This window comes from Myotis yumanensis, unplaced genomic scaffold, assembly GCF_028538775.1.
Source record: "Myotis yumanensis isolate MYYU_CA2020_CCGP unplaced genomic scaffold, mMyoYum1.0.hap1 SCAF_15, whole genome shotgun sequence".
Taxonomy (NCBI): Eukaryota; Metazoa; Chordata; class Mammalia; order Chiroptera; family Vespertilionidae; genus Myotis; species Myotis yumanensis.
This window is the reverse complement of record NW_027223766.1, coordinates 40,513,206-40,585,294: the sequence shown is the minus strand read 5'-3', so window position 1 is coordinate 40,585,294 and position 72,089 is coordinate 40,513,206. Positions and strand designations below refer to the sequence as shown.

The window sequence follows — 72,089 nt, the reverse complement described above, 5'->3', positions numbered from 1 at the left end:
GCTGGGTTCAAATCCCGGCTCTCCCACCTACTGAGTTAAGTTACTTAACGGCCCTGTGCCTCAGTCTTCTCATCTGTGAAACGGGCTCATGGTCATCCCTATTTCATAAAGCTGTTGTGAGGATTCAACGAGGCACCGCATGTAACGAGTTTAGAAAAATGCCTGGCACATCCCGAATGCTTGCCAAATGCTACTTCTTGGCTATTCTCTAGATTTGACATTTGGTCCCTACGGTGGGCAGCACACAGCACCAGGCACTAAAGGGGAGACCTGAGAAATGGAAGCTGTGGTCCTCATTCCCTGGCTGGTCCCCTGGAGACAACTTGGAAGCACCGGCTAGTCCATCCCTGTTGTGCTTTGTGGCCACCTTTGCGGGAATCCTTTCCATGTGTCCTTCCCGTGTTTGGAGAAAATTCCAAATTAGAGGTCCGGGCCTCCCCAAGGTCCAATTCAGAAATTTGATTTCCCCGTCTCCTCTGCAGTGGGGAATAGGCACGTGACCCAGGCTCCACCAATCAGATGTGCTCACGTGAGAACTTCGGCAGGAGACTGCAGGCACCTCTCCTGCCTTCTTTCCTACACTTTTCTATAAAGGGCGTTAGAAACTGCATTGTTCTACTCCCCCACCCCCACCCCCAAAAAAGATAGGGTGTAACCCTAACCCCAGTATCTCAGAATGTGGCTCTTTTGGGAAGTAGGGTCTTTTCAGAAATCTAGTTAATGAGGGCATTGGGATGGGCTGATAAATGGGGGAAATATGGAACCAGTCACACACAGGGAGCACACCCCTTAAAGATGAAAGCAGAGACTGGGGTCCTGCTTCTACAAGGCAAGGAAGGCCGGATGGCCAGCAAATCACTGAGGCCAGTGAGCAGATCCACCCCCCACCCCTCACCCCCACCCCCGCCACAGCCTTCCCAGAAGGCACCACCCTGCCAACGCTTTGATCTCTGACTCCCAGCTTCCAGGACTGGGAGAAAATACATTTCTGTTATCTCAGCCACCCAGTTAGTGGTACTTGGTTACAGCAGCCCTTGGAAATGAATACAGAGGGGAAGCTGCTATGCTTCTGTACCAAATGTACGCTGCTGAACAGGGCATTCTGTCTGTTTTCTTTATTGGCACAGAGACGATGTCCAAGAATAAATGTTCGATAAAAGAGCGTCTTCACTTCTTCATAGTTCACAGCACGGGGCACACCGGACGGTACTTTGCATCCATCACCTCGACCTCAGCTGTGGTCGGGCAGGCGGGCCCGCCACTCCCGCTGCAGACATCTGCAGAGCCCACCCGATGCACGGTCTCGGGAGCCGTGTGGGCAGCAGGCTCTGGCACACGGCCACGGGCCTGGTGGCCTGAACCCATTGCTGTAGCTGAAGACACCGTGGAAAAGCTTTCCTTCTACAGCGCAAAGCCCACGGGCCCACTGAGGGGTTAAGTAACTCCCTGACGGGTCCCTTTCCATGCGCAGGCCCCGGATGAACCCAGCTTGGCTGAAAGACACAACCACGCGGACCCTTCCAATGTGTCTTCCGTGTTATTTTGCCCACCTTCCTTCCTTTTTTTTTTCATGCATAACAGGGTTATACTAAGGAGGCACTTAGTGGCAGGGGGAGACTGAGTTCTAAAGAAAATGATAATTTGCCTGTGGTCAGTGTGGTGGCTCTTGTTACATGCTTCCTCGCCTGATTTCTTTGGGGCCTCGTCTAATTTCTCTGTGGTGAGGGCTTGGGGGTGGGAGGAGGGTCGGTACAGCACAGCTGACTAATCTAAGTATGGTTAGGTCGGGGATCTTGTCTCATTTAGACTCCATGAGTGTGTATGAGAGAGATATAAAGAGATAGATGATAGATAGATAGATAGATAGATAGATAGATAGATAGATGAAATATAGATGATAGATAAATGATAGTTAGGTAGATAGATAGATGATAGATAGATAGATAGATAGATAGATAGATAGATAGATGATAGATAGATAGATGATAGATAGATAGATAGATAGATAGATGATAAATAGGTAGGTAGGTAGGTAGATAGATAGATAGATGATAGATAATAGAGTGTGTGGGGTGGACCTAGGAAGGCTTTTTCCCGTAGGAAGAAGGGGCAACTGCTTGTGAAGCTAAGCTGCCTGTCCAGGCCTCTCTCCATCTTCATGCCCAGACCAGCTCATAATGAGGACTGAAGTCACCCAGATGGGTCACCAGGAGTCCACAGGGCCTGCCCAGCAGGGTTCGCCTACAGGCCACGCCTAGGCTGGTCTGAGAATGGGCCTCCTTTGTGTTAAGAAACTGGAGCCTCCCAGATTGCACACGGCTGGGCGTGTCCCGCACAGAGAGCCCTTTGTGCCTGGGAGAGGGCTGGCCCGTTTGTCCTGGCCGGCGTCCAGACACTGCCCACGTGCAGCCACGCTGCCGGGCTCCCACCTTTCCTCTGCAGCTGTGCTTCCCTTCCTGTAGAGGGGATGGCGGGGAGGGGGGGGGGGGGGGCACGGCGGAGCAGCCGCTGAGGGCAGGGCACTTGGGAGGAGGCCCGGGATTTTGCTGACCCTGGGAGCCTCTGGCTGGAGGTGGAGGTGGCTCCAGGGACTCCTGGGGCCCTGGGGCTGGCTGTCACCCTGGGGCAGGCTGGCAGAGCAGGGGCTGCTGACAGGCCCACCCTGGGTCACCAGGGACAAGCCCTCGGGGCCAAGATAAAGCTCTGAGGCCGAAAAGCCCTTCTGGGTCACCCTTCCTGGGTGGGGGTGGGACACAGCATGATCAGACCTGTTGCTGGGGATACCCCTTCAGTGAAGGGCCACGATTAGAATTGCAACTGTTCGTGTTCCTTTAAAAAATTAAATGTAAAAACCCACGAGAAATCTCATGCTTGTCAGAGCCTTCCTCCCCCGCTGCCGGCTCCCATTATGACTCCGTGGCATCTTCTGGGAGCTAATTACATGTGTGGAAGACACCGGCTCCTTTCACGTTTTTCTCCTTGATGGGTCCTAACCCTTTCGGCCGGCTTCCCCGACTCCTCCCTGTGCTGCAGGAGAGGGCATCTGGGAGGGGCAGCGGGCCTGACCGTGGGCCTGTGCTCCCCAGGGCTGGGCCTCAGCCCCCGGCTGCTCAGGACCACCCGCCCGGAGCTGCTGAGTGGGAGGCAGCCCTGCCCAGCAGCCCTCCTCTCTCACCGCGGGAGATCGGCCCCCGCCAGCCTGCGAGCTGGGGATGATGACAAAGCACCAACGGAAGGTGTGATTTAGGTGCCCGGCTCTTCGCCCCTCCGGAGCCTACCTCCTTTGCCCTCCTCCCCCTGAGACGGGCTCAGGCGAGGGCATCCTGAGGCCACCTGTGCGAAGGCGCAGAAAGGGAACATGACCGCGTCCAGGAGGTGAGACGCACAGTTTCACAGTTGCTGTTCTTCTGGTTCTTTCTTCTGAGTGCTCCCACGTGTAGACACGTATTTCACTCTCAGGATGGCTCACCTACGCGCCTATGACCAACTCCGGAAGCAACGTGTATGGACTAATACCTTGGACTGTTGCCTCTCCGTGGGGTTGAATTTCACCCGCTGATGAGTTGTCTAATTGCACAGCTGTTGGGCCCCCTCTGAGCACGCCAGGCCTGCCTGGGTCTCGACAAGTCCCAGCACTGCAGGGCTCGACGGGCCTTCACACCAACCCTGCCCTGAACCAGGACACGCCTTCAAGAGGACAACGTTCCACCGGCCTCTGTCCTCTGATATTGCTCCCCGGCCCGGCCATAAAGGAAACCTCAAGGTTGTAAGTTACAAGAAATCACGTCTATAATTACGGTTCTCAACTGCCTGCACATGAAACACCCCCTGGTTAATGGGCAAACCTTTCACTGTGGGCTGATGTCTTCCTGCAACTTTCTGAACCCCACACTAGGGCCGAGTCTGGGAATGTTAAATTCCTTTTAATTATTAAATGGAGAAACGCAAGCTGCTGCTACCGAGTTCCAAAATAAACACAATGATGAATTTCCTATTCGTTTTAATATTGTGTTCTGCAGCTTCCCTTCTTAGGTGAGACAACCAAAAACAGACTTTATTAAGAGAATAACTTCTCTATTTTATTTTATTCTTCAAAGCACGGTGTGGGCTGAGAGGGCATCGATGACCGGTGTGACAAACCACACTGGATTACTGATGAGTGGGTGGGGGAATTCAGTCTCAAATGCACAGAGCCTGTGAGAATGCAAATTCCTGGGCCCTGCACCCGGAGACCCTGATTGAGGCGGTCTGGGGTGGGACCTAGAATCCTGCATTTTCAAATAACCATCATGGGCAGTTATTTTTTAAAATATATTTTTACTGATTCCAGAGAGGAAGGGAGAGGGAGATAGAAACATCAATGATGAGAGAGAATCATTAATCGGCTGCTCCCTGCACCTCCCCTACTGGAGATCGATCTTACAACCCGGGCGTGTGCCCTGACTGGGAATCAAACCGTGACCTCCTGGTTCATAGGAGCCATACCAGCCGGGTGCATCCTGGGTAATTCTGATGCAAGTAGCCACCCATCTACATGCTGAAAAGCCCCCGGGGGATGATGGTGTGGCCTGTAAGCACGGAAATCAGCCGGACACCCACAGCTGCTGCTCTCCTCCAGCCAGAACTCTCCTGGAATGTATACTCCAGGAAACTATTCATATATCTATTTTTAAAAGATCATTCGTTCTCTCCCCGCCCCCCCCCCCCCCCCGGCTATAAAGCTAATGAAGAGAGTTTATATAATGTCATAATTTTTTAAAATAACAAAATCACTCATAATTCCTCCATAAAGGGGGGGAGCATTAACATTATGCTGATTTTTTCCTTCCTTATATATTTTTATAAAGCTGACAACATACTAAAACATATCATTTCGTTTTTCCTGTTATTTTTCTTTTCTGGAAACATCCTTTCTAAAGGCTACATAATGCCCCCTCATGTGGATACGCCTTATTTTACTCACCATCCCTACCTGTGGGACACTGAAGTTGTTCCCAGTAATTAATTATTACAAACAGCATTGAGAGACATACCTCTGTGCAGGTTTTACCAACATGTTTAATGACTTCCTAGAAACGGATCACTGGATTCAAGGACATGGATGTGTCTGAGGTTCCGGAGAGATGGACCTGCTGCCTCAAGGTGCCCCCTCGCCGGCATATATGTAATGTCCCTGTGTTGACTACCCCCTCAGCTTGTGCTACAGCCCGTGTATCAGACGTAGCCCCGTTACCATATTTTATGGGTTGTTTTCCCTAAAAGAGGTATCGTGAAGTCCTAAGCCCTAGTCCCTGTGAATATGACCTTATTAGGAAACAGGTTCTTTGCAGATGTAATCAAGTGAAGAAGAGGTACTTCGGGTGGGCCCTTATCCACTATGACCAGTGTCCTTATAAAGAGGAGAAAGCCCCCAGAAGACAGAGAGACAGGGAGAACGCCACGTGCCAACGGAGGCAGAGATTGGAGGGATGTAGCTATAAACCAGGGGTGAGGCACCTTTTCCCTGCCAAGAGCCATTTGGATATTTATAACATCATTTGCTCAATATCATTCACTTAATATACATTTATGTTGCTATGAACAAAGCTCCTAGATTTGTTGAATTTCGAGTCCTGCCTGCGGTTGCCTTGGCAAGGCCAGGCCAAATGATTTCGAGGGCTTTCTACGGCCCTTGGGCCGGACATTCCCCACCCCTGCTGAACCAAGGGACGCAAGGATTGTCAGCTTCCTACGGCTGGGAAGCTAGGAAAAGACAAGGAAGGATTGAACCCAATCTCTGAGGGGGCATGGCCCTGCTGACACCTTGATTTCAGACCTCTCGCCTCCAGAACTCTGAGCAAATAAATTTCTGTTGCTTTAAGATACCCAGTTTGTGGTGCGTGGTTATGCAGTCCTAGGAAATCAATATACCATGTCTCCCCTGAATTGGGGTCAGCTGGGCCAGAAAGAGCTGAGGTGCAAAGGACAGCCCTTGCTCCCTCTCAGCAGGGCGGCCGGTGCAGGCGGTTAATGTGTGCTTCCTGCTCCCGTCCACCGGGGCAGGAGTCCAGGGCCCAGCATGAGGCTCCTCAAACTCTTGGATTTGACTGGATGGAATAAGTATTTATTATGCTCTTTCAACACCTCCTAGATTAAAGCCACATTTGGGGCCCAGTGTCTGGGCAAAGGCCATCTTTGTCACTGATTAGGCCTCTGGCTGATTCCTTATCAGGTTTCTCTCAGGCCCTATCGGTTGGTAGATTTGCTGCTGTTAAATTCCTGCCTTCTAGAAATCTGGGTCTTTACTCCGGTGGCTCCTGAAAGAACGAATTGCTCTCTCAGGTTGACCTTCTTCGCCCTGGACAGAACCTGGATCTAAAGAACCCCACACATATGTAATACCTTAATCAATAAAAATAATAAAAATAAAAAAATAAAGAATCCCAGATGGGAAAAGATTATATAAGTGTAGGAAGTTGTTACCCCCATAGTTAGAAAATCTCAGTGAACTAACCGGTGTGGCTCAGTGGATAGAGCGTCGGCCTGTGGATTGAAGGGTCTCAAGTTTGATTCCTGTCAAGGGCATGTACCTCGGTTGCGGGCACATCCCCAGTAGGGGGTGTGCAGGAGGCAGCTGATCGATGTTTCTTTCTCATCGATGTTTCTAATTCTCTATTTCTCTCCCTTCCTCTCTCTGTAAAAAATCAATAAAATATATTTTAAAAAATAAAAAATAAAATCTTAGTGGAGAGAGCGTCAGCCCTGGGACTGGAGGGTCTCAGGTTCAATTCCCGTCAAGGGCATGTACCTCCATTGCAGGCTGGATTCCCTGGCCCCAGGTCGGGGTGCCTGCAGGAGGCAACCAATTGATGTTTGCCTCTCACATCAAAGTCTCTCTGTCTCTTCCCCTCTCTTCCACTGTCTTTAAAAATCAATGAAAAATCCTTGGGTGAGGATTAACCGCCCACCCACCCAAAAAATCCAAAATATGTTAAGCTACTCTTTACCATGTGCCCAGTGGGAGTCACTTCCTCTGGTCCTAAAAGAGCTCAAAGAGGTAGGTGTAACGATCTCTATTTTACAGATACAGAAACCAAGGCCCAGACAGGGAAGCAGGTGGCCCCAGAGAGCAGAACTCAGACCTGGCAGAGCCAGGGCTGGACCCAAGGGTTCCTAACACAGTGTCCCCCAGGATGTGGCTCAAGGGTGGCTCGAGAAGGTTAGCTGCTCAGTGAAGTGATAAACGCTACCAAGGGACGCAGATGTTATGCCAAACCACTTGTGGCAGATGTTCCCAGTCCAGCGCACTTTCATCTCCAACGTTTTTGGCGTCTGCAATAATACAGAATTTTATTACACGACCCCTGCACATCGCCTGATCCCTGCTAACTCATCTCCTAATCTTATCCCTCATTTTCAATGCAACTGCTCCCAAAAAGTTGCAAGGAAAGCGAGCCCTCTGAATGCATACGAGGAATCTTGTATTCATTGGTTTGCTTTGAAAAAAGTTCCGTGAAGCCCATTTACTTTCTGTATGCATGGACATTTACACCTGACATGTTATGTTAGCACCTGTGTCCTGAGCGGGGAAGTACACACAAGACCACAGTTTCGGTGCCGTACACTGAACCCTCTGCCCCCGTTCCAATCGCTAAGGGAGGGAGCGAAGCCTCTTCCTGCTGAAGGGCTGCCAGGAGTCGATCTGGACGACGAGCCAGGGTCCCAGAGGCTGGGGTGAGCTGTCAGGCCAAGGGCAGGCTGGGTCAACACCCAAGATGAGACTCCCGTGGAAGCAGACACAGCAAACAGGAAGTCCCAGCGGACACTAAGAAGGCTCATCGGGGCACAAGGGCAGAAGAGGGCAGGCTGACAGCTAATGAATGCACTTCCCCAGGACTTCCACCGAGAGGGAGCTGCGAGGGGCTGGGGGGTGGAGGGGGGTTCTGGGTGGAACGGGAAGTTGAATACAGCCAAACCTCTCAGGCCAGGCAGGCAAAGCACGGTAAGGGTTCTGTGGAGGTGCCCAGGGCTGAGAGCACTCAGGGGGATGGGAGAAAGCAGCTTCCCAGACAAGGTGGCGAGGGACCTGGCCCAAGCCTGAACCATGAGAGATCAGGATTTGAAACAGAGGAGGAGGCCACCCCCACCAGGGGAGTTCTCAGCCTGAAGAACAAATGTGGAAGTTGGGGGTTGTGGTGTTTGTGGTTTGAGTATCTGGCCACCGCCTCCTCCTGCACCTGGCCTGCGCTCCCAGGATCATCCCCACTGGCCCAGCCCACCAACTTCCCAGAAGGGCAGCCACACAGGGCGGGGGACCTGCCACCCTAACACGCTCTGTACCCCTCCCTGGCCACTATTCTTGCCCTCTGAGGTCACAGGGCTCTGCATCGTGTCCCGTCTCAGCAAATCAGCCCCCTTGGTTTCCCAAGAGCTGTCATTTCTCACTCTTTTTACAGAGGCCGGGAGCACAGGGCTTCCCAGAAGTCTGGTTCAATGCTATTTTGGGCTGGAGTCGCTTGGCAGAAATGAGCCGCCCACCCGCACCCGTGGGAAAAGGCTGCCCAAGGAGACAGGCCGAGAGCTCTTGCTCTGCAGGAGTTTGAAGGAGGGTCCTATGGGGCAAGAAGCAGCTCACGTGGTCGCTGGAGGCTGTGGGGACGAGCAGCTCTGGACAGACCCGATGGGCTCTGTTCACCCGGCTGGTGCGCTACCTCTGCCCGCAAGAGGAGATTCAGGCGCCCCCTCCCTGGGCTGGCATCACTTGGTGAGCCGGGGCTTTGGAAAGAACAGCAAGTCAAATCCCGGAAAGAGGCTGAGACTGAAAATGGGTTCCAGCTGGAAGCCCACCAATGACAGTGGTGCCTGGCTCTCCCTGGGGGTCACGGGATGGGTGAGGTGGGAGGGAGCGGGAGGGGAGGAAACCCAAGCGCCCGCCCTTCTGGCTCTTCGGTCCTCCTGGCTCCTCTCTCCCTCCCTTCCTGCCTGACAAGGTCAGGGAAACCTGTCAGGGCTACAGAAGCTTCCGGGCAGGCACCCCTTAGGCCAGGTGAGGTGGGTGCTGCTTTTTTTCTTTTGAGTGATTTCAGCGAGGAAGGGAGAGGGAGAGAGAGGTAGAAACACCAATGATGAGAGAGAATCACTGATCGGCTGCCTCCTGCACGCCCCACACTGGGGATGGAGCCCACAACCCGGGCATGTGCCCTTGACTGGAATCGAACCGTGACCCCCTGGTTCATAGGTCGATGCTCAACCACTGAGCCACGCCCGCTGGGCCAGGTGGGTGCCTCTTCTTTTTTAAAAAAATCTTTATTGTTGAAAGTATTACATATGTCCCCCTTTTCCCCCATCAACCCTCCCCAGGCCCCCCTCCCCTCCCCAGGCCCTCATCACCCCACTGTCTTCGGCCACCGGTTACCATATCTGCATACAAGGTCTTTGGTTGATTACCCCCCACCCGCCTTCGGGTGGGTACTTCTTAAAGGACCCTTCGCCCTCCTCCAGAGCCCCAGAACCTCAGGCTGCCGCCTCTCCGAATGGCTGCGAGCGCTGACTCAGGGGCAGCCCTTAGCACCCAGACTTCAGCCTTGTGCCCAGGCAGGAGCCCAGCTCCCTTCCCCACACCTGTCATCCCTTCCTACAGCCCATCCCCGCTCCGGGGCTTTGGCCTAAATCCTCAGGCAGCGGGCAACTCGTTATGTCCCCCACCAGTGCCTGCAGTTCTTCCTGCCTCTTGTGCTTCGTTCCTTCCTCCTACCCCGCCCCCCCCCCGCCCCCTTCACCCGGCCGCCCCTGCCCCTGGTTACTGGGCTCCCTTCACCCTCGGACACACATGTGAGGCGGGCAGGCCGGGGTGGGTGGCTGGGTGGGTGGGGAGCCTGCGGAGCGGGGGCAGCCGGTGCATTGCTGCAGGCAGGGCCAGCCCCCGGGCCAGGGCCCCCGGGAACTGGGCACAATGCTCGCGGGCGCCTGGGAAGCCAGGGCGTCCACCAGCCGCTCTCTTCCTCCCGCAGACACTCCGGCCCGGGCCTTTCCCAGCAAGGACCCCCTCCCCCCGCCTCCGGGTCCCTGGGGGCGGCCCCGCCACCCACCCCTGCCGGCTCCGGCTCCGGCTCCAGCACGTGGCTCCGCGGCCGCAGGCTTCCTCGGCGCCCGGCTTCCGCGGCGCCCGGCACCGACGCAGGGTGGTGTCCCCTTTCCCCGCCTACACCCCGCCCCCCGCCGTGACTTCTCGTAAAAGCGGCCCCGTCCCCACCCACCCCCGCCCTCCCTCCCGCCCTCCCGCGGCTGCCAGGCCGCGCCCCCCCGCGCCTCCCCCGCCCCTGGCAGCCGGCTCTGCTGCGGAAACTGTTGACTCAGAGGGTGGCCGGGCGGCCAGCGTCTGATGTCAGCCTGGAGCCGGCCCGGGTGCAGGGGCAGGGGCGGGGGGAGGGGGCACCGGGGGCGCAGGGCGGGCGGGAGGCCCGGAGCGGGGTGCGGGGCACCAGCAGGGCCGGGGGGCGCCGCGCTGCGGCTGCCGGGGCGCCCGTGAGTCACGCTGCGTCACCGGAGCAGATGCCCGGGGCGAGGGGGGCTCCCTGCCCCCGCTGACTCATCAGAGAGCCCTGCTGCGCGGCCCGGGGTTGGGGGGCGGGGGTGGGGGATGGGGTGAGGCCGGGCTGGCGGCGGCCCAGGTCGCTGGAGGCGCGCGGGGCCGGGAAACCCCAGAAGGCGGCTGCGGGGACCGCTGGCAGCTGCCGGGGTCGCCAGCAGCGCGGGCGGCAGAAGGAGGCGACGCGTCCCGCACCCCCAGCCACCTGCGAGCGGCGTCTGGGCCCTGACGCAATTGCCGGGGGAAATGGGGGGTGCGGGAGGCTTCCTCTCCGGTGTGGCGCACACCCGCTCTCGGAGAAGGCGGTCCCGAGGCACCAGCACTGGCCTGGATGGCGCCCGAGCCCCCCTCCCCCCTCCCCGCTCCCTAAGGCTCTTGGTCTGTCTGGGAAGAGGCTGCACCAGCGTCCAGGGCTGGGCGCTTTCATTCCCGACCCCACTCCCCCCCCCCCCCCCCCCCCCCCCGCAGGGGAAGAGGCCCCGATGCTGTAGACAACCACGTGCTGGGTCAAGGCCAGGTCCCAGCTCTTGCCGTCACTGCAGCTGACCACAAGGTCCCCTGGCGCGCAGGAAATGGACCGGAGAGCCAGGCGAGGCGGGGCGCAGCGGAGGGGGTTTCTCCGTGGCCGCCCACCCTGTCCTGGAACCGGGGCAGATGCCAGGGCATTCAGGAAGCGTGTGCGGCTCCTCTGCAAGGTGCCCCTCCCCGTGCCAGGTGGGGGAGGAAGAGCAGCAGAGGGGCCTCGCCCTTCCTGCCTCTACACCCCGGCCAGGGACACCACCCCGGGCACACCCTGAGCGGTGACAAAATGGGGACGGGGAGGGGGTGCCGGCAGTGGAGCTGGCATATGCGGGCAGGGACCTGGAAGAATGATGTGGACAGATGGGGCAAGGACAGACATCCGGAGCCAAAACAAATGCCTGGAACCAAGTCCCAGGGGCTGGAAAGAGCAGGGTGGGTTCTGGGAATGGCAAGCAAGCCAGTGGGACCGGGAGAACCAAAGCTCACAGGAGCTGAAGCGCACATGTGGCTCTCAGATGCAGGCCCAGCGGCCCGGAGGGACCTGGGGCCCTGGGTTCCACCCTGTGCCCCGGGGGCACTGAGTCATGCCAGTTCCCAGACAGATGCAGTCCTTCCAAGAATTCCACAGTCCTGCTCAGTCACAGCTGCGGGAGCCTCGCCGCCTCGGGGTGGCTGTGGGTTGGTTCGGTCATCAGCATTCTTTCCATGGGCACAGGGATGGGCACCCCCGATGCCAGTGGCCACCATCGAGAGGGCCCGGGCAGGCCCACTCTCAGAGCAGGGCCCCCCAGCCTTCAGACGGCCCCGAGAGTGGCCCTGGCAGGTCTCCAGCAGCAGTTGGACTCCCTGAGCCTGGACTTGAAATGTGTTTCCCAGGCACCCGTTCCCCGCAGCTGAGACCAAAGTTTCCAACAGGAAGGGAGGGGAAGACTTCGGTTTGTTTCTCAAGAGCCAACTGGCCTTTCAAGCCAGTGTGACCACGTGCACCTCACTGCAGGGGAACCAGGCGGCAGCGGGAGCTGCAGCCATTTCCCGCCGACTCCGCATACATGGAGGCCGGCCTGGGTGGCACCGGCTCCTGCAACGCTGGCCCTCAGAAAGGGAAGATAGATGATCCGGCTAAGGACAGATTGGGGCTCTGAGCACCGGGTCATCTGCTTTCTTCCTGGCAAAATGGAGGCGATGATTCCTGCTCCAAACCTTCTTGTGTCTTGGAGTGAAAAGTCACTCCAGCCTGGAGATCGTTTTCAGTGAGCATTCTGTTCCTCCTAGTTTGCAAGTAACTCCTTTCACAAATTGAGGGGAAATCGCCGAGTCCGGCCCTCACAACTCTCTCAGCACTTGCCCGCCCCCGCCCACAATCTACGGGCTTCGGGGAGGACCCTGAACCCACAGAAGAGGCCCCGTGTGAAGGTCAGGCTGAGGAACTTGGCAGTGGCTTCCCTGCTGCAAGGGCACTGCCACTGATGGACAAGGGGGTGACCCGCTGTCTGTATTCTTCCTGGGCAGAACAGAAATATGGCCTTCAGCCTGGAGGGGGAGGGTGTCTAAAATCATAAGGATTTCCTGACAGATGACAAGGTGGCCTTCGAACCGTGGAAGTTGGAGATTCATCCTGAGCACCTGACCCTCTCATCGCCCGTGTTGCTCCTATTTGACAGCTGAGAAGACTGAGGCTGAAAGACATTCAGTAACCTGGAGAAGCAGCCACAGTGGCAGAGCTGGAAGTGGAATCTGGAAGAGTGGCAGTTAAAAGCCGCGGGGTCGCCCTGACCAGTTTGGCTCAGTGGATAGAGCGTCAGCCTGTGGACTCAAGGGTCCCAGGTTCGATTCTGGTCAAGGGCATGTACCTGGGTTGCAGGCACATCCCCAGTGGGGAGTGTGCAGGAGGCAGCTGATCGATGTTTCTCTCTCATCGATGTTTCAGACTCTCTATCCCTCTCCCTTCCTCTCTGTAAAAAATCAATAAAATATATTTTTTTAAAAATCAATAAAATGTATTTTTTTTTTTTAAAAAAGCAGTGGGGTCTTTTGACCCCGACATCCTGGGATTGAGTTTCTCTTCTCAAACAGAACCCCAGAAAAGCCACACTTAGTCCTGGTGTCGGGGCATTAAACCCAAAGGGAAAACGTGTCGCTGAAATGTTTGTGCCCTTTCTCCCGTTGAGTCCCCGTCACAGAAGAGGCAGCTCTTTATGTAGCCAGTGTTCCTTGGAAGGTCTTTCCCGGCGAGCAAGAGGTTGTGGGGGGGCTTGGGAAATGCAGAAGAGGCGCCCCCAGAAGGCCCTGCACGGAAGGTCAGTCTTGCTCTCCCTTGAACTTCCCGGTGGGAAAGCCTGCGGGTCTGCTGGGAAGCGGGCATGCGTCTTCCCATTCTGCAGATTGGGAAACTGAGGCCGGGATCCCATCGTGGCTGGATGGGGCCCCACGAATTCCTTCCCGGGCCCAGCGGGAGGCCGGGCCGCCTGCCGTGGACAGGCCTGGAGACCCGGCCTCCCTCCCTCCCTCCCTCCGGGGCCCGGCCCCGCTGCAGGGGTGGCCGGCCGGGCGCGGCGGTGCCGAGGAGCCGGGGAACCGCATCGGCATCGCCGCCCGCGCACTCGCCGAGGCCGCGGGTCAGCGCCGCGAGCGCCGGGAGGAGCCCGCTTCCCGCCCCGGCGCCGGGGGAGGAGGCGGCCGCTGCGCCCCTCCCGCCCCGCCCGCCCCATCGCGGCGGCCGCCAGGTGCCCAGAAACGTGGCCTCCCCCGCCCGCGCCTGTTCCCTGCGCAGCCCGCGTCTCGGCTGTCACGTCTCCCCATCCGGCTCCAAAGTACGAGTCCGCCGCAGCCCGGCAGCCCCGCGGGGAGGCGGGAGGCGGCGCCGGGGCGAGAGGGCGGCGGAGGGGGGCGGCCCCTCCTCCCTCCCGCGTGGCGCGGGCGGGTCTGCGCGGGGCCGGAGAGGCCGTAGCGTCACGGGGGCCGCCCCTGCCGGGCCGTCCGCGGGCGGGGGCGGGGCGAGGGGAGGCCCCGCGGGGAGAGCCGCGAGGCCGCGCCTCCCTGGCGGCGCGCGGGCCGGTGTTGCTGGGGAGAAAAGCGCAGCTGGGCCGCGGCCCCGCCCCAGCCCCGCGGGCACAGCGCCCTCTGCTGGTGCCGCCGCCGCGCTGCACAGAGACGCCACCGCACCTACAGCCACGACCCACTCAACTGCGGAGGCCCAGGGCAGCTCAGGTCTCAGAAATTCCTAAAGATCATCGTTCTCTCTCTCTCTCTCTCTCCCTCCCTCCCCTCTCTCTTTCATAAACGAATTCATAAATGAGCCCTGAGCGTTGCAGAAAACGTGGAGGAGAAGAAAAAGTCGCTCAAATAATGCCTGTGTCTATAAAGAAACACTCTTAGAATTTGTGTCTGCCCTTTCAGCGCTTCATAGCTGCATGCCTGTGTGTGTGTGTACATTCTTTATAGAATAAAAAATACAATATTGTCAGTTCTTGCCCTACCCTCAGGGTCTACAACACCGCCTGGCAGTGCTCCAGGTGCTCGAAACCACGTGTCCCCCCTCCCCACAGGGGATCCCCTCACAGGACATCTTTTTTAGCAGGCTTAAATTTTCTTTCACAATCCCCTGACCCCACATGTAAGAGGCTGATGGACCACTACCCCCCTTAGCTAGAATCTGAAGGCAAGATGCGTTTGGAATTCAGAATTATTCAGCGCACACATATAAGGGAACCCCCCATTGGGGTCCGGACAACACCCTGTAACCAAACACACCACATTCCTGCGGCGAAATGCATGACTAGCCACATTAAGTAGGATAAATAAACGCTATAAGCAGCTTCAGGTCAGTTAGGTCAGGTTTTGAGGCCAAATGAGTTTCTTCCACTCTAAACAAAAAGCTTTGGGCCTCCAGAGCATTTTGACTTTCGAATTCAGAGAGACTGGACCAGTACTAACCCCTGGGGCCCCCAAGGGCCTGGTGACGTGAGTGAGTCTCAGCTATGAACCGTGCTTTCCCATTCCTCAGTCTCTTACACACTTGGGGTGCAGGGAAACTCAGGGAACTGAGTTGCTGACTGATTTGATGTAAATGAATGTGGGGCAAGGGGTGTGAAGGCATAGGGTTTGGTTGGGTTAGACTTTCAGATGTAATCCCACTGCCTTCCCTACTCCCAGCTGCAAACAGATAAAAGTCAGCAGTTTTGTGGTGACACCTTCCTCTTCCTGGATTCACTGGGGATTTTGAAATACATTGGCCGAACTCCCCACAAAGGCCTCCACCCACCCAGAGCACTACTGTGACCCAAAGCGTGCCATGTCACTTCTCCAGAAGGGCCTGGGAGCCAAGACATTTGTTCCACCAGCAGCTGTGCTGTTTCCATATGCACAGAGCCATGCGCAGCTTCTCCTGCTGTGGACCAACATTCACGAGAATAAGACCACCGACTCCAATTAGGTCTTAAACAGAAAGTGAGGATTTATTGAGCTGGCCAGCGACTTCAGTTACAGCACCCTGCCGAAGCAGAGGCTGAACTGCAGCACAGATTACAGGAGTCACATTTTATTATTAAATTCTGTGGAGGCCCAGAGAAAAATGTGTCTTTCAAATTCTGGGGCCCCCATATGGAGGAAACTCTCTTTATTTATACTTTTTCCAGTCCTTTGTCTCCCAAATTTGGAATGAGACTTCCGGGCCTTGGGAGAAAGAAGGCCTGCGTGCTGGGAAGGGGCCATGAGACCATATCTCAAGGCCTGGCCTGATGTCAGTACCTTCCTATCTATGTGTTTTAGGAACAGACAGCACAGCATGACCCGTCTGGCCAAAGCGCCAGGTATGCAGCCCAGCACACTCCAAGCTCGGACTGAATGTCCAGCCTTCTGCTGACGTCCCCACTGGATTCCCCTCCCAGAGTCACCTCCAGGGCAACATGTCCAAGACCACACTCACAACCCTTTCCTCAAACCTGGTCCTCTTCTGTGTGACCCATGTGATTGAGCCCATCATCCACCCATTACCTGAGCTAGAAACTCAGAGGCACCTGCCGCCTCCTTCTCCACCTCATGTCAAGTTTGTCCATTTCCCTCTGAAACAGCCCTCCAACCCGTCCTGCTCTCCACCTCTACCACCCGATCCAATCCCAGTGCAGAGCCCAGCCAGCTTCCACTTCTAATTCTCACTCTACTCGGGGCCTTTCTCCACAATGAAGCCCAAGGCATCCCTTTGAAACACCGTCAATTATGTCATACCGACCCCGGGGGCCACCAGGGGGACGCTACCCAGGTTAAAACCTCACCTAGGAGCCTGCAGCACGGGACCTGCAAAACTTTGACGGCTGTGAAACACACCCTCCTAACTATAAAAACAGCAATGCCTCCCTCACCTCTCTTAGGATAGAAACAGAAATCCATAGAAAAGGCCTACAGTGCTGCCTGGAGTGGCCCAGCCCTGCCCAATGCTTGTGGTACGAGTCTCTGACCGCCAGGGGTACTGGCTTTCTTTCTCAGGCCCTTGAATTTCCATCCCACAGCTTTTGCCCATGCTGTTCCCCTGGCGTAGAACATTCTCCCTCCATCTCTTCCTCTGGCGATTCCTGCTCTTCATTCACACGTCAGTGCAACTATCATTTGACCAGGAAATCTTCCCGATCAAGCGAAATACCCGTCCTGCGCTCTTCAGCGGCTCGTAGTCTTACATGCATTTGTGGGTGTGATCCAGGCCTGTCTCCCTCAGGATACTGTTGAGTCTAGTTTGCCCGTCGTGTTGTGCCCAGCACCTGGCCCAGTCCCTGGCATGACGTAGGTGCTTCATAAACACTTGTTTGATGTATGTGCGAACGAGCACTCGGCCCTGTTTGCTTGACCCCGGGGTCATGTGTGTTCTGCTCACCCCTGTCAGGACAGGCCCAGGAGGAGAACCAGAAGCGAGTTCATTCATCCATCCAACAAAGAGCATCTGTTAAGTGCCAGGCTCTGGAAACAGGAAGAAGATGCAGCTGGTGTCCTCAGGAGCTCCTGGAAGACAGCAGACTGAGAAACCTGTTGACTGACTGCCTTCAAGATCTTAACGTTTAGCCCAACCAGCGTGGCTCAGTGGTGGAGCGTTGACCTATGAACCAGGAGGTCGCGGTTCAATTCCCAGTCACAGGCACATGCCCGGGTTGCAGGCTCGATCCCCAGTGTGGGGATGTGCAGGAGGCAGCCTATGGATGATTCTCTCTCATCATTGATGTTTCGCTCTCTCTCCCTCTCCTTTCCTCTCTGAAATCAATAAAAAATATATATATATTAAATAAATAAATAAAAGCAAGAGGGCAAAGGAAATTTGCAGAGTAATAAAAACAATAATAACTTTCGTTATTATTAACTTTTAAATCACACAAATAAAACAGACCCATTGACCTAGCAAAGCAACAGCCACACAGGAAACTTTCCCCACTGGTGCAATGTCCAGATCCAATCAGCAGAAGTCCCTTTCTCCCAACCAACCAATCCTAATTCTTCCCCGCTCTGCAAGCTGCCTCCACCACCTGACCCTTCAAAAAGCCCACCCTGACCCCCTCAGATTGAGAGGCTGCGAAGGCTTGCCTGGTGGGTGGGTTCCGTGGATGCATCAAGCTAACCACACTTGGCTTGGTGTGGCCGTAGATAGGCATGTCTTTGGTGGGCCTGGCATTCCAACTTGGAGTTTCAAACCCACCTGGAAAGAGCCACATCCCTTGAGCACCTCGGTCTTCTGGCTTTTCTCACACCCAGGAATGCCGGTTCACAATGGGCTCCGAGCTCCAGAAGTTGTCATGGAAACTGGGAACCTGTACTTTGGGATTTGCAGTGGCAAAAGGCTCTTGCTGCTAGAGGTGGGCGGATAGGAGTAGGTGGAGGGGAGGGAGGCAGGGGTCCCCTCTTCCTCTTGGCTCCACCTCACTCCAAAACCCACTGCAGCAACGCAAAGGACAGCGATGCACGGGCACTTGTGACCTTCAGAAACACGATAGAATATACGAATTCAATACTCCATGAGATCAGCTAAGTACACTGAGAAAAAGTTGTTTGCTGCAACTTCCGGGGCACTATGAGCAAAGGCAATCCACAAGCTCCATCTAGTGGGAAAATATGCTACTGCCGCCCAATCCCTGAGCTCTCCGAGCTGCATCCCAGAAGCCTGGCAGGTCTCTCTTCCCATGGACCGGAGGCCAGCAACTGCATGGGCCCTTGTCAGAGAAAGCATTTTGAGCTTAATAGCCTCTGGCATTGTGCTCTGCACAGAGAAAGAAAACCTCACTCATATTATCTGAGTGCTTTGAATTTTTTAAAGATTTTTTAAAAGTTTGTATTAAATGTATTTCCCTTTAACCCTGGCTGCTTCAGAGTCAAAATGGGGTCAGCCTTTAGTAGGACCTTATGATCACTTTTGTACTAACTTCACCTCTGTTTCATCTAATTTTTTAATAATAAAGTATTTTTAATTAATTATTTTTAATCCTCACTCAACGATATGCTTATGGCTTTAGAGCAGTGGTTCTCAACCTTTTGGCCCTTTAAATACAGTTCCTCATGTTGTGACCCAACCATAAAATTATTTTCGTTGCTACTTCATAACTGCAATGTTGCTACTGTTATGAATCGTAATGTAAATATCTGATATGCAGGATGGTCTTAGGCGACCCCTGTGAAAGGGTGGTTTGACCGCCAAAGGGGTTGCGACCCACAGGTTGAGAACCTCTGAGAGAGAGAGACAGAAACATCGATCAATTGCTTCCCGCACACTCCAACCAGGGACATCAAACCCGCAATCTAGGTTATGTGCCCTAACTGGGAATCGAACCCACAACCTTTTGCTGTGTGGGACGACACTCCCAACCTTGTTCATCACTGAGAATTGCCCTCTGCTACAGGGAACTGCTTGTCCCAGGTCGAGCCTCCTTACAAGGTGCAGCCTGTGGCCAAAGACGGGCTGATACTGGAATCCAAAGTCCCAGCCCCCATGTCTCAATTTGGTTCAACTCTGAAGGGCCAGCCCAGCTCCAGGACTCCCCAAAGGATCAGCTAAGGCCTCCATGGGAACCACACTGTGGATGAGCTTCTCTCTGCCCTCTACTGCCTCCCATCTCCCAAGAGCACTTGCAACCGACCTGCGTGTTTGTCCCAATCTGTGTCCAGGACACCCAGTCAGACAGTGACCGGGATTTATCAAGTCTTAGGTTCAAATCCTGGCTCTAACAACCTGGCTGTAAAATGTGGGGCCCATTCCTGAACATATCTGGGTCTCCCTGTCCTCACATGTAAAACAAGGAAATTAGATGAGAAAATCTCTAGGGAACTTATAGCTCATTTCTGACTATGTGTCATAGGCTCATGAGGCTCTTGAGATGTTGGTCCCTGATTAAATAGCTTTTCTTCCCTCTATTGCCATCAAATTGCTGTCATTCAACAGTGGGATTGCTGATAGTGAAGGCTGGAGTATAATTTTTCAACTCTACTCTCAACAGGGTGAAAATAAATCAGTTCTATTACGTTTTAAACCACTTTGTTTCAGGGTGACTGGTTTATTAGGGATCAATGTTAAGATAACAAACTCCATGACTCCTAATATAATTTGTCTTATAGAAACACCAGGGAAAGCAGAAAGCTGCACCCAGCTGAACCAAACTGCGTAGGAACGTACAAAATGCTCATTCCCCAATTATCTACCAGCTACTTTAGTTCACCAAGTGCGTATGAGCCACACCCAATCCACAACCGATGTGTTACAGCCTCCCATCCAGTTTCGATGTGAGTTCACAGGAACTCAAAAGCCGTGGCCCTGCTGCAAACTGTGAGTCTTTTAAGTGACTGTATATTTATGCGTTTAACGTAAAGACTGCAGCTTGGTTCTATCTATATTGCAATGCTGCACGGACAACGTTGGACTCTTTGCTCTGAACCCCATGTTTCCCATCAGCCCACTGTGCAGTCACAGGGTAACGAGTTTTAGGAAAGCAGATCTCAAGTTACAGTGAAACTCACTGGACTTCCAAGGCAGGGGCAGTAGCATCTTGGGAAGTAAAACTCTTTTTGAATGTGAACTTCTCGTATGTTCGGCTCTACACTTTTCTGTGTTTCCTAACCTTTCCTAAACCCAGTTCTTAGGAGGGCAACATGAAGGCGTATTAGCGAGACCCGTTCTTAGCATTTTTAAATGCCCTGCTTTTGGGAACCACTGAAGTTCTTTCCTCTCCCAGCAAGCTCTGTGTTGTTTCCATTCTTGTAGAGTTAGAAAAGGAAACCTAACTTTGAAAATGCTCTGGCTTCCTTATTTCTGCTGAGCACTGAACAGGAAGGGAGCATATCTTCAGAGGCGGGTTTAAGTCACTGACTGACAATTGATGCTGAGGGACATTGCTGAGCACTGAAACATACAAAGCGCCTTCAGTGTATTAAAACTGTAGCAACCAAAGCTCAGGCTATATGTGACTGTTGCATAAGTTACAATTTATAAGCATATCACTCATTAAGCTTAAAAACAATTTTAGATAAATGCAGAAATTAAACTCTATTACCATAGGATGTCACTATGGTAAAGGATTGTTGGAATAAGTGTACCAACAAGCCACAGGGATGCAAGTCAACTGTTAAAATGCTGTCATATACCATTACTGTAACCTTGTGCAAAAACTTCAGCCTTTTATGTTTGGACTAGAGGCCTGGTGCCGAAATTTTTGTCCCTCAGCCCGGCCTGCACCCTTTCCAATCTGGGACCTCTCGGGGGGCATCCCTCTCACAATCCGGGACCGCTGGCCCCTAACCGCCTCTGCCAGCCTGATCGCCACCTAACTGCTCCCCTGCCGGCCTTGATGGACCCCAACTGCCCTCCCCTGCCAGCCTGATGGCCCCCAACAGCCCTCCCCTGCTGGCATGATCGCCCCTAACTGCCTCTGCCTCGGCCCCCACCACCGTGGCTTCGTCCGGAAGGAAGTCGGACGTCTGGAAGATGGCCGGTCACCCGGTCTAATTAGCATGTTACCCTTTTATTAGTATAGATACCAGAATACCTTTAAAACCCCCCACCCCCAAATTAGGTTCCCTGAGGCAGGTGGAGATAGCTTGGTCTCCCCAAATCTAAAAGGCCTCTTGACAAGGTTTATCCATGTGGTTATATATGGAGGGGCACAATAACAGTGGTGAACGCGTTGCCTTTTTTTTCTTCCTCAACTAAAAGGGAATTTATAAGGGCAAAAACACAATGAGAGAAGAGATGAAAAACGGAAGCTGGAAAGTGGACAGATTAGTAAATTACTTAGCCGCTGTAGGAAACAAGAGTCCCAAGCAGGCAATAGGGAAACAGAAAGCTAATTCTAAAAGGTACAGCAATTGGCCAGTCCCGACCTCTGGCAAAGACATTACTTAAAAGTCTAAGCATTCAAATCCCAGACCCTTATTCCTATGCTGCAGTTGAGCAGGAGCCCTCTTAGACATTCGTCTAGACAGGTTATGAATGGGCCTCTGGAATGGGCCTCAAGGTGGAACTGGGCACCACTGGGGGCAGGACTGTCTTACTGTCCAGAAGCCCAACCCTCTGACCTCACTTGGCTTCTGGACACTGCAGATGGCCCATCACCTTCAGGCAGGACATAGGGCAGTGGTCAGCAAACTCATTAGTCAACAGAACCAAATATCAACAGTACGATTGAAATTTCTTTTGAGAGCCAAATTTTTTAAACTTAAACTAGGTACATTGTTATTAACTTAATTAGGGTACTCCTAAGGCTTAGGAAGAGCCACACTCAAGGGGCCAAAGAGCCGTGTGTGGCTTGCGAGCCGCAGTTTGCCGACCACCGACATAGGGAATTCATTGACACAGGGTTGTTACCAGGCACCTAAGGAATACCTCTAATCATGAAAGACACAGAACTCAAAAACAGGAAACAACAATTTGGAGAAAACACTATCTAGAACTTGGGGGGAGTGGTATGTCCAAAATTGCACCCTTAGCTTGGAAACTAAGTTGCAGAAATGAAAAACAGACTTGGAATATGGAGCTGAAAAAGTATAACGATTTCAGGAACAGAAAACAGATGGGAGGAAATAAATGAAATACAGAGAATTGAAATTTCTAAACTTTAGCCAAGTGTCCCCTCTTCTGCATACTGCTAAAAAAGCTAGAAACTGGTGACAAGATTGCAGGCATGGGCACGCCCTGGGTGAAGTCTGGCACCATTATTTACGAAAAGCTTTAACTAGCATCTGGGACTATATTCAAGCAGATCCCACTAGTTCACTGCAAGGTCATCGTTTGCACTCTAACGTAACCCTTTTTCTACTGCCAACGCACCATCACTTCATCTGTCAGTTGCAGATTCTTAATTCACCAACTTCCCATAATTGATTCACTGCTAATTTTCTCACTAAGCCATCAACTGCAAAGGCTGTTGACAGACATAAGCGATATTATGGTTGAGTTAGAATTTGAAAAGACCATTAACAATGGAATTGCTTCTGAAGCCAAAGTCCACGACAACACACAAAGTGAGCATGTTGGGCAGAGAAAACCTTCTATTCACTGCCAATAAAAATGTTTGCCCAGCCCATTTTCAATAAATAAAATCCAAATCCTACAACTGTGTAACACTGAGTCTGAGTACCTTCAGCTGGAGTGGCTTCATGTTTCCCTACCTATACTCCTTTATGGGTGAAAATATGTACTATGATTAAAACACATGTTAACATCCACAAAATTCCTCCATACATTTAAGAGTAGGAACTGCTACTTTTCAGGTTAGGTTTAACTTGCCCAAATAATCATACATGACCAGAATTTCTTCAAACTCAGAGCCCTTTCCTATTTCTGTTCTTTCCCTGCCCCTAATTAGCAAAGCTGGGAAAATGTTCAGCCCAAATGATCCATGACCCAATCTGATTTGCCGCAGCAGAGAAAAAACTCCAGAAATTGTAGGTGTAACGTATTTTTGTTAGAAAATAATACAGCCACCTTACAGCTGGTAGCTTATTGCTTTAAAAATAGGTAGAGACTAGCCCCCAGCAAATGGCCAGTAAAGACCAGAACTGGTTTTCCTCTTACTCCTCGGCCATGACGAAGGTCTGCGCCTGCAAATACCTAAACCAGTGATGGCGAACCTTTTGAGCTCAGCGTGTCAGCATTTTGAAAAACCCTAACTTAACTCTGGTGCCGTGTCACATATAGAAATTTTTTGATATTTGCAACCATAGTAAAACAAAGACTTACATTTTTGATATTTTATATATTTAAATGCCATTTAACAAAGAAAAATCAACCAAAAAAATGAGTGTCATAGGTTCGCCATGACTGACCTAAACCATACTTCTACTTTGCCTTCAGGTCAGACAAGAATTACCGTAACTTGAATATGGACTTATTTTCTGATTTCATACTTTGAAGCCACTTTGTTGGTCAAGTTGCTAACTAGAGTGAGGAAATTTTAACTCCCCTATTCAAGGGCCAAAAGACTGCACAGTGTGACTTTTTCAACCCAATATTTGCACTGAATGGTATATCATCTGTGCTCGTGTTTACTTGGAATAAGTAGATCAATTTATAAATTATTTCACCTTGTCTAAGTTTAAAATTGTTAGGAGGCTGGTCAATTAATGTGCCTAGAAAATGTGGCTGTAAGTGTATGTGTGTATGTGTGTGTGTGTGTGTATATATATATATATATATATATATATATATATATGTGATTTTATCAAAATCTTCATTGTTCCTTCTGTAATGCCCAGCATCATTTTACCAAATTCAGTTTGTTGCTCTATAATAAAATAAGATTCTGAAATAATGCTCAGCAAGCTAATATCCAAAGCTGATAAGGAATTTTAACTTTCTTTCACAATAGAAGCCATCAAAATAAAACGTAAGGAGGAATAAAAAACATTTTATCTGTGTATTCAGAATCACACACAAGTTACCTTTACAGTTCAATTTACTATATAGAAATCATTTGGGTTTTATAGTCAGTTAAATTCTGAACCGAGATTACAATATTGTAAATTAAAAAAAAGGTTGTTACATTAATTTAGTACTTTTTTAGCATACAAATTGAAATACATAAGTTCAAACTTCAGATTTATGGCAAACAGTCTTCAAATACAATACAGACATTTCTTAAAGTTACCGTATCATTCACATGTGATTTTGCAACTCTGAGCTGTTATACATAGAACAGCTCAATTGACACGCCATGAAGCTCAAGGTTGTATAGTCAAGCCAAAGACTCAAAATTGTAACATCTTTTAAAAGATCTGGCATTTCTGGACCAAAGCACAATATGCAAAAAAAGGTTGGGAACAATTCTTCCTCCTTATTTAGGTTAAAAAAAGTTGCATGGTAGCTTGGAATTTTGCATAAAACCCCGTATTATACCTTGGTAAAGTCCAAGGTATAAGATGACAATGGATTGGGGTCCTAAATTTTTTCATTAGTAGAACCCATAAAATTCAAATGGGCATTAATCAAATCAAAAAATATTAAGCACCTACTGGTTTAAGTGAAATTTATTGAGATTCATGATCAATTTCTTTCCACCTTGAAATCAAGGTGTAAAAACCAGCTATTAAGTGCATTCCAAACTTCTCCTATGTAACACAGGTAGAATTTTCTGTCTGTTGGCACCAAAGTGAAGTCACATTTCCTCTTGGGAGACAGAAATTCTACATCTGAACATAGAGTAAGTTAGGAAAATATGACCCCTGTTGTTTATTTTATTACAATTATGATTCTGAGATCTAGGATTACTAATATACTAGCAGTGAACAATGCAAATTCCTGGCAACAACTGTCAGATAAGTGACCCTAACTCCATTCCCCCCAATCACCATAAAATTTTAGTATGAAAAGAATTAAAAGCAATAACTAAGCTGAACAAATGGGGAAATAAGAAACTAATCGATTGGCTAAATAAAACAAACCCCTAAAGTTTGAAATCACTGCAAACTGAGAAATTGGAAATAGGTGTGATTCCCCCTCAGCCCCTCACAACTCTGAAATTAAATAATATTCCATGCAAGAGTATCAGGTTTCTGGATATAGATGTAGCCCTTCTTCAAGTTTTAGTGTGCTGCAGAGTTTTCTGCAATTTTAATTTTCCTCCCCCCAGGTTATTCAGAGTATTTAATAGAATTGTCCATCTCAGCCAAAAGATTTGTGATTCAAAGATTTACTAAGTTACTCTATGCATTCTATCTATACAGAAACACCTATTATTACAATTGGTTTATGCAGGATTAACATTTTTGGTGTTAAAATTGTTAAACATCATGCTTACTGCACATTAACTCTCCATGATGCATCTGAACTTCACAATGAAACATTTTATTTAAATTACTAGTTAAATAACTGAAATGTACTGAATCAAACTAAATTTAAGTGGGCTATAAAAGAAAATAACCTTCAAAACAGTCCATATACACATCTATTTCAAAACTACCTTTGCTAGCTAGCCCCTTTCCCAAAGTTTTAGCCTGAAAAAACAGTAAAATCTACACAAAATTTTATTGCAATCATACAAGGGTTACATTAGGTCAAATACAACAAATACTATGATGCAATTTTACATTTATTAAACTACAGTTCAAAGCACAAATTTACACTTTCTAAATACACTAAACATATCTAATGAAGTCACACTGGTCTTCCACTGACATCTGATATATCTGGGTGAAAGACATTAACTTTACAAGACTTTAAACACGAATCCTTAGTATAAAAACTGTGTACTTGTATGTAAACGATTTAATGGGGAACCCAATTAATGGGCTTCCATCTCCACTAAGTCATCCATTTTGTTGCATATTTTATTTTAAACGCTTAAGGGGCAGAACAAACTGGTAAGTTTAAATCTGGATACATCATCTAAATTTCCCAATTAACCCCCAATGAATTATAGATGAAAGCTGTTTTTGTCTGGTCCCAAATAGTTATTACTAGTAGTTTGTTTCCAAGAGAATTAACAGAATAAGATTGATTGAATTTTTCCCACACTGGAATGTAGACCAGACAAGCTTAACCTGCAACTTCAGATCTAAAGAAGCGTTCGTTAATGCCTGTTTAAGCTGCAGTGGAAAAACTGTCTTCTTGGCTCAGCTGGATGCAAGAAGGCACAAAGAAGAAGTTCTTCATCGTGTCTGAAGTAATTCCAGCATCTTGCATCTCATACCTACATAAAAGATAATTCAGAATTTATGCAAAGATCACCGAACTACTTAACAGACAATAAAATATCTTTCAATAACCCTTAAAAGATTAATGTTTTGCTATTACTTATAAGTTATGCACTCATCACAAAATTAAAATTAGTGCCCAGCCGGTGTGGCTCAGTGGTTGAGCGTGGACCTCTGAACCAGGAGGTCATGGTTCGATTCCCGGTCAGGGCATATGCCCGGGTTGTGGGCTTGATCCCCAGTGTGGCACGTGCAGGAGGCAGCTGATCAATGACTCTCATCATTGATGTTCCTATCTTTCTCTCCCTCTCAATAAAAATATGTATTTTTTTTTAAAATTAGCAAACATTCTGTCACCTCAAATATCAAATCTGCTTTAAAATAAAAACACCTTACCAATCACTGAATGACATCATGTAATAAATAGCTGGCCTCTGACGATCATTAAAAGCAGATGGTTCATGCAAAGAATCTGCTCCCATGTTATCAAAGATAAGCCAATCTCCCACATTCAGCTCAGGAAGAAGACACTTTTCCACAATGTGATCAAGCTCATCACAGGATGGACCCCAAAGGCTGCTTGTAAACAGAGGCTCATCGTCCTTGTATTTCTGTAGGAAAGAAAAAGTATTTAAAGTGTAAGTTTTCTCTCACGCAGGTTACTGAATCTGGGGGTAGATAAGAGCATTTTTTACTATCTCAGATCCAATGTGCCATGAAAGGCAGGTCTAGAGCCAGGGTCAGTGGTAGTCCTTCATAACTCCATCTAAAGCAGTGGTTCTCAACCTTCCTAATGCCACGACCCTTTAATACAGTTCCTCATGTTGTGGTGACCCCCCAACCATAAAATTATTTTCTTTGCTACTTCGTAAATGTAATTTTGCTAGTTATGAATCGTAATGTAAAATATCTGATATGCAGGATGTATTTTCATTGTTACAAATTGAACATAATTAAAGCATAGTGATGAATCACAAAAACAACAAGTAATTATACATGTGTTTTCCGATGGTCTTAGGCGACCCCTGTGAAAGGGTCGTTTGACCCCCAAAGGGGTCGCGGCCCACAGGTTGAGAACCACTGATCTAAAGCAACAGACTAAAGAAGAATGCAGATCCTCAAAAAAGGGCACTAGTACCTAACCTAAAGTATTTCTTCAAAAACTAGGATACAGCTTTAAAATATCAGCTCAATTTACAAACTGCCAAGTGAGCAGATTTAACATTATTTGTAATAGAACTTGCCTTGTGAACCTCTGGAATGGTATTCAAGTCCTCAGACAGTTTACTTGCAAAAGAACCATAAACACCATCATTCATATAATACACAAAGGCTGGTTCATCACTTCCGGTTTTTTCTACTGAAATAAAGAGGAAAAAATGAAGGTGAATTTACAGTAAAAAGCCTAATAGTTATCATGAAATGCATATCAAATACATTAAAAATTTATAGAACTGACTCCTAGTTTTCACATTAAAAATTTATAGAACGGACTCCTAGTTTTCACATCCTCCCATATAATAAAAGGCTAATATGTAAATTGACCAAACGGCAGAACAACCGGTCCTATGACGTGCACTAACCACCAAGGGACAGATCCTCAACACAGGAGCTACCTCCTGGTGGTCAGTATGCTCCCACAGCGGGAGTGCCACTCAGCCAGAAGCCGGGCTCACAGCTGGCGAGCACAGCAGTGGTGGTGGGAGCGGGCCTAAGCCAAGGGGTCAGGGACTGCAGGAGAGCGCAGGTCAGGCTGAGGAACTCCCCCTCTCCCCTGCACAAATGTCGTGCACCAGGCCTCAAAATATTTAACTTAAAACACCCCTACAGCCTAGCCGGTGTGGCTCAGTGGTTGGGCATAAACCTGGAGGTCCCGGTTGGATTACAGGTCAGAGCACATGCCAGGGTTGTAGGCTAGAACCCCAACAGGGGGCGTGCAGGAGGCAGCCAATCAATGATGTTTCTCTCTCATCAATATTTCTGTCTATCCCTCTTCCTTTCCTCTCTCTCTAAAAGTCAATGTTAAAAAAATAAAAACAACCCACAGATATGTACTGACATAACCTTAAACAAAACTGTTAGCCTAAAAAAAAAAAAAGCATTACACTAAGGAAAATAACCAATGAACATATGAAAAAGTGCTCTACATCATTCATTACCAGGTAAATACAAATTAAAGCTACAATGAGCTATCACCACCACACACTTAATGAATGGATACGATAGGCAATGCAATGCAATGCAATGCAATGCAATAAAAAAAAAATTGCCCTAGCCCAGCCGTGGGCAAACTACGGCCCGCTTGAAAGGAATAAAACTAAAAAAAAAAAAAAAAAGACCGTACCCTTTTATGTAATGATGTTTACTTTGAATTTATATTAGTTCACACAAATACTCCATCCATGCTTTTGTTCCGGCCCTCTGGTCTAGTTTAAGAACCCATTGTGGCCCTCGAGTCAAAGTTTGCCCACCCCTGCCAGTTTGGCTCAGTGAATAGAGCATCGGCCTGGGGACTGTGCCCATGCCCGGTTGCGGGCTCCATTCCTGGTGGGGGGCGTGATTCTCTCTCATCACTGATGTTTCTATCTCTCTCCCTCTCCCTTCCTCTCTGAAATCAATAAAAATATATATTTTAAAAAATCAATAAAAGTGGGGAAACAAGCAGAACCTGCATATAATTTACACTGCCTGAAGGAGGGTAAAATAAGTACCACCACATTGATATTTTTGAAAACATCTATTCTATGACCGAACAACTCTATTCTTAATCATTTACCCAAGTATTAAGATTTGTACAAGAATGTTGTTTTATTCATAATAGCCCAAAACTGAAACTAAATATTCATTAGCAAGAGAATGTATAAACTGTATTCACAGAATATTAGCAATAAACATGAAACAAAATGGTTCAATCAGATATATTATACTGAGCTTTCTTAAACAAAAGAATATATTCTATTATCAGTGGTTGCCAACCAGTAGTCTGCGGACCACTGGTGGTCTGTGTGGTCCAAAAGGTTGGCGACCACTGTGCTATATGATTCCATTTATATGAAGTAAAGGCAGTTCGAATTAATCTATGGCAGCAAAATAATCAGAATAGTGTTTGTCTGGCGAGGGAACATAACTGAGAAAAAGTAATTCTAAGATATGAAAATTATATTTTGAAAGGGATATCACTATATGTCTTCATTAACTCATCAAATAACATACTTAAGATTGTGCTCACTGTATGTAAAAAAAAAAACACCCCAAACCTAAACAGATACTGAGTCTAGTTCAATTTGTCAAACTCGCGGCCCTCAACGAGTATTTTTGCGGCTCAGCCAATATAACGGTAAGAAACGTTTTAATAAAAATTTCATAACCTAATTTTTACAATATCCTATTATGCATAATTATTAATAAAGAACTACATTCGCTAATGACTGATTACTATAATCGTGTTGCATTCATTTCCCTTATGTGCCTTACGCACAGGCACACCATTTCTCTCCACTAATACTAGCAGCTAATATTTTAGCAGCTGATTGCCACATCGTCATTAGTCTTGTACTGACTTCTTTGCTGTGTGCAACAGAAAATATTTCGCTTTTGGAGAACAAGAAAAATAGGTTTACTTGCGTTATGCCTATGAATTTGTGCAGTTATTCAGTGTCTGGTAAGTTAATGTTCAAGAAAAAATATTCATTCTTATTAAAATGTTCTATTATTTTATGTTAACAATGACATTGATTTCAGCCCTTTGTATTCAGCATGTCTCAATTGAAATAAACCTACATTTCTATGAAAATGGAAGCCTTTTTTTTTTTTTGCGGCCCACATAAACTTAAACCTTGTTGATTTGGCTCGTACTAGCCTTTGAGTTTGACACGCTTGGTCTAGTTAATGGCTTGCTGTTGTGCAGTGGTATGGATCGGCTATTCTGGAAACTCCTTCTGTGTGTTCTAGGCTTAAGCAAGTGAGAGAGAGGAATAACGGGAGCGGGTTTCTCGTTGGGAAGGGAGTTACAACAGGGAGAGGTAGAAACCAAATGTGCCCTGTGGTGTATCACACAGCTCTTGATATACAAATATGTTTATTAAGAACTCAAAGGTAAAAAAAAAAAAAGACTACCTCACTCTTGCTTATTTACAGGAAAAAAACTACGGGAAGAAATAAGTCTCCTTAATGTAGAACAGTACCTTCCTACCCATTTTTTAAAAAGTGATACTTTTAGCCCTAGCCAGTTTGGCTCAGTGGATAGGGTGTCAGCCTGTGGACTGAAGGGTCCCAGGTTCGATTCTGGTCGAGGGCACATGCCTGGGGTTGCAGGCTTGATCCCCAGTGGGGGGCATGAAGGAGGCATCCGATCAATGCTTCTCTCTCATCATTGATGTTTCTCTTTCCCTCTCCCTTCCTCTCTGAAATCAATAAAAGTATTTTTTTTTAAATAGTGAATTTTGAAAATAAATAAATGATACTTTTAGACTGTCTAGATTAAAAGGACTCTGTTGGCCTTTGCTATGTAAGCAAGTACGAGGCAGATTCTCCCTGTGACTCATGTGACTAAAAAAAAAAACCCCATAATAAAACACTGCTTCTTAACAAGGGATGAGAATCACCTGGGAGAAGTGTATCTAAAACATGCCTAGCTCAACATCAGCACATGAGAATTGTATTCAGGACGTCTGATGGACATTTTGAAAAGTTCCCTAACTGCCTATAGCTGGCTGAAGACCACCCACCTATATAATCCATAAAATGTCATACAATATAATTACACTATAGTATCTGATAAATTCATGTTCAAAATAACTGGAATTATCTACTAACAGAAGAAAACTATAAACTTTGTAACTTACCTCCAGAGGAAAATTTATCACTTTCAACAACTTTCTTTGCAATGATATTAACTGCAAGTGTAAATGCAGAAGACACGTAATAGCTTCCAGGTTCTGAAATGATCTTAATGCCAGATCCTTCAGGAAAGTAGACATCCAACAAAGGGCTGATAACATGATTCACCTATGGATTTTAAATCCCACATTATGGTTTCAATATTGGATTAGACAATTCAAATTAAGCCACGTTCCTGTCTAGCAAAAAGGGAGCAAAATTTCAAATCGATTTTTAGGTATTATAGAACGTGGAGGAGGACAGAGCAGGAAATTAAGGAGTGACGCACACATGGATAAAATAGCTTAAGTTATCCACGTTGTGAATTTGTACCATCAAGTAGTCTGTAAGAGCACAAAAGAATAGAAATTTTTCTGTGATAAAGTTATTATGACACAGAGGTAAAAAAAGTTTATTTTATTAAACTTATCAAAGTTAGCTAGGTCTTCTCATTGCCTGCTCATTTTCTTAGAATCAAATTTTAAACAGATATTACAGGCTTGCCGTAACCGGTTTGGCTCAGTGGATAGAGCGTCAGCCTGCGGACTGAGGGATCCCGGGTTCAATTCCGGTCAAGGGTATGTGCCTTGGTTGAGGGCACATCCCGAGTGGGGGGTGTGTAGGAGGCGGCTGATCTATGTTTCTCTCTCTCATCGATGTTTCTAACTCTCTATCCCTCTCCCTTCCTCTCTGTGGAAAATCAGTAAAATATATATATATTTTTAAAAAGATATTACAGGCTTTTAGTTCCTGCCACTGTAAAAACCCTAGGCTACTTACTCATCTACCACCTAAGTAGCAAAGAATGAGAGATTATTCCAGTATGTCCACCCACTGAGTTTACCTCTTCCAATTGAAATTCAGTTCCTGTGAAGCCTCCTCCAATGTCTAATATGTTCATTGTGAAGCCAAATTCTCCCTAGAGATGAAAAATAGGGACATTTTGAAAACCCCCTCCCAGGTTGATAAATATCTGTTCTGACATTTAATACAGCAAGTTTTTTGGTTCCTAACAGAAGCAAATTAAATGTTATATATGTTAGCTTCCTGATGTTGTCTGTGCTGTCTTGCAGACAAGTAAATCACTAATTCTTTCACACACTTTAAAAATGAACTGTATGGAACTCTGCTTATAATGTAAAAAAATAAGTACGGTGTGTGTCATAAGTATAACGAGAGTACTTCAGAGATAAAAGTGTCTTTCTAACAACCTGATAAAAATATCAAAATTTAAGGAAAAAACTTACAGCCATGTCAAACACACATCGAGCATCAGATAGAGCATGTACGTATACTTGAGATTCTTTGCAAGCACTTGAAACATGAAATCTGAAAGAAATAAAGTAATAAATTTAAAGCAGTAGCAAATTTTAGAGGTCCTTCCTGTAATTCCTTTCAATTCTCATTCACCATATTGACACAATTAAGTATTTACCTTAACTTTACCAAATAGTTAAAGTATTAAAAGCCCTAACCTCTAATTATCAAGTTACAATACTTAACAATGAGTTATCAGTCATGATTCATGGCTATCAGATTGGGGAAGGGAAGATTTATGCAGATATGGTAGAGTAACAAGTTCCACCAATAAAACTGGGCCACAAAAACCATTAATATGAATGTGTAATTTTATCTGACAAAATATAAAAACATGTCTATTGTGAAATACAAATGAACGTTAACTCAGCTGAATATTACTGACATCTGAACTTGTCAATATTACGTAAGTGACAGATTTAGAAGAGAATACCTAAATGTAATTGAAGTATAATTTTGTACTCTGATTGTGGCAGTGATTACATAAATCTGTTAAAATTCATAGTTTACCCTCAAAAAGTTATTTCCCCTCTATGTTAACTTAAAAAATAAAATTGAGTTGAAATGTGAAAACTCTCAAATATGTCAACATTGTCACCCAAAGTAGCGATTAACACCAATGATTCTTTATTCATCTTTATGAACAATTTTTTAAACTCAGAAAATTGGATGGGAGATAGAAGCACAAAATAATATAAAGAACAAAGCATATTTAGTTTTTTCCTACACTAAGAGGTAAAAAAAGTTATATATATATATATATATAAAATATACAAAACTGGAAGTTGAATCTATGAATTCATACAAATGAAGTCTTAAAGCAATAATCTTAAGACAAAGATTATCACCATAAAATGATTTTAAAACAAATACTCACTTAACCCCAATAATTTGGACATCAAGTTCCTTAGCACATTCCAAGATATGCCTACAGTTCTTCAGGGTAGCGCCAAACTTCATGTTACCCTCTTCATCTCCAGTATTATCTTCTGTTGCAATATGTAGTAAGACCCTAAGAGAAGGGGAAGATGATTGGGGCAGAGTTGGTTTACATCATCATCAGCACATGTGAAGCCTGAAGATTGTAGAAATTTTCATTATGTTGCCAGTGTTCCCAAATCCAGCGACGGATGAATCAAGTGAACCTAGTGAAAAACAATCCTGTATAGAGAAAAAACTAGCAATTAGGGCCTAAAGCATGAAGCTTAAAAGGATGGAATTTGGAAATAGGAAGTTAAGATTCTGTTGTAGCAGCAAGGATAGGTAAGGCTCTGTAATGAAAGACATTACTTTCAAATGAAGTCCATCAGTCCATAAATCCACCTGGAAAGACTAAATTGAATAGCAATGCCATCATTTTTTTCAGTAAAAATGTTAGGGCTTCAAATGTTTCAAATTTCTAAATTATTCTAGCCACTAACTTTCCACCCACTTATTCTGAACATTCCTCCTATTTTTTTTTTTTTTTTTTTTTATTGATTTTTTACAGAGAGGAAGGGAGAGAGATAGAGAGTTAGAAACATCGATGAGAGAGAAACATCGATCAGCTGCCTCCTGCACATCTCCTACTGGGGATGTGCCCGCAACCAAGGTACATGCCCTAGACCGGAATCGAACCCGGGACCCTTCAGTCCACAGGCCGACGCTCTATCCAATGAGCCAAACCAGCTTCGGCATGAACATTCCTCCTATTAACCTCTTATATCTAACAAAAAATTTGGGAAGCTTTCAGTTATTTTATTTGTATAAAAGCTTTTTAAACTACTGACTTAAATTTACTTGGTATTTCCTTTCAAACCATGACAATCTAGATAAAATGATGAGATCTTCAAATGATTACAAAACCACTAAAAACTGCAAATACACAAATACTGTTTTTCCAAGGAAGTTTTGGTGAATGACTGATGAGTGGGCAAGTCTGATAAAAACTAAATTATTCTATGGGTAGAATAAATTCTAGCAAAAATGTACCATTCAGTTTACAATTTAACACAGTAAACATTCCATCCAAATTAGGGCTTATCTTTAGAAGATCATGGAACAGAAACTTTTAGAGACAGTTCTCTAGAAAATTTCCTTTAAAAGCCCAAAGGTTTTTAGGGTAATCAATCCTATCAGGATACCTTTTTCTCAGGATAACATTAACATCACTTAAGAAAATTATAAATATACAAAAAAAATATGGATGATACATTTCCAGGAACATATAACTCATTCAAAGTAAGCAAACATGCCCAGCTCACATGGCTCTAGTTGAGCACTGACCTCTGAACCAGGAGACCATGGTTCGATTTATGGTCAGGGCACATGCCTGGGTTGTGCGGCGTGCAGAAGGCAGCCGACAAGATATTCTCTCATATCATTGATATTTCTACCTCTCTCTCTCCCTATCCCTTCCTCTCTGAAAGCAAAGCAAGCAAGTAATTTTGTGCTAGTACAATATACTTTTAGTATATATTGAATCCCTCTTGAGATTATTTTTGCCTTAAAACTTTTTGCTTTTTAAAAAAATATATATTTCTTTATTGATTTCAGAGAGGAATGGAGAGGGAGGGAGAGAGAAAAACATCAATGATGAGAATCATTGATTGGCTGCCTCCTGCAAGCCCCCCACTGGGGATCGAGCCTGCAACCACGGCATGTGCCCTTGGCCGGAATCGAACCTAGGATCCTTCAGTCCACAGGCTGACGCTCTATCCACTGAGCCAAACCAGCTAGGGCAAAACGTTTTGCTTTTAAAAAGTAAATTTTTTAATTTAAAAGAGTCTTGGAATGCAAAGTAAAAAAAATATTTTATATATATATATATATATATCACACTTCCTGTTCAAATAGAAGTGTCGACTTTAAAGAAATCCCTCAAATCACTAAGGACAACCATTCAAGACCTAAAGCCAAGAGCAGAATATATCCTTAGCTAAATGGAAAAAAGCTGACCAAAATGCATCTTGTTCCTAATATGACATATGTTAGGGTTAATATGGTTATAAAAATATAGCTGTGGCCCTAATTTTTATCCCACCAACCACATCTTCCTTAAGTTAAAGATTATAAATTCATGCCCTAAACTGTCCTTATCTTATCCTAACTCCACTTGAAGGGTCAGAAATAGCCAATAAAACACTAGCATTTTCTATATAGAAATTTTAAATAAGTAATTACAATACACCCCACTGCTCTACATAACTGCCTACTTTTCCCAGGATAAGACAAACCCAAACCCTAAGCAATGAAGATAATCTACCCAGGTACTAAGTTTTACACTTACTTGGCATTTGGATGATTACGTGCAATTTTCTTCAATTCGACTTCACTGTCACATGTCATGATGTTCACTCCAACTTTTGCTGCATACTTTATTTGAGACACTTGCTTGCAAGGACTTATGTAAATGATGTTTTCTGGAGACACACCCAATTCTTGCACTAAAGCCATTTCAGTCTGTAAAAATACATGTTAAATAGTGTCATCTAAAAGGCAAATTTCCCATTCCTTTTCACTCAATTACTACCTTAATATTTTTATTTAGTTTTTGTTAAATTCAAGTTACATGAGGTTAAATTAGTATTACATAATGCCATAGTATATATTCTGGTAATGCTTACTATACTACCCTGTGTTAAAACCTTTTAAAAGGTATAATTACCACCAGAGAAATTTAATTTAGAATATTACTTGTCATCAGAAGTTACTTGGTCTAGCTAGGTCTAGCCTAAGAATGAGGAATAGCCCTAGCTGGTTTGGCTCAGTGGATACAGAGCGTAGGCCTGTGGACTAAAGGAACCTGGGTTCAATTCCAGTCAAGGGCATATGCCCGAGTTGCGGGCTAGATCCCAGTAGGGGATGTGCAGGAGGCAGCCAATCAATGATTATCTCTCATCAGTGACGTTTCTATCTCTCTCTACCTCTCTGAAATCAATAAAAATATATATATGGGGTGGGGGGGAGAGAATATGAACGAGGGAGGAAAAGTGTCAAACATAAAGAAAACTTTTAAAAGTCTCATCTCATTGGAACTTTCCTTTCATTGATAGCACACTTAAAAAGTTGATCAATTCCACTATTAGGCTTCAAATTTAAGTAAGAGTTTTTAAAAAACCTATCCAGAAGTCAAATTTCCTTGAAGTTTTTCTCCAACTGTTGTGGGTAACCAAAAGTCAGAAAATTAATTTTTAAGTGTTGTAGTTTAATGGCAAAATAATGAAAAAAATACTTACTTTACTGGAACAAGCAAATCCAGTTCCAAGAGCCGCCAAAATCTCAAGTACAGCTGGAGTAGAGTTGCACTTTACTGTGTAGAATGGCTTGATCTGAGCCACTACGTTCTGCCACTGACTGTGTTTCTTCACAATCTTCCCAAGATCTCCCACAAAAAATGCATTCTTCCCTGTCTATTATGTTCATGAAAAAAAGAGAAACAGTCACAACTACTGAAAATAGAGTACCACTGAGTAGGAAAGAACTCCCTTTTTCCTCCACAAATGAGCCAAAACATGTATTATTTATACACTACATTTAAGGCTTGTGAAGAATTAAGCTAGACTGAACAAAGGAGAATCTAAACATTCTTTTTTTTTAATCTGACTTTTTGCTTTGCTATATTGTGGCATATAAAATATTCTGTACTTTGATTTAAAAATGTTATAATGACTTTCTATTTCAGAATTGCCTCAATTTTACTTTTTAGGAATAGAGGGGATGGAGATTACCTATTTCCATCCATACTACTGTTTAAAAAGCAAAATTAAATTTAAAATTCCAGAAGTATACTAAATATCAGATAAACCAGAGTAAAAATATCCTTCCTTCAAAAGAAAAGTGCTTTTATTAGGGATTCGGGGAAGATCTGTAATGATTTTAAAGCTGTGCCTACTCCTGGAGTAGAGAGATGATTGTACATGTCAGCCAGAAAATGTTGGTTGGCAGATAAAATAATCTTATTTAGAATATACAACATCCAAATATTGTTTTTGAAAGCCATGAAACCATTACTACTGCTTTCTATTTTTTAAACATAGTTTTGAAAAATATATATACTACTGAAACATGCCAGGAAATAGACATGATGGAAATTATGGGCTATGAGTGGCAGATATGGGACAGTTGTACTGAAATTATCCCATCCTTACAAGACATGCCATTTCTAATGTTCTAAAGCAGATATTTTATTTTTACTTTAACATGGGAAAAAAAGCAATTTTAAGTACCAGCAAGAGAAACAAGATATTCAGTTGTAAACCAACCTTCAGCCATACAATTAAATAAAATCATTAAGAGAGCACAGCTATTTACTAAATGTGGGATATTTGAGACTGTAAACAAGAATGGATGAAAAGAGAATGTCAAAGATCATGAGAGATTAACTGAAGAGTGACTTCGCTATAGAATAGATTGAATAGTATGACAAAGTGTGGCTCCCCCCCAACCCCCCACGAATTTTGATGGCAGGATAAGCCAGAAATAAAGGAACTTTGCTGGGGTGTAGGAAGGTGAGTACATCTATAAAAGTTAAGAGGAGATTAGTTTTTTGGTTTTATTTTTCTCTATTTACCTACCCCTAGAAGAACAAGTTTTTTTCATCCTATTACTAAACACTAGTAACATGAAAACAATTCAACAAATTTGGGGAATATGGGAAATTAGCTCCAATAAAAAAGCAAATTCTATCAGTAAGGTGATAAACAAAAATAATTCTACCAATAAGTACAAAATAAAAATAAATGATCTTAAGTAGTCATGAATATGATTTTGTAGAAGCTGACACTAGGGGCAGTAGAGTGTAAGCATTCAATGTAAATTATCAATTCTCAGTCCACATACACAAGATTATCTGAAATATAAATGAAGACCTAGTCCTGGTCAGTGCGGTTCAGTGGTTATAGCTTGGGCCCTCAGCACCGCAGGATGGAGGATTCAATTCTCAGTCAAGGGCACAGCAGGGAAAGGGCTATCAGGGAGCATGTTTTTTAAAAAATGTGGGCTGGAAAGAAAACCTCATCCCTACTCAAGGGGAACGGGGAGTGTTAAGGCAACCTAGAAAAAAGACAACCTGGAAAAGTTAACATCGGAACAGGTACTTTATTAGGTTAACATCTTGGAAATAAAGCATTGGTATTTTAGAATTCAGAAATTTGAGAAATGTAAGACAGCACACTTACCAGGGTATGTTCATTAACATAGTTATCAATAACATCTCCAAGGTTTGTTCCTTCATCCAACAGGCTAACGAAGTAGTTTGCATCGTCAATAAATCCTTTCATCTCAGCCGTATTCCACAAAGCCGAAAGTCATAAACCAGGAAAAACAAGAGACGGGCCACCAATCCTTATGTCTGGGTCCTTAGAATATGCAACAAACTGTCAAAACATAAGTTATTTAAAAATTTGTATTATTTCAGTAGTTACCTTTGTGTATGAGTTGTCAACGAAAGTGTGCTAAATGCCTAATTTAATGAGGACTCTGTATGATCACTCAACATTTTCAGAAACATCTGAGTGCCAATTTAAAGTGCGTATTTTATATATTTTTATAAAAAGCTCAATATGATGTGAATTTAGAGAAGATAATCCACACATATGCACAATTTATTACAAATCAATATGGTCACCTTATTTACATAAAGTTGCAGACACAATCTGTATTAATCATCATCTTGTTTTGTAGTTCTTCCATAACACAATTTACTAATTTTAAGTAAAAAAAGCTTGTGAATTAGTGAATTAAGTATCTACAGCCAAGAGATTAAAATACTGAGTTTCAATATATTGCCAGCCAGATAATAGAGCATGCTACCAGGTAACTCAAATAAATGTTTTCTAAATAAAATGTTAAGAGCAGATGAAAGTTAAGTAATATGTCAGTGGAAGTGGAGGGTGACGTAAGAGGAAATTTGTTACAGACTGTATAGGTCAGGTTAGCAATATATGTCTCTTATGAGGTGAGCTGATTAACTAGAAGTCTGAAGACCTGGTCCTGACCCTGTCATTTAATAGCTTTGCAATTCTAGGTCATTTTCTCTAAATTTTAGTTAATGATCTTTAACTACTTCCTCAAAAGGTTGTAGTTAGAGCTAAAATTAAGTTGCCAATTGCCAGAAACACAAAAATGCTATCGTAATTCAAAACCAGGTATAAGCTAAGTTCACTGTATGTCCTAAACCATTTACTGGTAACTGATTTTTATTTTATTTATTTATTTAAAAAATATATATTTTATTGATTCCTTACAGAGAGGAAGGGAGAGAGACAGAGAGCTAGAAACATTGATGAGAGAGAAACATCAATCAGCTGCCTCCCGCACACCTCCCACTGGGGATGAGCCTGCAACCCAGGTACATGCCCCTGACCGGAATCGAACCTGGGACCTTTCAGTCCGCAGGCCGACGCTCTATCCACTGAGCCAAACCGGTTTCAGCTGGTAACTGATTTTTAAAAAGGCATCGGAGCCCTGGCTGGGTGGCTCAGCTGTTTGGAGCATTGTCCTGTATACCAAAAGTATACAAAATTTCTAACAATGAGTACAAAATAAAATAAACCATCTTAAGTAGTGGTGAATATGATTCTATAGAAGCTGACACTAGGGGCAGTAGAGTGTAAGCATTCAATATAAATTGATTTCTGGTCAGGGCACATACCTAGATTGCAGGTTGGATCCCAGTCAGGGCACACATGGAAGGGTTCTCTCTCACATCAATGTTTCTGCCCTCATCCCCACTTTTTAAAATCATTAAGATATCCTCAGCTGAAGATTTAAAATATATTTATCGCCCAGCTGGTGTGGCTCAATAGTTGAGCATCAACCCATTTATGAACCAGGTCATGGTTGATTCCCAGTCAGCGCACATGCATGGGTTGTGGGCTCGATCCCCAATGTGGGGGCATGTGGGAGGCAGCCGATGAATGATTCTCTGCCATCATTGATGTTTCTATCTCTTTCCCCCTCTGTCTTCCTCTCTGAAATCAATAAAAATATATACCTTAAAAAAAAAAGGCATCAGACTAAATCCCATCCCTCTCCAAAGAGCTCTTTCCACTACCCCAGACCTCCATTCTCCTTGGGGCAGCATATACTGACATAAACATTTATCTTTTAAGCTGAATTCACTAGTCCTTAGGTTACTTTAGGCAAGGATTTGTGGTTTTTGTTGTTTTTTTTTTTAAATAAATCTTTATTGTTCAGATTATTACAGTTGTTCCCCCTTTTCCCCCCCATAGCTCCTTTCCACCCAGTTCCCACCCCACCCTCTGCCCTTACCCCCCCACTGTCCTCATCCATAGGTGTACGCTTTTTGTCACTGGGTCAAAGGTCATACACATGGAAAATGTAGCTATTTCCATCCTCAACGTGTCCCTGTGCTCGGGAAAGGTCTCTCACGACTTGTTCGTGCTCTACTCAGAAAGGGTGCAGAGCCACATAACGGCTTTTTAAAATAATGTATCCTCTTATGTTTAAAATGAGGATTTCGCTACCAAAACCGAGGAGAAAGCAACACTACAGCTGCTCTCACCCCTCGGGTGATAGTTGTGTGTGGGGCTGCGAGCTGGTTCGAAGGCTGTCGACGAAGCCATCTGGGGGCTCACGCGGTTCCGCTGGCTTCCCAGGGGCCGTCGCAGCCTCGCAGGGGCCATTGCAGCCTCACAAGGGTCGTCGTAGCCTCGCAGGGGGCGTCACAGCCTCGCAGGTGGTTCCTTTTGTGCCACTGGCACAGCTTGGGTGGGGGTGTAAATTGAGAAGGGCAGGGTCTCAGAGAATCACCAGGGCGGAGCAAACAGCAATGGTTGTCATCAGCATTTCCGAGATTCCTTGCCTCTCCATGACTGCGACTCCCAGTGCCGCGCCCCCACAGCAACAATGATCCCTGCGAGCAGCTCCACGAGAAAGCCACCCTCACTCTCCGACCTCCTGCAAGTCAGTCCAGCCTCTCCCCATAGGGGTCTGGGACCTCAGAATCCCGCCCCAAACAAGCTCAGTGGATTTGAGAGCTGGTATCCCCTCCCAATTGAAAAAAAAAACGCGCATCCAGTTGCAGCCCGCCTGGCACGTGCCTCTGTACCTCTGTTCTTGGCGCCTCTGCACCTCCTACTCAGTCTCAATGTGTTTTCTTTCCTTCCAGTTGTAGAACTTCCACTGGGCCAGCTTTCCCATGGTTCTGGATGATGGCTGTTTTGTCTTATAGTTGGTAGTTTCAAATGTTGTTGTGGGAGGCAGCACGCACAGGTCTATACCTTATGCTGCCATCTTGGTTCTCCTCAGATTTGTGTTTTTTTAAACATGAAGTCCACAAATGAAGTTCTTCAGGCAGGATACTACTCATTGTCCTGTACAGATTTCTGGTTGTTCCATTAACAATGGGCATAGACCAGCTCTTGGCAACCTACTTTAAAATTTGCACAGCCTTTCTTGAGTCTTTAACCCATTTTCCTCCCGCCAACCCTGTTCTATCCTAGGTCTTCACCATGGTGATGGCCCTCATCATAGAAGCATACTCCAATGGTTCCCAAAGTGTCAGCTTTCTGGTCGCAATCAAAACAAACTCACCAATAAGCCATAATACCTGTCAAATTTCATGAAATACAAACAATGCTTTGTTTTAAAATTTAAAGCACAAACCACCAAGAAGTCAATTACATTCAGTTTAGGTTATCAGTCGCCAACTGGTGGTCCATGAGGTCCGGAAGGTTGGCGACTGCTGGTTTAGGGCATCAAATCTTTCTGAAATAGTAGAAACTGTAAAGGTGAGAATATTTTTTTTATTTTACCAAGGGAGTTAATAGGGCATATTCACATGAGACCTCATACTTATGCAGTAAAGTCAAATGGTGGCCTGAACATTCTCTAAAATTTGTTATACGAGGACTGGTATAAATCTGTGCCCAGAAAGTAAGACATTGTAGGATTGAGGATACATATTTATTTTCAGCAATGTAACTCTAGCTAGAACATCATTTTAGGGAGATAGTCAACTATGCAGTAAGAGAAACAGAAAATATAAAGGCTACTCATTCAAAAAGTTCAATGGGAAGAAAGGTTTAAGTGTAAGAAGAGTACGGTAGAAACTTCTTGTTAAATTATACCACAAATCTTTCTGGCAAAAAGGCTTTTATTTATTCTAGTAACAACGAAAAATAATTTAACCAAGGTCTTTAGCCTAATGTTTCTGCTCATAAGACTCCTCAGTATATTCTACTATTTTTATTTATTTTTGTTAATCCTCACTCGAGGATATTTTTCCATTGATTTTCACAGAGAGTAGAAGGGAAGGGGAAAGACACAGAGAGAAATATCAGTGTGAGAGACACATGGAATGGTTGCCTCCAGCATGATCCACGACCAGGTACATGCCCTTGACCAGAATCAAACAAGTGATCCTTCAATTCATAGGCAGATACTCTATCCACTGAGCCAAACTGACTTAGGGCTATTCTACTATTTATATGTAATATTTACTTGGGAATCTTGGGTTATCAATTATAGACCACCACAGGCTTTTTAATTTTTTTAAAGAAGTCTAGCTTTTAGAGTCAGGACAAGATGAATCTTAGTTTCTTGTAGGAATAGTGCTTAGGGAAAAGGTAATTTTCCTCTAATGTCAGGATCCTCAGTACTTAGAAAAGATCAGGCCCATTCCATGCAGTCTTTTCTGCTGAATGCCCATATTCTTCAGGGCTTTTCCTAGAGTAGTGTGGTCATAGAGATAATGATGTCCCCCCCCACCCCCAAACTATTTTTGATCTACATAACCTATACATCCAACTCTCACTGCCTGCTAAACTAGCTTAAATGTAACAGCAAACATTTTTACGGCAGTATGCCAGGCGCTGTTCTAAGTATATCATCTATCTAGTATCAATTTTCTTAACCCTTAAAGCCATGATGTTATTAACCTCATTTTACCTTTGAAGACACTGGGGCACAGAATAACTAATTAGGCTAACTCTAGAGATGCTGATCAAGTCATGTTTAAAGTATGTCTCTTCAGCACACAGGATTCCTTTTCCTGGAAAACCAACACAACAGTTTCTTTTCTTTTCCCCTCCCTCCCTCCCTTCCTTTCTTAATATTTCTTTATTGATTTCCGAGAGGAAGGAAGAGGTAGAGAGAGATAGAAACATCAATGATGAGAGAGAATCATTGATTGGCTGCCTCCTGCACAACCCCCACTGGGTATTGAGCCCGCAACCCAGGCATGTGCCCTTGGCCAGAATTGAACCTGGGACCCTTCAGTCCACAGGCCGACACTCTACCTACTGAGCCAAACTGGCTAGGGCAACAATTTCTTTATTAGAGCTTTAGCATATTCCCATAATAAATTAACCATTTCTCAGATTAAATTCTCACAGTTGTTAATCAATAAATTTATTCAAATATGGTATAAAAACATCTTATCCTGCCTACTCATTCCTAGCCTTTTAACCTTTCTTCATATAAATGTTTTCTACATTTTAACCTTGGGGCTGTTCCTTCTTTTTTGTCTAATTCTCTCAAGTAAAACCCAAAATTATTTTTTCCTTTTTCATCCACCTTATCAACAGTTTGCAAGCAATGTGTACCCAATTTTGACAAATGTGTACACCCCAGTAATCACCACTACTATAAAGATAAGTTCCCTCATGTCCCTTTTGCAATCATTCCCCAATTCCACCTCAAAACAGATCTGCTTTCTGTCTAATCTCATTTTTGTAGAAGTGAAATAATTTTAAACATCAACTGAGGGCACCAAACTGAAACAGTTGGCAAATAATGGTACTACCAACATGAACAAAAATATTAGAAAATATTCACTGCTCTAAAGTAAAGATACAATGCTTATAGAGTGACTAATACCATCATTGAAATGGAACTCTCAATTCAGAAGTAACCATAGAAGTAGCTTACCAACCTCTAGTTGACTCACAAAAGGACATTGATAGGAAAATAAAACTCATTTATTATATTGGCAATACTTGACAAAAGGACCAACGGACTAAACACTTAAAACACTAAAAGAAATATAGGACATTAATTTACTTAGTTATACCAAGCATTGCAATAAAATTGTTTATTAAAACCAATACTAATAAAGCCTATACATAACAGATGGTAAATGTGGCTAAGTGAGTTCTGTCTCCACCATCTTCTTAAATGCTCTCTGAAGGTTTTGATATTCTCCTAATTCCTAACCCAGAGTAGGTGCTCAGAAACAGATGGAACAAAGGATTTACAACTCTTAAACTTAGCAATGGTGGTGACAGCAATACACTCCCTTGAAGTGTGTTGGAAAACATGATTCATCTTTCACATTCTTAAAAGGAGCCCAAAACCTTGATTCACAAGCGACTCACATGTAAATGTAAACCTCAGCTGTCAGTTACTGTTAAAGACCAGTTACTGTTAAGCACTAAAAGCTTTGCCCAGGGAAAACTAATTCCTCAAAAGAATCTGCAAAACACAAAAACCTTCAGGAGGGAAGTTTGCAATACATTTTGAGCCACCAATGCGTTTTGTTCAAAGTGTCCCTTTGGAAGCCACCTATTTCCACAACGGAAGAGGCTTAAGTAGAGTTGGATAAAGGCGGGCTGATCTTGAGTCTTTCCTACCCCCAACCTCACTGAAGGATTCCTAAAAAGTAGTTCTTAACCATACCTCTACTGTCTCAGAAAAGAACATCTCCACCTTAATTCAAGCACTAAAGAAAGAAAATATTTTGCTAAAATGTTTTCAAGTGACATGTAAAGTTACTTGGTGATGACACATTAACCCAGAATCTGAGACACGAGCGTGTTCTAGGCGGCCAAAATGAAAATAAGTGTGCGTGTCTTGGGGGGTAAGCAGAGGTTATGCTGTATGCCAGATCTGCCAAGTTAATCCACCTCAATTTTAAACACCATAGGGAATTTCTGCCAAACTTCCCAGTGCTCTAATCCTGAGTAAAATTCCTAACAGACACTGTACCACTTTTTATGGCTTGTAAGTCAGAAACAGGACTGGTTTACTGGCTCCAATACAATATAGACCATTACATACTATAGTCTGGTGCTGCTGGATACTGAATTATTGACATTAAATCTGAGAAAATCTACCCCATGTAAATCTTACATTCTCTCCAAAATGCTTTATAACTTAAGAGCAAATTTACTTTTATCAATAGATACTAGGAAGTGTTTTCTTCTCACAAGAGTCTTTAAGCTATTTTCACAACTAAAACCCTTATTTATACAATATATGGTGAAAGAAAGCTCATCTTATTTTACACTAATACAAGTGGTGTAATCACAATACTACTTTTATAATAAGTAATTTCCTCTTGGATAGCTGGGAAGAAAGAACTGTTTAACATTCCTATACACCTTCACATTGGTGTTTTTGATAATACATTTTTTATGAAGAGCTGCCAAAGAAAAATCTCCAAAGAACTGCACACTGCTCTCCCTGGAGCCTTTCATGAGGCAGTTGAGTCCTCATGTTCGTCAAAAAGGTAGCTCCAAGAGTAATGGCTGCAGCACTGGGCACTTGCCTTGTTACACACCTGCTACAAAGGCTTCTACAGTTGATTGTACTTCAGAAGAAACTGATACATCTCTCAAATAATCACAAGATAATTCTGGCAGCAACAGCCCACTTGACACCAGGCTGGATGAATATGAGTCTTGGATTTCTGAAGTGAAGACCTCCCTGGAAGTAGAACAGGGAGAGCTGAACGGTTGAAGAGTACTGTTTCAGAGACATCTACTCAGGAAATCCAACCTTAATACATCAACCACTTTTCTAAAAGGACTCTTACTCATTACAAATGAGAACCTGACCTATTTGGAAATTTATACTACTACTATTACTCTGAAGAAGCCTGAGGACACTTCTAACTGTATTTTTTTTTTTTTATTACATTGGCATTTGATAACTTAGCACTCAGCTCACAGCTTTAAAAATAGACACAATGCTGTCAGTCACCTCTGCATTCTACCTCCAAAAGAAAAGTTACTTACCCTACAGAATACCTTTAGAAGTAACTGGGCAAAAGAGTATTAGAAGAGACTTCTAAAAAATGGGTTGGGCACTACAGATGTGAAGCCTGGAGCAGGTAAACCTGCTAAAAAAAAGTAGTTCCAGGAAGCTACACTCTGGAACTGGTAGTCTTAGAGGTAATAACAATAGCCTACATTGAGTACTCAGAAGAATCAGGACAGGGTTTGCTTCAACTGACGTAAGAGGAAAGCCAGAAATGGCAATAAGCATCCTTAAAGTTATTTTTCAGGTGATGAGGTTGGAAAACAACTGAGAAATCCTAGAGGAAGAATATAAAGCTGACTGCTTGAATTTTAAGACAGAAAAGAACAAGAATGCATAGAACATATTTAAGGGGGAGGGGGGTGAGGGAACCCCTAAAAGAATGAACACAACAGGCTATATATGATGAAGTACCTGTGCAAAGCTGTCCAATGAAATGCCTCACAATAAATTCTAAAAAATATCTTTAATGAGAAGATGAAACATGGGATTTTCATAGCAATATGCTTCTGCATATACAACTGACAAGATTAGGCTCCTCTTTTTTAAAAAAGTGTTTGACATGAAAGCTAAATCTGTTTCTGGAGGGAATATCAGTTTTGATAATTAAGAGGTGGTAACATTAAAGATAACTACTATAACATAACACGAACAGGAAATACATAACCATATTAACTTCAAGCTCTCCTGGTGCAGCGTAGGAAATAACCCTATAAACAGATGTACTTTCAATTACTACTTTGAATACCTTATAGCAGCAGATCTGTCACCTCTCCAAGAGGAAAACTTAAGAATATGCATGTCAGACTTTTCTTTTGTTAATCCTCACTCGAGGATATCTCTCCATTGATTTTTTTAGAGTGGAAGGGAGAGGGAGAGACAGAGAGAAACATCAATGTGAGAGACACATTGATTGGTTGCCTCCTGCATGCGCCTAACCAGAGCCCGGAACTGAGGTACATGCCTTTGACTGGAATTAAACCAGGGACCCCCTGGTCCGCAGTCTGACGCTCTATCCACTGAGCCAAACTGGCTAGGGCATGTCAGACTTTTCTAATCATCATTCTCTTGTTATTTAATAGTTTTATTCTTCTATATGCCCATAAAACAGTAGCTTTACTGTTTTAAACTATAAATGGAATCACTACTGTTTATTATGACTGACCTCTTCTGCTCTACTTTATCATTTTAGTTCATCCATGCGGACTGATGTGACTGGAGTCCATTAATTTTCACTGTTGTGTAGTATCCTACTGTGTAGATATACCATGTTTATTTATCTGAACTGACCTATAGATTACTTCCCATTTTTTGCTACATTTATAAATGTCCATTATTTATAATATAACTTCTTGCTATTATTTATGTAACTCTCAAGAGTAATTACATAAAAACTGGTGTACACTGCTTTCCAATCTTTATGGTCTTCCCAAAAAGTGCTAGTCAAACTGTGGTCTGCAAACTAGCTAACCAACAAGTTAAGAACCAAGCACTGTGCTCTTTTACATGCTGGTGCCAGAGTCTATTTTGCTGATTGGCAGTTTAAGTAGTATTGGTTTAGGCACCAGAGTCTAAAGCCACACACATGAGAGCAGAATTGTTAAGTTGTTAGTGAAAGATAGTTTTCAAGTTTTTTGCTTATTTTACAATTTTTTTTCTTCTTTTTCCTATTTACCTGTAAGAGCTCTTCATGAATTTCAGGATAGCAAATATCTCCTATGTTAAGGATTGCTTAATTATTTGGGGAGTTTTGTTATAGTGTCCATGTTGAACATACTAGGACATCCCATTCTACTTTCCATCATGCCAAACATGATGAGCTAAGAAGACACCATATTTATTTAGGAGCTCTTTATAAACTGGACATCAGAGGACCCTTGCAGTAAAAAGAAATAGGTAATCGAAAGTCATACAGTTAACATAAACCTAATATTAATTTCAGTCTGCATTAGCACATAAAGCCGTAGTAGAAAATTGTGTCTTAAGAACATGTAGACAACTAAACAATTCAACTAGAATATAAAACTGAAAAGTCCTGGTGAAGGCCTGGGGCGGGGAGCAGGGGTGGGCTAGAAGAGGTCAATGGGGGGAAAACGATACGTAATACTTTTAACAACAAAGATTTTTTTAAAAGGAAAAGGAAAAAAAACACCTGAAAAGTCCTTATAATATTATTTTAAAGAAACAGTTGTTTTATTACACAAATCTAAGGAGAAAAAAACCAAAGAGAATACATAATTCTTATGATTATTAATAGATGTTTTACGATTATCATGGCTAATACTACTCACAATAACAATTATCCTAGAGCAGCGGTTCTCAACCTGTGGGTCGCAAACAATGAAAATACATCCTGCATATCAGATATTTACATTACGATTCATAACAGTAGCAACATTACAGTTGTGAAGTAGCAACGAAAATAATTTTATGGTTGGGGGTCACCACAACATGAGGAACTGTATTAACCCTTTGAGTGCCAACCAATATCCTAGGAACTATGCTAAAATTGCCAAGGCATTTTGAGTTAAGGTTTTTATATTTTTTTCCCCACATAAAGAGTGAACTACTAGCATCTAATAGTGACACTGCAGGAGGAGCGTGATAGTGCTGCCTGGCACTCTAGGGGTTAAAGGGTCGCGAAAGTTGAGAACCACTGTCCTAGAGTGATGCTGTCCAATATAACTTTCTGCGATTGAAATTTTCTTTATCCCTATTCAAAATAATAGCCATTAGCCACATATAGCTCCCAAACACTCAAAATGTGACTCATGCAACTGAGGAACTGAATTTCAAGTTTTATTTAAAGTTTATTTTAAATTTAAATAGTCACCTGCCTACTTGCTACTGTGCTAAACAGAGCAGTCCTAGAAGATTCTGTTTTCATAAGAAAATTTTAAACTAAGGACCAAGTCCACACACATTACAGATTACCCACCCCCAATAACTTTGCTCAAGGTAGCAAAGACCAACTCATAAGTTTACAAAAGGCCAGATTGTAAGAGAAAAAAAGGGAACAAAACTCCATAGCAAGTTAAATCCTAAAGAGAGATTGAAATGTGTGCATACATAAAATAAAAAGGCAAAAAGTTTAGAGCAGAATATTCCAAAAGCGTTTATCTTGGCTCCTACTGTTAGTTACAGACCTCCTGAAGGCTAGGTATGGTCTGGGCAGGCTGAACATCAACCTAATCCTTGCAACTGTATGCTGTACAAATATTCAAATATTTTCTATTTATGCCATAATGTTCTTCACAATATTCACTGGATTAAAGAAAAGAATGGCTAACACTGGACTAAAGGGAGGGGGAGGGGGGGGAGAGGAATGGCCAAATCTTTGCTACAGTTAGCTTGTGACAAATTGCTTAAGTGTGCATGATGACCCTGAAATGGCAGTGAAGAACAAAAATATGTTTCCTACGCCTTTCCAGTATTGAGAGCACTTCATGTATAACAGCCGCCTTAGACTTATTTTAACCATGGCCAACCCTGAATGGCAGCCGACCCTTACCTAAATTTTATAGTTTACCCAATACCACCTTTACTCCTAATTGGAATTAAGTGTTTTTAAAAAAAATTTTTTTTGGAAGAGGGGAGGAAACTTCAAACTCAAAAATTGAAATAAGACCAGGCATAGAGAGTGTAATGAACACACATATTGATAGTCATTGTTAAGTCTCTAGGCTCAACTGACTCTTGTTAACATGCTATTATTCACACTGTGCTTGTATAGAATATATTTCCGCTACTTTTACACATGCAAGGAAGCACCATCAAATACTACTTACTTTATGCATGCCAAGAGGATACACTTAACGTTAGAAAAACTGGTCCCTAATTTCAATGATGAGTTTTGTTCAGCTTTATGGTCAAAGAGCACCAACAACCATTAATGAATGTACTGTTGAATTTGCTTGCATCACAGAATCTTTAAATTACCAAAACTAAAATTTATTATCTCCATAATGAGTAAATATTTTGCCTTTTCTACTGACAATTAACAGTGAAACATGAGGAAAAAAAGAGAAAATTTATATATATACATATAGCTAATATGCAAAGTGTCCCCTTGGGAATTCGACCAGGAAAATGGGAGTTTAATCGCTCGCTATGACGGAGTGGCAGGGAACATGGCTGGTGATCAGCAGCAGAGGCAGGGCAGGGCCCTGAGGGAGCTAGGGAAGGGGGAGGCGGGGAATCTGATGGGAATTTTGTTCACCAGGCCTCTAATAGTACTAGTAAACTCGTAAAGAACATTTTATTCCCCTAGTTAAAATAATATCAATTTAGGTTGGGCAGGTCCTATTAAGGCACATGTAAATGAGACAGAGTATGGATATTTAAAACCCTGATGTTCGTATGAAATTTCTACATGAACAAACACATAACAAAGTTAACTGATGATAATCAGGTAAAGAAAACTTTAAGCAAATTTTAAGAGTCCATTTGAACAAATCAATTAATTGCATCCTTTTTCCATACTTAGACACAACACATAAGGTATATGCTAATGATTAATTCAATCTGATTTCATCATCAATAGAAACAGTTGGTTAGAAGAAAATTTAGTTTTCTGGAATGCAATCTTCAAAATTTTTTCCACTGGGCTAATTTATTAATTATAATCAGAGCTATAAAACTTGAAAATCTAGCCCACGGGAAAAAACTGCATCATAAACCCCTAAAGAATTTTCTTTTAAAGACATGAAAAAACTTTTGTACAATTAGCACCCCTTCATTCATCTGAGATATTATTGGCATTAAAATACTTGTCAATCGGGGGGAAGGAGACATATGTAAAGCTTTAAACAATTAAAAAAAATACTTGTCAAGATATTTTATAGTGGTCATATTTTTTTTCTTTTTATTTATTTATTTCAGAGTTGAAGGGAAAGAGAAAGAGAATCATTGATTTGCTGCCTCCTGCACGTCCCACACTGGGTATCAAGCCTGCAACCCAGGCACGTACCCTGACCAGTAATCAAACCATGACCCCCTGGTTCATAGGTCAACGCTCAACTGGGCTCGTGGTCACATGTTATAATATACACTTACTCTAAAGAAAAGTCTTGAAAGAAAAAAACTTCATTATGTAAGCAACTTCCAAAATTTCCAGATATTTACCTCAAAATTCAGATGGTTATCTGATTTAAAAACCTAACTCTGAAGCCAACTCCTAGATCTTAGACCACCTGCATAGAAATCCTATTGGGAGTTATTGGAGTATTACACGGTTCAAATAGAGTTAGTTTATAGTTTAGTTACACAGTCTGCAATGTTACATGCCAAGTATTTTCCATAAAGGCCAGTGTGTTAAGTGCCTTTAATGACTTGCAGTTTTCCAAACAGTATTGTTGCTCCACAAAAAATTAACTTCAGAATTTCATATGTCAACTGCTATAAGTTATCTGAGGATATCTTTGGAACATAAAATTTTCTCTTGCCATTTTTATTAATTTTAGCCAAGAAACCTTTGGAGCCTAGCCAGCATGGCTCAATGGTTGAGCTTCAACCTATGAACTAGGAGGTCACGGTTCAACTCCTGGTCAGGGCACATGCCTGGATTGTAGGCTCTATCCCCAATGTGGGGTGTGTAGGAGGCAGCCGATCAATGATTCTCTCCCATCATTGATGTTTCTCTCTCTCTCCCCCTCTCACTTCCTCTCAGGAATCAATAAAAAAAAAAAAATCTATAATCTAATTAGACCAGATGTCCTTCCTGACGAAGCTGGGACTGCGAGGGCCTCTAGTACATATATATGAGAGACCTTTGCAGCCAGGTATCTTTCTGAATTTAAAATTTTTAAGATTTTAGAATGGTAGTATACTACATATACTTCATATATCATGTAATACTCTACAGGCTATTTAGTCAACACCCTATAATCATTTCTGCAGCAAAACTTAGGAATATTAGCATTGTGTGGTAATAAGATAAAAATGGCCTCAAATCAGCTCAGATTCAGGTCAAGTTTTTGTTCCCAAATCAGTTTAGGTCCGTAGTTGGCAAACGGCGGCTCTCCAGCCACATGCGGCTCTTTGGCCCCTTGAGTGTGGCTCTTCCTAAGCCTTAGGAATACCCTAATTAAGTTAATAACAATGTACCTACCTATATAGTTTAAGTTTAAAAAATTTGGCTCTCAAAAGAAATTTCAATCGTTGTACTGTTGATATTTGGCTCTGTTGACTAATCAGTTTGCCGACCACTGGCTTAGGTTATATCAAGGAAGCTGTAAAATATTTTTTTCCTCAACTTTTGGATTTCAAAATTATATGAATAAGGTATTGTGGACCATCACTTTACAGCACAGCATCAAGTACTGACGTTTCATTTAACATAACATACATTGTACACCTGGGCATAATAAATAAGAGACACTGCAGATTAATATCTTTATTCTATCTGTGCCCATCCATCTATACACCCCTTAGAAGAGGGGGAAACTATGGACTTTCCAAGTTCTACAAGTTATTAATTTTTCTAAATAGAGAGTACTTTTCTCTGATTTGGTAGTGATCTTATCAGCTCATTGATATCAGCTTCTCAAGGTGGAGAAACATCACTAGAAATATTAAATATAATCACTGTTAAGTTTCCATTATAGCAAGAGACTTGAACCTAAAAGAAATCTAACTTTAATAGGATCTTTCTTAAAACATGGCATTTGTTCTTAAATTTCCACCTTAGAATCTATTTATGACTATGATGTCAACTAATGCCACCTCAGGAAAGTTTTAAACATCCAAGCCAACTTGGGGAAAAACATCAGATATGTTGGAAATAGAACAGATGGTTAACAAAAATTAAGAGATAACTGACTTGGTAACTGAGATGGTGGCAACAATGCTTCTCTTTAATATGCATACATACCATTTGGTTAAAATGCAGATTCTAATGAAGGTTTGGGTGGGGCCAAAATTCCAAATTTCTGTTATAAGTGATGCTAATAGATGCTATTCCAAAGACCACACACTCAAAGAGAAATCATTTTATCATTTCAGGACTAAAGAAACTTTATATAAAATAAAGGAAATATTATATAAAAATCACAGCTGTAAAGTAAGCACTTTGCTCAAATTCACAAAGCTATGAGAAACCCTCCAGTCAGGGTTCTAAGTCATTAAATTGTGTTCCCCCCCTCTCTTTAATCTTTAAAAAACCCGCCTTAAGTTGTAATTTGAGGTTAATATCACGTGATGAAAAGGTTTGCTTTAAGATACTCTCCCTAATTTGATAGAGCAAATACTTTTGATATAATCTGTTTAACAAGAGATACTAAGCAAACACAAAACTGATACCCTAAGCCAGGGGTGGGCAACCCCTAGCACGTGTGCCAAATATTGCACGCCAGTAACTTTTGCTGGCACGTGAAACCCTCTCTTATAATCTTCCATTTACAATTTTTTTCTTAATATCGACTTTTTTATTTTTCAGATAAATTCAGTGTAGGTGCATCTTAAATAAATAATTTTACATAACCAGTTATCTTAAAGACCATAGACACGGATTGACGAGAGAGGGGAAGAGGCAATTTCTATGCCTCTGCCTTAACTCTCCCTGCCTTCCTAGATCTGACCAGTGTTTTGGTTTCATCCACATACGCTTGTGAATCTTTGTTCTCAGTGATGAATTCTGTTAAGTCTCGTAATAGGAGTAGCCTGACGGATGAAAGTAGTAGCTCGTGCATATCTCTGAAGGTCACAAAATATAAACCTGATGTAAAATCTCTGTCATCAGTGATGCAGCAGCAAAAGTCCCACTGATAATATCAAACGGAGTCATAAAGTTTTCTGTCGGACTATCAGTGTACATGTATACATTAAAAAATAAATGTATTTTTCATCATCATATACTGTTTTTGTTGCTCAAATGAATTTTGTTATTTTCTCAAGGTTCTTTACATACGTACACCTTAAGCAATATCAAGTAGGCGTAACATGTTCTCAAAAAATTAGGGTTGGCACGCAGAAGAATTTTGAGTCAGAGATTTTGCTGGTTTTGGCACGCACTCACAAAAAGGTTGCCCACCCCTGCTCTAAGCGTTCCTAAAAATTTCAAGTGTTCTTGCTAAGTCTCTGGCCAACTTAAAAACATCCAAATCTCAAAAGCAAGAAATCTATAAATAGTAGATTTAAAATTTAAACACATGAACCTAGCAACACAAATTTACTAGTAAATTCAAACAAGTTTACTGTGGAATTACATTTTTCACAGAGATTTAATTCAAAAGTCAAATTCATTCATAGAAAATCAAGTATAGTCAAAACAAAACTACCCCCTGAAAAATCTGCTCAGGTGTACATATATGATCTCCCAGTAAGTCCTCTAAAACAACCCGTTTTTTCCCCAGCAGCTGAGTGTTATATAAAGTTATTTTATGAAAAAGAATATAAACTCTAAACATCACTTTGTCTGGCAAGATGCTCATAACTAGAAAAACAAGAACTAAGATTCACCCCTCATATCCCATGCTCTAGGATATAGGTGCAGTGAGTGGAATGGAGAGCATTTGCTCTGTTTGAATGACGTGATAAACTACTACCCACATCTTAACTTTAAAAACCTCTCTCCAATTTATATTAAAACCTGACTATTAAGATTTCCTAAAATGTAGCTTACAATAAATACGTGTCATGAATCAAAATAAATGCTGTGATCCAGTCTTTAGTAAACAATGCATATAACTGAATCAGTATACCACTAATGTCAAGCCTGTTTTAGAACTTTTAAAGAGTTTTAAGAGTCACTGCATTTTAAGAGGTAAATACAATTGCAAGTTTGAAAAAGATCGAGCAAACAGAACTCTCCTTCACTTCAACTTTACAAGATCCCTGCATGGATGTGAAAATACTTACATGGACAAGTTAGGAGATGGAACCCCCCTATCATCAGCTAGGTTCCCAAGGTGGCTCAGCGTTGAAGTCAAACTGCTCTCTATACAGCACTTCTCCTAGGCCTTCTGGGTAGTTGTACACTTGGTCAGAAAGTTCGCCCTAAAGGAGGAAATAAAAGTAGTAGCATTTAATCCTATGTTTAAAAATGTTAGGTTAAATTGACATATTAACTGCAGAAATAAGTTTTAATAGAATCTATCATCTATCTATCTATCTATCTATCTAAAAGCCTAAGTGACCAGTGCGACTGAATGACCAGAACAACGGGTCGACCAGTCGCTATGACATGCACTGACCACCAGGGGGCAGACGCTCAATGCAGCCAACCTCCTGTGGTCTCTCCCCCTGGCCAGTAGGCCCTGATCACTGGCCAGGCCTAGGGACCCCACTCGTGTGCGAATTTCGTGCTCTGGACCTCTAGAGTTTCAATAATGTCACATTACACAAAATGTTTTCAAAGTGTTTACATCACAGTATGAAGTATGTACTCTTTACATAGTAAGCATTTCCAAGCTGCAATAGTACAAAATTCACATAACCTCATGTCATGGTCATCTTACCAAGTATTACTCAGTTTCCAGCCTTCATCTAATTTCATTTTTGCTTTCATTTGTCCTCCAAAACTGAAATTTCTAAGTTGCCTAAAATGTAAGTGTCCAGTACTCTCACCAACCTGATGTGTACGCAAGACTCAGTATGTATGTTATAACATGTAGTCTAGAACTACCCAGAACATTTCTTTTACTCTCCAGATTCCAAGTTCTTCTTTGCTTAAAGTATAAAATCCTACTGTATACCAAAACGATAAAAAGACTTTATGACTTTGCTAATACATTATGTGAACTAACTTTTGAGAACTGTCTTATATATTGGGCAATGACCACTAAAGGTTTACCTCCTCATACCTAACTTGTCTAAACGTAAGTCACTCTACTATACTAGGAACAACATATGAGTGTGAATGTGCTTGGCCTACTACAAAATGCTAAATAAGTTTTAGGAATGCTTATTACTTGCTATCATTTAATAGGACAGACTTATATAATCTCTAAGGTAAACCACTAGACCAGACCTATTCATACTTCTATAATTCTGTGGTTGCTACTTTAAATATAATCTGGCAGCATTTGCTAGAAAAGGGCTAAGAAAGAAATCAGAAAAATGGCAAAACTAGAAATTATAAGGGCAAGAATCTGAGAGATTTCAGAAGCACTATAGGCATATCTAAAGCATATCTCATCTCAACCAGGATGGTCACTTTTGTAGGAGGTAAAGAAAATGTTCTTTCAATCTACTAGGGTCTGCTCACACTCTCAATGATACTAATGGATGATGAGGCAAGATACTAGCATGTAACAGTGATTATAAGCTTACATTAGACTCCATAACAAAGATTCTGATTCTGCCCACACCACGATAATTTTAAAAATAAACTAAAAGACTCATGCTGGAGACAGAGATGGTTTATTCTGTTATTCCAAGAAATAGGATAATTATCCTGTCAGAGACATCCATCCCCCCCCCCCCCCCCCCATATCTTGCCACTTTAATGCAACCCAAGAGCAGTGATGTGAAATGCTAAGGCCATTAAACTTCAGATATTCAAGAATGTTCTTCAGTATGATCTCTAAAAGATACGAGTAGGAAATGAAGGCCCTAAAATTTGAAAGGCACATCTCAACAGAAATAATAAAAAGGGCATGTAGAATAAGAGAACCTTTATATACAGGATAAATAGAATTATCTGTACAGTTAAGATAAACCATGAAAAGTTAGATAAAATTGTGGAGAAAAGGAGTTAAATTATTCTCATTTAGAATGGTGTGTGTAAATCAGCCGGATCATGTACAACACTGCATTCAAGTTCCTTAACAATCGTTTGAAGAGACTGTCTTCATCTTGGTGAACAGCAAGCCGGCAGTAGGCCAGTAAGACAAAAAAAAAAAAAAAGAAAGAAAAAGAAAACTTCTTTCATCACATGGGAGACACTACCCACAAAAACCTAGTATCACCAAATTATCACTATTTCTCTGACCTCACACTGCCTTTACCAATGACTTTTAAAGTTGTTCTGTGATATTCCTTCCCAAAACCCCAAGCCCCAGTCTAATCATGACAAAAGACCAGATAAACCCAAATTGGAAGATGCTCTACTGGATATCTGGTCAATATTTCTCTGGACTGTCAAGGACATGAAAACCAAACAAAAAAAGACTAATTGTCACAGATCAGAGAGTCTGGGGAAGGCAGGACAACTAAATGCAATGTGGTACTTTGGATCGGATCCTGAACAGAGAAAGGACATTAAGAACAGGTTGAAAGCCAAAGAACGTCTGGAGTATAGTTAGTAATGTATCTGGGCGAGAAGTATGCAGTACCAGCTTACTGCACTAAATTTGCAACTTTTCTATAAATCTAAAATTATTCTAAAATAAAGTTTATTTTAAAAAATTAGAGAAAGGATTAATATAGTGGGCCACTACTGAGCAACAAAAAGGAAAAATCTGCTAATAAATGCACCATGAGTATCAAAAATATGCTGAGTTAAAGAAGTCTTTTAAATCAATGCATACAGTGTAATTCCACTTATATACACAAGTTCTAGAATAGACAAAACTAATCTGCTAAAAACAAAAAAACCAGAATCATGGCTTCTTCTGTGGTGAGAAGGGGATAGGGTTTGAAGGGGCAAGAGAGAACTTTCTGGAGAGCTGGCAATGTTCCACATCTTGACAGAGGTTTGGCTTACACAGCTCTACTTTTGTCAAAACTCATCAAACGGTATTACTTGAGAGGTGTGCATTAACTATGTGAATCTGACTGTGTGTGTGTGTGTGTTCTTTAAAGAATAAACAGAATTAGACCCTATTTAATGATATGTGCACACTGAAGTTGGAGCAGTGAAGTGTTCAGGCAACTTCAGCTTGCTTTGGTGTATGGGACGATGCTCCAACCAACTGAGACATCCGGCCAGGGCAGCATCCGATTACTTCCAAATATATGGAAAAACATGATGGATTGATGAATGGACAGATAGCGGGATGGCAAATAAAAGTAAACTGTGAATCTAGGCGAGGGTACAATTCTTTCCCCTTCTCTGGATGTTCGAAAATTTACAAGTTAAACCTGGGCGGCCAGAGGGAAGGTACTGATGATGACTGCACCTACCAGTAGTCATTCAGGAGCCCATCCACCCCACAAAACGCAAACCCCTCAGGGCTTATCTGTATTCACGACCAGCATCTGCAACTCTTACATTTGTCCAAGGAATTAAAGGATTAGTGGGGCCTTGCTCAAGCTTCTGCCAGGCCCGGCAGCTCTCTCTTCCTCAAGTGTCCTCCCTGGGGTTCCCACCCCGGCTGGGAGCTCAACAGTGAAAACGGGACAGGACACCAAAACATCCTAAGGTGTCCAAGATGCTCCCCCCCCCCCCCCCCAAATCCAGTGAAAACTGCTGAAACATCATCACGGGCTGCGAACTGCGAACTGCGCACCGGCCCTTCCAGCTGCCCGAACCACCAGCTCGCTGAGCCCCAGAAATCTCCGCTCAGAACGTGTCTGGGGGGAAGAGCTAAAACACGTTACCACCGTGAACGGCTGGCGGTCGCACTTACCGGGACTTGATCAGCCACCCGAGCCCGCCGCGCGCCCTCCCTGCCCAGGAGTCGTGGCGTGGACGGAGCACGAAGCCATGGCGACGGGTCCTCGGGCTCCAGGAGGCGACCCGGGGTGAGTGAAGGCGACCGGGCCCAATCCCGGGCGCCGCGGGGGGCGGGGCGGCAGGCCCGAGGCTGCCAGCCGGGGCCAAAGGCCTCTCGCTCGCTACCTGACACCGGGGTTCCCCCCGCCGGGCCCCGCGTGGCGTCAACTTTCCTCCAGCAGAGGGAGGCCGCACGCCCGGCGCCCGTCCTCCCCCGGCAGCTGTCACCGGAGGCCGGCGCGGGCCCGCCCCGCTCCATTCATAACGCCCGGCCCCGGCCCCGGCCCCCGGAGCGCCGCCCGCCCGCCCGAGCGCCCCGAGGAGAAGGCTCGGCGCCTCTCGGGGTCGGGGCGGCGGGACCCAGGCCCCTCGGGGACGACGGCCCGGCCCCCCTCCCCGGAAACAGCAAAGCACCACGGGAGAGGGGTGGGGGGACCACGCCGCCCGAGGCGCCGCCGACCCCCGGCCGCGAGACCCCCGCGCGCCCCCCGCACGCACACGCCCCCCTCGCCCCAGCCGCTCCGACTCCGCCGAGCGTCCGGCGCCTGCCCGAGGCCCTTGAGGCGCGCCCGCCGCCGCGGCACCGGCCGCCGCCGCCACACACACTCCGCCGTCCGCCATGTTCGAGGCGGCCGGCGGCGGGGACGCCGACCGGCGGCGGCGGCGGGGCCCAGCCCGGAGGCACCCGGCCGCCCCCCGAGGCCGGCACCACGTCCCGGCCCCGCCCGCCCGCCCCCCCTCCCCTCGGATGGGTACTCACGTGAGATAACGGCCCAAAGAGTCGGGTAAAGCGTCTTCTCTTTTTCGGCGGAATTTTTAAAGAGGGATGTGGTTACCTTGAGCAGAAATACCCAAGGCGGCCTGGGCCATAAGCTGCGGGGACGACGTAGGAGGAAAAGCGCGGCACCGACACCAGCTGGGCAGCAGTGGAGGCGGCGGCCGACGGAGAGAAACGGGACCCCAGCGCGGGCACGAGGAGGGCGAGGACCGGGCGGGGAGGGGACTCGGCGTCGCCACACCACAGACAGAGGAAGAGAGCGAGAGAGGATGAGAGAAGGCGGAGGAGGCGGAAGACAAGGAGACCCTGCAGCGGAACGAAGAGCCAGAGAATGTGGGAAGGCGGTGCGGGCGCCGCCAGTATTTATAGCCGGGGGCGGGGCTTGGTGACGTCACGCCGGCCGGCAGCCGCGCGAGCGGGGCGGAGCCGGCTCTGGCCGGGAGCAGGGAGCAGGGAGGGGCGGAAGCGAGAGGGGACCGCGCGCGGGGAGCCCGGGGGCGGGGCTGGGCGAGGCGACCCCGCGGGGCAGGTGCCGGCCGCCTGGCGTCTCTCCGCCCTCCCGCGGTCCGCGGGTCCCCGGCGGGCGGAGGGCGGGCGGCGCGGACCCGGGCGGGCGGGGTCGAGGAGGTGGCTGAGCCGTAGCGCGGCACCGCCTCGCGTCCCCGCCCCTCGGGCTCCTGAGCTCTCGCCAGCGGCGGCCCGAGCTTCGGGAGCGGGGCCTGGCCTCCCGGCGCCCGTGCTGTTCCGGGCCCGGGGCGGCGGGATGCAAGCACGGCCTGGAGAGGGTGCGCAGGAGGCCCGTGGGGCCATCGGGGAGCGTCCCCCCTCCCTCGGGAGCCCTCTGCTTTGTGAGGGCGGGCGAGCGGGGGACCACCTTCCAGCCGGAGTCTCCTGCCCTCGCGGGCTGCGGCGCCCCTAATGGCAGCGGGTTCCATTGGGCCCCGTGTTAGCGACCGCGTGAGCACGTCCCCGGTGCTCGTGAGTTGCAGTGCGGTGCAGTAGGGATTTGTTTTTTAAGGAGCGTGGCTTTTATGTCTTCATTTTAAGAGGTGTTGGTGCAGTCAGACCCAGCCCTTATGAATAAAGAACCAGTGTTGGAGAGGGGATTGCTGATGTTCCAAGCTCGCATGACTATCATCTCCCCCGTCTCGTTTTCGCAGTTATTTTAATGTTACTACCGCATAACAAACTTCTACTGGCGGACCTGGGACAACCTCCATCGCTTTTAATTTCTCATCTTTTAAAAATGTCTTCGCACTGGTGATTTAGAAACCCCGAGTTCTGGGGGTGAAAACGCCTTGCAACTCAGACTCAGGGACACAAATGCAATACGGATTGACACACCCCTCCAACATTCAAGTCTTTGAGATTAAGACCCTGCGTTGTTTGGTTTCTCATCCTTCCCCGCCGTCTGTTTACTTTGTGAGCAGCTCTGTGCGTGATGAATAAATCATCAAATGGAAAGAGGGCCTTTCTGCGTAGAAAGGGAGCAATGCTGGAATGTGGGCTCTGGGATGAAAATATTAGGTAGAAATCAGAAGCTGTGGACTCTATTCCCCGTTTTGTTTTTCCATATTTCACTCTGCTTTCGTGGCTTTCTCTTTCATTTAAAAAATTCTCTTTGATTCGGAATATTTATAATCACAGCACTTCACTAGACCCCCTGGTGGAAATAGGAAGGCAAGAAATGAATACACCACTTGAAATCTTGCTTACAATTTAGCAGGGGAAATAAGATGACACAAAATAACTAAACTGTTGACAAATAGATAAGATGCTGCAGTGGAATCTAATAGAAGGAGGAAATGATCGCAGCTAAGTGAGAAAAAGTCTGCTGGGGAAAGATAAAGATAGATTTTGAGAGAAGTTCCAAACATGGGAAACAGGTGACTTTGAGAGCAGATATTCCAGGTAAGGGAAACAGGTGAGAGAAGGCAGAGAAATGGGCCCGTTTGTAGAACTGCAAATGGGCTTTCGGGAGCCAACATTGGGGCAAGGTTGCAAATGAGATTGAAAAGGTAGGTTAGGGTGAGATCCAGACGGGTTCAGAGCTTGGCCTTTATTCTGGAACCACTAATCAGGGACGCAGTATACCCAAAGATGTGTTTAAAAGGTTACCCTGGCATCAGTGGGATTGAAAAGAGAAAGTTTGGGAGAGAGTGAAGGAGACTCTCACCGCAATTAAGGGACTAAGGAATTCAGAATGGATGGGAGGGAAAAGACAGGAAAAGTAGAGGTAATCTTGAATGTCATGGGACATAAGCAAGTGTCATAATTTGGGGATATAAGCTAATCAGCAGGGAGAATTCTGGAATCATGAGAGATAGAAATACAAGGATCCATTTTGGAGGGAAGAAGATGAGCCTGCTTTGAGCATAGTTTGAGCTGTTGATGAAATATCCATATAAAGATGGTGCAGAGGCCCCTGGAAATAGATCTGGAGCCCTTTTGGCTGTGAATTTGGGAGCCCCTTCTACAGGCATGAAAATTAAGGAAATGTGAGGTCTACAGGAAAAAGGATATAAGCGCAGGATCTAGAGAAATGCCAGAGAGAAGGGATCCTGGCACCGAAGACCAAGAAGACCAGCCAGAGAAGTGGGATAGTCCCAGCTGTACACTGTCAAGCCATTCAAGATGGAATGAGTGATCAGGATATCATATACCTCAAGCAGGATGAAAAGGGGGTTCTGATTTTGGCAAATGGCAAATCATTGGTAAATCCAGTCCCACATTGAAAAGTTTGAATTTTTTTTTTCTAAAGAAGTCTGAATTTTTATCCTGAAAAAGTTTCAATCATGATGGTAGTTTGAAGTTGAGAAAAGAGAATAATATGGAGTTGGGAAGAGAAAGGACTGTGTGTGGCAGGGAGAACACTTGGAAAGCTATTGTTTTTTTATGCTTTTTTTAAAAAAAATGTTATTGATTTCAGAGAGAGGCAGGGGTAGGGAGAGAGAGAAACATTGATTGGCTACCACCTCCTGCATATCCCTTTCTGGGGATTGTGCTCGCAACCAGGGCATGTGCTCTGACCCAGAATTGAACCGTGACCTCCTGATGCTCGGGCGACGCTCAACCAACTGAGCCACACCTGCTGGGCTGGAAAGCTATTGGAGTGATTCACAGAGAAGAATGATAAGGGCCTGAGAAGAAGTTATCTGTAACCTTTAAGTGAACAATTTCAGTGGAGTGGGAGGCACAGATGAGTTGCAGAGGTTGGAGTGAGGAGCAGCTGATGTGAAGGCGGTGAATGTTGACCACTCTTTCAAGTGGAAGCTACTGGACTAGAGCCTAATCCGGCATCATTTATATGGAAGTAATTTCAACTTTTATGATTCAAACTGTGTGTCCTCATGATTCACATTGTTGTATTCAAATTTAAAGAATAATGCTAGCTTTTAATGAATACAATAGAACCTTGAAAACTGTACTGCAATGAAATAGACAGCATAGTGTGTAACGTTAACAGAAGGATAGCTTCCCAATGAGAACAGCATATTTAATTGTGTTTGGGGTTTGAGGTTTTGGATTTTTTGCCAAGTTGGGTTACTCAGACACACATACACAGGTAGTGCCAGAGGAAATATTATCATAAAATAGAGAGCCCTAAGATAAAATGATATAACCATTCACACTTAGGTCATCCTGGTACACTGACTCAAACTTACTCTTGTACCAATAGATATAAAAGATTGAATGAATTAGATTGTTGATAAAGACAAGTCACTCAAAAACAAGAGGTAAACCTAAAATCACCAGCCTATAACAGAAATATTTTATAGTCACATGTAAATGTGATAAATGTAAAGAGTCCAGTAGTAACAGAGTAAAAATTCCAGTTTAATGGGACTGTGAAAAGAGAGCTTAATAGGAATTTTTATCGCTGAGTTTCATTCTTTGAGTCCTCCTTATATAGAAACCCCAAATATATAGGTTTTAAATAATTTTTAAAATTTGCATTTTAAAATGTTATGAAAATAACTAGATCTAATAAATTAATTCAGGAAAGTAGCAGGATACAAAATCAATATCTAGAAATTGAAAGCATTCCTATACACCAATAATAAACTATCAGAAAGAGACACTAAAAAAACAATCCCATTTACTCTTGCAACTAAGAAAACAAGGTACCTAGGAATAAATTGAATAGAGGTAAAGGACCTGTACTCGGAAAACAATGGAACATTGAAGAAATTGAGGGAGATGCAAACAAGGGGAAGCATAATCCGTCATGGATTGGAAGAATTAACATAATTCAAATGTCCATACTACCCAAAGCAATCCATAGAAGCAACACAATCCCTATTAAAATAACAATGGCGTATTTCACAGATCTAAAAAAAATACTCTAAAACTGTATATGGAGCCAAAAAAGATCTCAAATAGCCTTAGCAATCTTGAGAAAGAAGAACAAAATTGGAGTGATCACAATACTGGATATCAAACTATACTGCAAGGCCATTGTAATAAAAACAGCCAGGTACTAGCATAAGAACAGGCATATAGATCAATGGGACAGAACAGAGACCCCAGAAATCAACCCATGCCTCCATGGCCTATTAGTATTTGACAAAGGAGGCAAGAGCACTCTGGGGAAGCCAGCGGCCCTGTTGTGAGTACCCTTATGGAGAGACCCACATGGCAAGGTACCCATGTCTCCAGCCAACAGCCAGCAAGGAGCAGAGGCCACATGAGTGAGCTTGGAAGTAGAGCCTTCCACCCTTCAACCCCCTCTCCCCCCCCCCCCCCCCCCCCCATCAAGCCTGGATATGACTGCAGCTTGAGACCCAGGGAAGGTCAATAAGTTGTCAAGTTCATATAGCTAGTAAGTAACAAAGCTAAAATTCCTGTCTCTTCTTTGCCTTTTGATTCAATTCTGTTTCCTTCATGTCTTTAGTCGTCTTCTCTTCTCATTTTCTCCATTCCCTCTCTCAGATAATCCATCCATTCTTATAGAATTATTTGACAAGACTATTATTGTGAATCCAACATTGGTATCACTAGTTTTTTTGTCATTAAAATCCAGCTATAACCTTTAAGTGAACAATTCATGGGTGGCTCAGTTGATTGGAGCATCATCCCATGCACCAAAAAGGTTGAGGGTTTGATTCCTGGTCAGGGCACATAGCTAGGTTGTAGGTTCGATCCCTAGTGTACAGGAGGCAATTGATCTGATGTCTGTCTCTTTCTCTCTCTCCCCCCCCCCCCCACCCTTTCCTCTTTCTCTCTAAAAAAACAAAAGATATACACACATAGCCCCAGCTGGTTTGGCTCAGTGGATAGAGCGGTGGTTTGCAGACTGAAGGGCCCAGGTTTGATTCTAGTCAAAGGCACATGCCCAGATTGGGGGCTCAATCCTCAGTAAGGGGTGTGCAGGAAGCAGCCGATCAATGATTCTCTCCTATCATTGATGTTTCGATCTCTCCCTCTCCTTTCCTCTCTGAAATAAATAAAAATATATAAAAATTAAAAAAAATTTTTTTTAAACTACACACATAAAATCCAGCTACAAATGGCCAAACTGCCTCTAGGACAACTCTACTAAGATGATCTGTATTATCTCAAACTCCAGATTTCTTCATCTATAAAATATTCTAGATGTTCCATATAGTCTAATGCAAAGTCTCATTTAGCTGTTATATTCAAAGGAATCTAGGTCCCAAACTAAATTCATCATTGTCCACTCCTTCCCCCTAAACTGATCCTCCTCTTTCAGGTTCCCTGCTCATGTTCTTATTATAACTCATCAGCCAGGTACAAAATTTTGAAAATTTTTCATCCCTTTTCTTCACCTCTCCATATATAAAACAAGTTCTGGACCTGGAGAGCATTATGCTAAGTGAAATAAGCCAGTCAAGGAAAGACAAGTATATGATTTCACTCATACATGTAATATAATGAACAAAATCTATATTATAAAAGGCCTGTGGCTGTAACACCGTAACTATCAATGACCAGACGGGGAACCATGGGGAACCGGGTGGGTGGCCAGAGTGAAACAGCCCAGGTCCCGGGTAGGTGCCTAGCAGAGGCCCGAGCGAAGCAGCCCAGGTCCCAGGTGCCTGGCGGCCAGCGAGCGGGCGGGGCAGTGGGCTGGTGGGCAGGGCTGCGAGATTTTGCACACTGGGCTTCTAGTACACTAATAAACAACATAGAAACAGATTCATAGATATAGAGGGGAGAGGGGTAGGGGGCTGGGTTAAAAAGATAAAGGGATTAAGCAAAAAAAAACAAAAACAAAAAGCCTCATAGACACAGACAATACCCGGGGGAAATGGGAGGTGGGGAGGTAGGAAGTAAAGAGGATATACATGGTGATGGAAGGAGACTTGACTTGGGGTGAACACACAATACAATGTACAGATGATGTATTATAGAATGGTACACCTGAAACCTATATGATTTCATTAACCAATGTCACCCCAATGAATTCAACAACAAAAATTAAAAAATTAAATTCTGTTTTTATTTTGAAATTATCTTTTTCTTCTCCTCCCAGTCCAATCCCATACCACTTCATGTTTGGATAGTTGCAGAATCCTCAGCAAGTCTAAGTTTTCCTGCCCCAATCCACTTTGCATGGCTATTTTTCACACTAATCTTCCTTAATCTGTCCCTCCACTGGTAAACCCATAATGAACCTCTGTTTTTTACAAATCATGCCTTGACTTTTCTGCTGGCTTATAAGGTTCTTCAGAACCCAGCTCCATCTTTGGGAGCCAGCTTTCTAATCCCTGACACAAACCTTGAATTTAGCTCTGTCTAGTTTGCTCACTGGCCCTCAAGTCATCCATGCTAGTGTCTGACTCTGTTCTGCTGTTGTTTTGTCTACCCAAATTCTACCATCCAAGGTGTCCCAGCTCAAGTCCAACATCCTGTTCAGATCCCAGAAGGCCTGTTCCACTGTTACTAAACTTGACAAAGCCACTATTCCCTACTGAACCCCTCTATTCCTGTGCTAGAGAAGCACCTAAAATTTCAGGGCCTTCAATCATCCATCTTATCCTATTCACTGGTCCCCAGCCCATCCTGTGCCTTCCTGCCCTGCTGCTTTCTTCCTCACACTCGCTTCTGTTCCCTGTGGAAGATCATTTCATGACGAAGAGACCTTTCTGCATCCCCAGCCTGTCTCTTACTCCTTGCTTTAACTGAAAGTTGGCTGTCTTGCAAGAACATAGCTTCCCCTGCCAAGTCTTGAATCGAGGGGTGTTTACCCTACCAAGCCTCATACATTTCAGGGTTGGGAGGCAGGGTTGGCCTTCTCCCAGCTCCACAATGCTATTGCCAGACCGTTATACTGAAAATAAATAAGAGATTAAACCAGCTGGTATGCCCACCCCCTCTCTATCCATGCCCGTATCATCTAACACCTTCCTGCCACTCCCACGATGGTTGAAAGTGAGAGAGAGGCACCTTGTTCACTGTCTTCTTACATTTTCTATATTACAGCTTTAAAACAGTTTTCATTATTTTTTTCTCCTTAAATAATAAAATTCCCCTGTAACCCCACACTCCAGTGATGTCCACCATTCCCACATACACACGTGTCCCTCTGAAAGTGCAGTCTGGAGTCTCCTTGTGAAGTGGGTGTCTTTTCTGATTACCTTGGCGTACCTTAGCCTCCCAGCCTTTTTCTCTGCTCAACTCCTTCACCTACCCTACACTGTTCTGTATTAGGGGTCTTAAAGCCCAACATTCCTCCCTCTGATTGCAACCTCCTTTCCCTTCCAGCTGCCTCATGTCACCCTCATACCTGCTCTGCAGGTGTAATCACCCTATCACTTTTTTAATTGAGCTGAAATTCACATTACACATAATTAACCATGTTAAAGGGTACAATTTAGTGCATTCCACATGCTGTGCAAATACTACCCAAAGCAGTCTACAGATTCAAATGTAATCACTATCAAAATCTCATCTTTTTTTTGTAGAAATAGAAAAGCCCACCTTGCCCAGCTGGCATGTATCAGTGGTTGAGCTTCGACCTATGAACCAAGAGGTCACAGTTCGATTCCCAGTCAGGGCATAGACCTGGGGTGTGGGCTCGATCCCCAGAGTGGAGCTTGCAGGAAGCAGCCAATCAATGATTCTCATCATTGATGTTTCTATCTCTCTCTCCTTCTTCCCTGAAATCAATAAAAATATATTTAAAAAGAAAAGAAAAACCCACCCTAAAATTTATATAGAATCTAAAGGGACCTCGAACAGCCAAAACAACCTTGAAAAACAACAAAATTGAAGGACTCACACTTCCTGATTTCAAAACTTATGATAAAGCTATAACATTCAAAACAGTGTGGTGTTGGCGTAGGACAGACATCTAGACCAATGAAATAGAATGGAGAGCCCAGAAATAAACCCTTACTTATATGGTCAAATGATTTTCAACAAGAGGACCAAGACCATTCAATGGGGAATGGGCAGTCTTTCAACAAATGGTTTGGGAAAACTGTATATCCACATGCAAAAGAATGAAGCTGGACCCTTACTGCACACCATATACAAAAATTAACTCAAATGGATCAAAGTTGTAAACTTAAGAGCTAAAACTATAGGCCCTTGCTTACAATTTTTATACAAAAAATAGGGGGAAATCTTTATGACGTGGATTTGGCAATGATTTCTTGGATATGACACCAAAGGTAGAGCAACAAAAGAAAACCAGACAAATTGGATGTTATGAAAATATAAAGCTTTTGTGCATCAAAAGACACTATCAACAGAGTTAAAAGGCAACTCACAGAATGGGAGAACCTATTTGCAAATTCTATATCTGTTAAGGAATTAATATCCAGTATCTACAGATTATTTTTAAAAGAATATTATCATACTATTTTTGTGAGATAAAAGAGAATTAAAATTTAAAAGTTTATTCTCTCTCTCTCTAGTTATATATATGTGTGTGTGTGTGTATCAGACAATATTTATGTAGAGAAAGGCATAGATAGGCTATGTATTATATGTAGACACACAAAGAGAGATTGTAAACTTGATGAGATTTGGGGTTGTGTCTGGCATGTATAACTTTTTCCCCATAGTGCCTGGTACAAGATCTTGGCCCACATTAAATTTTCAATATCTATTTTTTAAAATATATTTTTATTGATTTCAGAGAGGGAGGGAGAGTGGGGGAGAGAGAGAAACATCAATGATGAGAGTCATTGATTGGCTGCCTCCTGCACAGTCCCTACCAGGGATTGAGCCCACAACCCGGGCATGTGCCCTTAGCGGGAATCAAACCTGGGATCCTTCCCACAGGCCGACACTCTATTCACTGAGCCAAACCGGCTTGGACTTCAATATCTATTTTTAATTAAATTAATGAAGGAGAGAGAAAGAATACTCTATTTAATTCCCACATCACCACCAGCATTATTTTTCTAAAATTGAGATCTGATCAGAAATCTTGCAAGACTTCTCAGTGCCTTCAGAGTCAAATGCTCCTTGTGGCCACCTTCTATGATGGGTGGATCTCCTTCTATCTGCTTTCTGTTGGGCTTTTCACCTCATCCCCATCATTATCATGGAAGGAATGGCTTTGGCCTTTGTGCACTTGGTAAAATCAGAACAATACACACCACAACAAGGATTGTGTGTTGACAGGATTAAATAAGGTGACATCTGAAAATGTTTGCCATATAGTGATACCATAAATTCATGCTGCTTTCTTTTTCTCCCTTCTACACCCTGCTCTTCAGCCACACTATAGGTTTTGCCCTCTCAGAGCATACATGTAATTTCATTTCTCCAACTTTTTGCTTCATATCTTATCCACTGTTTCATGTGTGCCTTCCCGATCTCCCATCTCTCTCTATAAAAATTAAATGAATACCTAAAGATATATCTCAAATTGCACTTACTCAGTGCAACCTTTGGGAGTGCCCCAGATTTAATTTTTTTTTTTTAAATCTTCACCCAAGGATATTTTTCTATTATTTTTAGAGAGAGTGGAAGGGGGGGAAGAGAAAGAGAGAGAGAAACATCAATGTAAGAGAGACACATTGATTGGTTACCACCCTCACGGGATCATGCCTGCAACCCAGGCACATACCCTTGACCAGAATGGAATCTGGGATCCTTCGGTCCACAGGTTGACGCTCTATCCACTGAGCAAAACCAGCTAGAGCTAATCCTCTTTTTGTGCTTCCATAGACTGTCTTATATTACAGTTATTTGTGCACATATCTTGTAGACATATGTGTCTGCCTAGAGAGCCCAACACAATATTTATTACATCGAATTAATTTTTTTTGACCAGAAAATCCGGGTCTTAAATTTCATGATTGAAATACATCATAAAATCATTCCAACTACACTCTCCCTAAAAATAGTTCCTCTCTTTATGTGATAACATCTAGCCTGGCAATGTAGCACCCTCACCACCCACAGCTCTCTGGAAGCTATAGCTGCTTAAGATAATGTGTGATAATGTGACTTCTAAGGCTGGAGCTGGTGATGGTGGGGGTGGGGAAGCCCAGAGCTGATTGAACCAGGGGTGAGCACACACCTGACCCAGGAGAAATCACTCACTTGCTCAGAAATGACCTGTGTGGCCCCAGTACTCAGAGGTAATTTCTGAGCCAGGCCAGTCCCTCCCTCCCTAGAATTTCAGTGTGTGTTGCCAACGGAGGTGGGTGCTGGGGCTTAGAGGTCCTGGTGCAGGTCCTGGGGGAGCAGCCATGTTGGGCCTCATGCAAGATGAAGGAGCAGAGGAAGGCAGGCACAGTGGAGGAAGGGCTGGAGCTGCTCAGGAGCAGAGACAGAAACACGGGGTGAGCCTTCCTGTCCCTGAGGGCTCCCCGTTCTCTGGCTAATTTAAATGAAGCCCAGCAGCACTTTGTTTTCCATCCTGGAATGCTGCGAGATCGCTGGATACTCTCAGTAAGTGGCCCTACCCCTAAGTGCCCCAACCCCTTTTCACCTCAAAGGACTAATGTTGCTCACAGCCACGGGCATCCCGGCCGCAAAGTGAAAATTGTTCTGCTGAAGCAACTCCAGCCTGTAACCAGTTCAATCACTTGAATTTATTGGCCCTCCCTTAGTAGCTAGTTATGACCTTGGACAAATTTTTTGTCATTCCAGGTCTCAGTTTCTTTAATAGGTAAAACACCACAATTTCATATGGTGCTTTACCACTTGCCAATCCTTTTTCATACATTATCTGGTGAATTTTTAATAAGTTTTTGGTCCCGGCCAGTATGGCTCAGTGGTTGAGCGTCGGCCTATGAACCAGGAGGTCATCGTTCTATTCCTGGTTAGGTACATGCCTGGGTTGCAGGCTCAATCTCCAGTGTAGGGAAGGAGGCAACCGGTCAATGATTCTCTCTCATCTTTGATGTTTTTATTTATCTCTCCCTCTGCCTTCCTCTCTGAAATCAATAAAAATATTAAAAATATTTTTATTTTTAAAAATAAAAGTTCTTGGAATACAAGCAAAGAATTTTTGTTCACCTCTTAGAAACTTTCCCAAGATTTCAAAATTAAGCCACTAGTGCAAATGGGACTTACACACCAGTCTTCTGACTTCTATCTGCTCAGGTCACCATCAACTCTACCTCAAAGAACATAAAGAATCATTTTTAAGGATGATAAATTGCAGATGGATTGATTGAATGAAGGAATGAATGAATGAACAAATGAATGAATAAACTCTAAGATCTCTTTCTTGAGAACTTTTGGTGAAAAACTTTCAAGTCATTAGAGTTAACAGTAACTTCATATTTATATGGGTTCTCTTTCAAAATATACTGATACTGAGTTTTATAGTAGGACCCTTAGATTGAAGATCTATTGTTATAATAAACTGCTCCATTTCTACAAATATGCATAATACTCCTGCTGCGGCCTAGGCTTCTTGGATTCCAGTTACCATCGAGAAGTTTAATTTCAAGGCTGTAGGCTCAAGACCTAACCTAGACCCATTGGCAGTCAATACCTGGTACTTCCTCACCCTAAAATATGTTAGCTCAGCCCTAACCGGTTTGGCTCAGTGGATAGATTGTCGACTTGAAGGGTCCCAGGTTCAATTCTGGTCAAGGGCATGTACCTTGGTTACGGGCACATCCCCAGTAGGGGGTGTGCAGGAGGCAGCTGATCGATGCATCGATGTTTCTAACTCTCTATCCCTCTCCCTTGCTCTCTGTAAAAAAATCAATAAAATATATTTTTTAAAAAATATGTTAGCTCAGGTTACACAGAAGTTTTTTGTGTGTGTGTTTTTTTTTTAAATATAGCCAAAACCGGTTTGGCTCAGTGGATAGAGCGTCGGCCTGTGGACTGAGGGGTCCCGGGTTCGATTCCGGTCA

The 72,089-nt window shown here is 44.1% G+C and overlaps 1 protein-coding gene across 3 annotated transcripts; it reads right to left on the bottom strand.

Moving 5' to 3' along the window:
• Nucleotides 1-23,936: 23,936 nt before the first annotated feature.
• On the bottom strand, nucleotides 23,937-60,105 carry AZIN1 (antizyme inhibitor 1). Of its 3 annotated transcripts, XM_070392662.1 has the most exons (13): nucleotides 59,770-60,105; nucleotides 55,271-55,408; nucleotides 45,936-46,081; nucleotides 38,590-38,787; nucleotides 36,649-36,822; nucleotides 35,700-35,872; nucleotides 33,309-33,443; nucleotides 32,362-32,443; nucleotides 31,959-32,033; nucleotides 31,081-31,243; nucleotides 27,481-27,596; nucleotides 26,633-26,847; nucleotides 23,937-26,232 (listed from the first exon to the last, which is right to left on the bottom strand). In XM_070392662.1, the coding sequence occupies exons 4-13, from the start codon at nucleotides 38,689-38,691 to the stop codon at nucleotides 26,124-26,126; spliced, it is 1,344 nt and encodes a 447-aa protein (XP_070248763.1). In that variant the 5' UTR covers nucleotides 38,692-38,787; nucleotides 45,936-46,081; nucleotides 55,271-55,408; nucleotides 59,770-60,105; the 3' UTR covers nucleotides 23,937-26,123. The 3 variants fall into 3 exon arrangements, with proteins under 3 accessions (XP_070248763.1, XP_070248762.1, XP_070248764.1); XM_070392661.1 differs by lacking the exon at nucleotides 45,936-46,081; XM_070392663.1 differs by lacking the exon at nucleotides 45,936-46,081 and having other exon boundaries at nucleotides 27,481-27,593.
• Nucleotides 60,106-72,089: the final 11,984 nt, after the last annotated feature.

What these genes read in the sequence shown, in the direction of transcription:
- AZIN1 (XM_070392662.1), bottom strand. Translation starts at nt 38,691, where the DNA reads ATGAAAGGATTTATTGACGATGCAAACTACTTCGTTAGCCTGTTGGAT. An exon ending in GATTTGCTTGTTCCAGTAAA is followed by an intron (nt 35,873 to 36,648) that starts GTAAGTATTTTT and finishes GTATTTTTACAG; the next exon opens with ACTGAAATGGCTTTAGTGCA. An exon ending in GTCCAAATTATTGGGGTTAA is followed by an intron (nt 32,444 to 33,308) that starts GTGAGTATTTGT and finishes TATTTCTTTCAG; the next exon opens with ATTTCATGTTTCAAGTGCTT.